This window comes from Trichomycterus rosablanca, chromosome 15, assembly GCF_030014385.1.
Source record: "Trichomycterus rosablanca isolate fTriRos1 chromosome 15, fTriRos1.hap1, whole genome shotgun sequence".
In the NCBI taxonomy this organism is placed as follows: Eukaryota; Metazoa; Chordata; class Actinopteri; order Siluriformes; family Trichomycteridae; genus Trichomycterus; species Trichomycterus rosablanca.
The window spans coordinates 17,990,221-18,049,685 of NC_086002.1; the positions used below are offsets into that span (position 1 = coordinate 17,990,221).

Sequence of the window (59,465 nt, forward strand, 5' to 3'; positions counted from 1 at the left end):
CAATTTCAATTAGAAAACAATTAGAAATCAGCCATTCCACTGTATATTTTGTATAATATTTTGTTTTTGAAAAAATAACATATACGTGCCCTGATATAATGAAATACTGAGTAACTGGGAAAAATAATAAAATAAAAAGAGCTGTTTATTCAATATACTGCAACATTTCTTAATGTACAAGCAAACATAATCAAAGAAAATGCAATTTCACCAGTAACCAACTAATAAAAAACTAAAAGCTGAAGGTTTTCATCTATTAGGTTTTTGTTATTGTGTCTTTTGAAGACATGAAGCGTAAAAAAATTCAATATTATGCGGAACATGGAAAACAAAAAGCTTCATTTATTTTTACATTCAAACAGCTTTTCTTGTCATTAAATAAAAAAGCACCTATTAGACAAGCTTACTAATTCAGATGTATTCCTTATGGAAAACTAGATGGGAGAACACTCAGTATAACTTTAGATTGTCTACAACCCCAAATCAGAAAAAGTTGGGACAGCATAAAAAATGCAAATAATAATAAAAACACAGGGTTTCCTTACATTTACTTTGACTTTTATTTCATTGCAGACAGGATGAATCTGAGATATTTCATGTTTTATCTGCTCAACTCCATTTCATTTATTAATAAACATTCATTCCTGCATTTCAGCACTGTGGGATGGGTGCAATTTAGCGCTAGTAATGAGGTGAAAAAAACAAATAATGATGTGATTTGTAATCATGGTTTTGTACAAAGTCTTTGATGAGCAAAGATGATCAGAGGATCTCCAGTTTATCAACAAATGTGTGAGAAAATGATTGAAATGTTTAAAAACAATAAACCTCAAAGAAAGATTGGAAGGGATTTGCAAATTTCTTCCTCTACAGAGCAGAATATCATTAAACAATTCAAGGAATCAGGAGGAATTTCAGTGCATAAAGGCCAAGGGCACAAGCTTAAGCTGAACCAAGAACCACCACTCAACAACAGCTGATATAACCACATGGGTGAGGGATTACTTTGGCAAAACTTTGTCAAGTACTACAATACAGAGTTACATGCACAAATGCCACTTATAACTTAACTGTGCAACAAAGAAGCCTTATGTTAACCATGTTCAGAAGCAGCATCAACTTCTCTAGGCTCTGAGGCATCTAGGATGGACCATCACACAGTGTATTGTGGTCAGATTAATCAGCATTCCAGGTCTTTTTGGGAAAAATGGACACCATGTGCTCCAGACCCAAGATTAAAAGGACCATCAAGACTATTAACAGCAACATGTCCAAAAGCCAGGGTCTGTCAGGGTATGGGGTCATGTCAGTGCCCTTGGCAAAAGGTCATTTACACTCTGTGATGTCAGCATTGATGCAGAAAAGTACATTGAGATCTTAGAGCAACATGAGCTGCCTTTAATGCATTTTTTAACCAGACGATGCAAAACCACGTGCTGCACACATTACAAAGGCATGGCTGCAGAAGAAGAGGGTACGAGTACTGGACTGGCCTACCTACAGTCCTGACCTGTCCCCAATAGAGAATGTGAAAGAAAAAATGCGACAACGACGACCCCGTACTGTTGCACATCTTAAGACGTGTTTGCAGGAAGAATGAGACAAAATAAAAGCTGAAACACTAAATCACTTGGTCTCCTCGGTGCCAAAAATTTTTTAAGTGTGGTAAAAAGGAATGGCAACATTACAAAGTGGTAAATGCTTTACTGTCCCAACTTTTTTTGGAATGTGTTGCAGGCCTGAAATGCAGGAATGGATGTTTATTAATAAATGAAATGAAGCTGAGCAAATAAAACATGAAATATCTCAGATTTCAGTCTCAGTCTGACATCAAATAAAATTCTAATAAATATAAGAAACTCTGTGTTTTTTATTATTTGCGCTTTCTGTGAGATTAGTCATTGGTAAATGTAAACTTGAATCTCCCAAAGTTAAAATGGCAGCATAAGAGAAATGATCCTTAAAGCATGTGGTGTTTGTGTTTATGTAAGTGTGGGGGGAGGAGGGAGGATCAGGTTCCAAAGCTGCTGGATACCCAGAGCTCTGAACTCTGACCTGTATCTGCTGCAGCACAGTGTTCCTCTGTTAGATCACAGTTTCAGTTCATTTCAAATACTATAAACAGGTAATAGTAGATAACCTTGTCAATATCAATAATGAATAAATAATACATTTCAATAGTATGTTGGCCTTACATTTGCACATGCTCATTGCTCCCTCATTACAAAAACAATATTTCAATGCAATACAGTGCCACATAAAAAAACTCTCTCTCTCTCTCTCTCTCTCTCTCTCTCTCTCTCTCTCTCTCTCTCTCTCTCTCTCTCTCTCTCTCTCTCTCTCTCTCTCTCTCTCTCTCTCTCTCTTTGTGATGTCGCCCTCTGGTGGCACTTTTGGAGAATTGTTAATAAAAAGTAATATGATATTGTAAAATTCCCAGATTTTACCAATTCTTCCCTCAGGTCCGTCTCAGGTCCGCAATCTTGGTGTCATTCTAGACTCCACTCTTTCTTTTGAATCTCATATAAAAAATGTTGCTAAAACTGCTGATTTTCACCTTAAGAACATCTCTAGACTGCGCTCCTTTCTTTCATTCTCTGTAACTGAAACTCTCATTCATGCACTAATCACTTCCCGACTGGACTATTGTAATGCTGTTTTTCATGGGCTCTCTTCTTCCAGGCCTAAGAGACTACAGCATGTACAAAATTCAGGGTCCTAACACATACAGGATCATGTGATCACATAACTCCTACACTTAAACAGCTCCTCTGGCTACCCATCCAATACCACATTCAATATAAGGTTCTTTTGTTGGTTTTTAAGGCCTTGCATGGCCAAGCACTTACATATCTCACTGATTTACTTCATCCATACTCACATACTCGTTCACCTCGGTCATCAGATGAAAACGTACTTGTTGTCCCCCCTTCCAGGCTTCGTTCTATGGGTGACAGGGCTTTTAGTATATCTGGTCCCAAACTCTGGATCTCCATTCCTGAGCAGCTCCGAGCATGTACAACGCTTTCAACTTTTAAAAAGCTTCTAAAAACTCACCTTTTTCAGCTCGCTTTTAGATAGTTAGGTTTTAGACTTGTTCTAAATTGCTGTTTTTATGTTTTCTATCCTACTTGTATTTTGTTGTACTCTGTTGTTACTTTGTCTTATTCTACCTGTATTTTTGCTTATTCTATCTTTTGTATTGTATTTTGTATTTTTGTACAGCGACCTTGGGTACCTTGAAAGGCGTTCACAAATAAAATATTATTATCAATATGAGATCTTCTGTCCATGTTAATAAAATTATTGTGATGTCGCCCTCTTGTGGCACTTTTGGAGAATTTAAGAAAAGTAGTATGAGATCTTGTGACCATGTTAAAGCAGCTTTGTGATATCGCCCTCTTGTGACACTTTTGGAGAATTGTAAGATAAAATAATATGATATGGTAATATGAGATTTTGTGACCATGTTGGAAAAAAATATTTGAGATGTGTTACGGACAGAGGTAGGGTTGTAGGAAGTGTATTGTGTATGATGTTTCTTTTTTTTCTCCACCCTTCTTCTGTGTTGTCTCTGTTTTGAATGACAAGTCACTGGAGTTAAGAGGATCCACTTTAGTCTGTGATGTGGCTCCTGGTGATTGATGGAGTGGAAAAAGCCGCCACCATAAAGACTCTGTGTTTCGGCTGAGCGGGAGTCATCTCTTCCCTCCTGCGCCGCCAACCAGACAAACCACCAACATTTGTTTGTTGTGTTGTGTATTTTCTCTGGTAGTTGAAAGTTTAACTTATTTATGTAATTTTTTTATTATTATTTTAATTAAATTTAAAAGCAGAGTAGGGGGTGCTGTGTTCTTTTATGAAAGGAAAGGCTCAGATCACCAATTAACAGTTACTCATTTATTCAATACGATGAATATCCAACCACCATTGACACACAAGCATCAGTAAAAGTTGAGAAGAGCAGCCCCGAAACTTCCAGGTAGGGGTTTAAATATTCTTAACCACACTCACAGTCCATTTGTCCATTTCTTTGTTTCAGTCCATTACTTCTCGTCATCTCTTCCATGGGCCCGCTGCCAGTTCCAGAGTGCTTCTCCTGTACTTGTTTACACCATATACGGACTTCCTCTGGTCTGTTGTCAATTCATTATCTTACACAATGTTATCTGACTCCCTTTATCCTATCCTGTACATGCTGACCTAGTACACCAAGTGCCTCTCAGCTAAGAATGGTTTATCATAACAATTTTAATAAAGAAATCACCCAAGTGAAGAGTTGAATTGTGTTACAAGCCAGCCTAGGGTACTAGAGTATCTCGTGCACCAAAATACACACACACGTTTCACACTAAAGTGAGCTTCACAATTACAAATTTATTTACAATAGATTCAATAATACAGTCAAACCAAGCTCTCTCTCTCCAGGGGTAAGCAAGGTCAAAATATTAAACAAAACCCACACTAACTTTAAACCCAAACCTCTTACTAACCTAACCAAAAAATAAAGGAAACAAAAAACAAAATGGCACTTACCCCCTTCCAGCTCTTTTTGAATCCACATAAACACCCCACTCAATATTTACAATTATTTACACAGACAATCAATAACATTCATAATTTACAATATTTACAATACTCAGCACCTCACTAATTCACTAAGGATAACAGCCAACTACACAACACAATACATCAACCACCAATTCTCTCAGTCTTTGTCTTTCTTTCTTTCTCTTTCTCTTTCTCTCTCTCTCTCTCTCGCTCGCTCGCTCGCCACGGTTGATACCTTTCAAAACCCCAACAGTATTTATGATGGTGATGGTAGCCTTAAAGCCCTGTTTTTTTTTATTCATGACGTTTTCTCCTGGTAACAGTAGAGAGAGACAGGAAAAACATTGTATTTTGATTAGTTTTGGTAGTTTAGTTTTTTTTTCTTACACCAGTTGAAACTATTTTTGTTTGTTATTTTGTGGCTTTAACTTATCCCTGAAGATACTTGCTGCTTAAATAAAAATAAAGACATTTAGGCTTGTATTTTCACTTCATTTCTTCTGGAGAAGGGGGTCCCTATGCAGTGGCGTAACTAGGAGCTCATGGGCCCCAGTATAAAAAAAGTTTTTGGGCCCCCTCAACAAATTTCACACACACACACACATATATATGTATATATGCTGTATGATGTAAACTGATCAGAATGAATGAATTAATAATTAATATATGTAATATTTTACTTAACGATTTTACTAAACGAAAATATCGTAATATAATAATAACGACCTGACAAGAGCAGCCAATGGGGGGCAGTTCAAGTGGGGGGATTAGTTCATGTCGTGGAGGGCCCCCACCCGCCATGGGCCCCAGTACACCTGTCCCTCCGGTAGTTACGCCCCTGTCCCTATGTCCAGTCTTGGTTTGCTTTTATTTATTTGTTTATTTCTGAGATGGTCACTGCTCTCTTCGAGATGAAACGAGTCAATGCAGGACGGGCTTTCACGGCGATTGTTCTTTCCCTCTACCGGACCTAGTTGAAGACGATGGGGCGGGGTTAAGCAGCGACCGCCCACTGTGGCCGCAGCTGCTCAGAGTAGATCTTATGTAAAGCGAGTAACTAGAACCTCCACTGTTTTTCACAGTAAATCGGTGCACAATCGATTTGATGTATTCCACATGATTTTTTCTGTAACTTAAGTTTAATTTTAATAATTTTGTAGTTTTGAACATGTTAAAAAAAATAAATTAAACAGGGCTTCTATGCAACCCTTTACCCTATTACAATGTACTATAATCGCCATAATTGTCAATTTTTTAAATATTGTACAATTAGGTGGGACAAAGAGCCATTAGAGACATGCCAATGTAGCCAAAAAACCCATACTAGGTGATGAGGCAGTGTGGGAGAATAGAGCAGTGTATGATCAAAAATTAGTCCAAATTAGTAAAATTATTAAAGTAAAATTTGAATAAAACAAACAAAATGCTTTAGAAACCTTTCAGTGCTTGTGAAAGTACAATTAGATACAAGATAGGGGAAAAAATTTACTGTAGTTTTTATTGAAGGTAAATAAAACGTGCACTGTTAGACATTTCTGTAATTTCTACAGTTATTAACCACATACCACACAGTAAAATACTGCAAATAGTTTTTACAGTACATAACAGTATTTTCCACTGCATCATGACAATTTTGCCTGATGCCAAATACTGAATACAGAGATTTACTGTATTTTTTACATTGAGGTAAATTACTGTAATTACCTTTGGCGCCAAACGATTTTATTGACAAGATTCAACCTAATTTTCAGCTGTGAGAGTTTTGAACTGACATTGTTTGCCTAACGGTTCAGCTTCGGAACCACCACATTATCTCAAGTTTTGCGGGAAGGAGTTTAGGAGAGGTGCGCACACAGAAACAGTTCGGCTATGATGGATGGAGCCGCAGTAGAGCAGCAGGGGTGCTGACCCTTGAAGAGGATTTTTTACACCAAAACTGGGAACCAGCAAAAAATAAAGGTAAAGACGACAGTTAGGACAATAAATTAACATTAGTCACGGTTATCGGGTCTGTTGTGCACTATAGGAGCGTTAGCATTAGTTGTCGGCAACTTTTTTCCAAAGTAAAACAAGTAAACGTTCCATTTTACAAATGACTGTGAGTTTCATGTTTAAAAGCTAAGTTAGTCAGGTTAGGTGAAATTTACGACACGACAGCGCTAGCATAATAGCTAATCTCCTGCTACGCTGTAAACTGTGACATCATTTAACAGTCGCCACAGGATCCTTACAAAACATTGTATTTTTCAGAAAGATTAGATTTATTTTGAGGATACTGTATTAAATTGAATAGAACTGTTAAAGATGATCTTTCTGTGATTACAGGTGAACAATGCTGAATGGATTGTTAAGGGAAAAGAGCAAAGCAGGTTGCACGTTGAGAAGTGGTTTACCTCAGTACGTTTGCTACCCAGGGTCTACCTAGGAACACGGTTCATTTCATGTTAAGTCGGGTATGTGAGTCGACAGTGTTGAGTGGAGTTTTATACCAAAACTACTGTGTTTCTGTAACCCTGCATTTCTGAAGCTCTTGTATTATTTCTAATGTAACTTTATCTAGATTAATTGTTCATTGTTGTACTATGCATTCAATACTGAATTATTTAACAGTAAAAGTGTTTTTCTGTAATATGAATTAACATGAATTTTGTACATGTTAAGTTAATGCACATTGTGTTATTTTAAATGTGTTGTTTTAAATGTATTTTGAAAGTTGCATGGATTAAAGTAAGAATGTTTTTAAGGAAATTCTGTACTTGTACACGTTTTTGTTGAAAGTGCTTTAAGCATTTGCAGTGATTTAAATAAAGAATTTGATATGTTGCAATAATTGTCTGTGTGGATTAAATAGCCGTATTGTGTAAGCTATAAGTCAAATAAGTACAATTTACAGAGTTTTTTAAAATTTAAAATTAAATTTAACAAATAATTACAGTATTGTACAGTTAACCTAAGTTTTTACTGTGGTGTTACTGTAAAATGCAATTACAGTAACATTAAGTTACTGTAAAATAAAATACAGTTATGGTACTGTAAATTTGAATTAAAAACCCTTTGAAATGTCTAACAGTGTGAGAGTTAACTAGTGTTTAGAAATGTGTAATATATACATGGACAATGCTTGTGTTTGTTGCTAGCTTTTGCAGGTGTGTGTGTGTGTGTGTGTGTGTGTGTGAGAGAGAGAGAGATCCATGTGTTGTTTTAGAAATGTTTCAGTATATGTGAAATTAAAGCTGACACGGGGATGTTCTGTAGATCTTACAGCACAAATATGTAGGAATGACTAAAATGAATGTTAGTGTATTAAAATATTCTTCTTATTATCTTCATCATTATTCTAAATTATTATGTTTATTATAATTTTTTTCCATTTGTTCTTTCAGCTACATGACAGTTAAGCACCCTGGACTCGACCTAGTCCTGCTTGGTAGCTGTGTTTTACTTCGCACTAAACAGCCTATTTTTCTAGTAGAAAAGGAAGCTCACATCCGCTTATGAATACATGTGGAAAACACCAAGGTCTGGTTTATCCTTTTCAGCCTGTGTCTACAAGAAGATCGGGTTTCCTCAGCATATTTTTACGTGTAATAAGATGTGAAATGTGCGCTGCGTCGCTTTACGCATCAGGAGCGGTGTGCTGTTTTAGCAGAACACAAGGAAACAGAGCATCGTTAGGTTCCCTTTGCGGGCTTTTACATGAACGAGAGAGTTTATGTTCGGCCGACGTGCACTTTATTACCTCGCATTTTATATCAGGACTTGTATTTTAATCACTATTTGCCATGAGAAAACACAAGTGCGCATGTGTCACGGAAGCACACAGACGCTGAGCTGGCCGAGTTGAGTCTACACAGTTCTCATGTGTGCTATAAAGCCCCGCCCCCTCTCGTAAGAGGGAGGAGTCTCTGTACAACAGAGCACAGCGCTTCACTCGCTCTTTCTTAGCGCCGTTTTAGCTCCAACAACGATGGTAGAAGAAGCTCCAGCACCGGCCAGCTCGGCCCCCGCCAAGGCTCCTAAAAAGAAGACCGCGGCCAAACCCAAGAAAGCGGGTCCCAGCGTCGGCGAGCTGATCGTCAAAGCTGTTTCCGCTTCCAAGGAGAGGAGCGGCGTGTCCCTGGCCGCCCTGAAGAAAGCTCTGTCTGCAGGTGGATACGACGTGGAGAAGAACAACTCCCGCGTCAAACTCGCCGTCAAAATCCTGGTGACCAAGGGCACCCTGGTGCAGACCAAGGGCACCGGCGCCTCAGGCTCTTTCAAGCTCAACAAGAAGCAGACCGAGGCGAAGAAGCCCGCGGCCAAAAAAGCCGCCGCTCCTAAAGTGAAAAAGGCCGCAAAGAAACCCGCCGCTGCAAAGAAGCCCAAGAAGGTAACAGCCAAGAAGCCCGCCGCTAAGAAGTCCCCCAAGAAGGTCAAGAAACCCGCTGCGGCCGCTAAGAAAGCCACCAAGAGCCCCAAGAAGGCTAAGAAGCCGGCGACCCCCAAGATGGCAGCCAAGAGTCCTAAAAAAGCCAAGGCAGCCAAACCTAAGACCGCTAAGCCCAAAGCGACCAAGGCCAAAAAAGCTGCACCCAAGAAGAAGTAAACATGTTCCTGTTTTATTACCTTCGTTTTCTTAAAACGGCTCTTTTAAGAGCCACCTATATCCTCCCTTAAAGAGTCGCGTTTCCCAAACACATACATACATATAAGCATGCATGCGAACATACAACTATTCATACATACATATTTTGTGGAGAGTGATAAGCAAGGAGTTAAAAACACTAAGTATGTCTGGTCCTGTTTTATGTGTAATAATGATTTTGTCACACATTCTCATAAAACTGTCCGTATGAATGTGTATATGTATGTGCGCTCACGTACATGAGCATCTTACATAATGTAATTGTTAGTGTAAATGGTATTGTGACATAATATAATGTAATTGTTGCTAAAAAGAAGCTTTTCTGTATCATACATTACACGAGGGGGAGAACGGAGGAGAAGAGAGGAGGGGGGGGGGAGGCAGTATGTGAGGGGGCGTGTATGTGTTTCTCCGGGACATGACGGCGCGTTTAGGATTGGCTCAGCTGTGCCTTCGCTCTAAGCCAATAGGAGAGAGGCCAGTTTGCCTATATCATACCGCTTCGCGCTCTCCCCCGGTTTACTTCAGTTTTGTTCCACGAACACATCTGATCATCACAATGAGTGGACGAGGGTTCGTATTGTAATGTAATGATAATAACTTTGTTCTGAAAATCATGTCTTAATAAAGATCATATTTAAAAAGGAAGACCAGTGGTAAGACTAGAGCTAAGGCCAAGACTCGCTCATCCCGTGCCGGCCTTCAGTTCCCCGTGGGCCGTGTTCACAGACTGCTACGTAAGGGTAATTACGCCGAGCGTGTGGGAGCTGGTGCTCCTGTCTACTTGGCTGCCGTGTTGGAGTATCTGACCGCTGAGATCCTCGAGTTGGCTGGTAACGCCGCCAGAGATAACAAGAAGTCTCGTATCATCCCTCGTCATCTGCAGTTGGCCGTGCGTAACGACGAGGAGTTGAACAGACTGCTTGGAGGTGTAACCATCGCTCAGGGCGGTGTGCTGCCTAACATCCAGGCTGTTCTGTTACCCAAGAAGACCGAGAAAGCAGCCAAGTCCAAGTAAAGTCGCTCTCGTGTTCTAACCAAAAGGCTCTTTTAAGAGCCACCCATTTCCACAGAAAAAGTGCAATTTCCTCAGGTAATGTGTAAACAAAGCAAATGTAATATCGTTTTATTGAATCACACGGCATAAAACTCACATGTTTTTTGACCTGGTAAAATTAACAAATCAATATGTTCGATTAATTTTTTCCTCATCTATCTATCTTTACATATATCCCTATATATGTATACATAAGTGAAGTTACAGATCACTTGCAGTAGCAAAACCAACAATTTAGACGATTAAAAGTGGTGCAGCAAACGTTTTTGTGTAATATACATGGAACAAAAAAGAATAATGCTAATAATAACAATAATACTAAGCAAAATAAACAATTGTAGGCTGTGTTTTAAAAGCACAAAGAAACAATGGAAAGTATTATAAATCCCGCCAACAGCATGGAGGAAATATTATGTTTTCTGAAACGAGGCAGTGGCAGAACGCCGACCAGTAAGCGACATTTGACGTAAGCACGTTCGTCCAATGAGAAAAGTGCTTCATCAAGACGCCCAATGAGCGCAGAGCGGCTCTGGTGTTTAATAAGAGCGTGCTGGGCGGGTTAACATATTCTATTCTACAGTTCGTGAAGTGCTGAGTTCCAGACGCGATGGCAAGAACCAAGCAGACCGCTCGTAAATCCACCGGTGGTAAAGCGCCGAGGAAGCAGCTCGCCACTAAGGCTGCCCGCAAGAGCGCCCCGGCTACCGGCGGTGTGAAGAAACCTCACCGTTACAGGCCAGGTACCGTGGCTCTGCGTGAAATCCGCCGTTATCAGAAGTCCACTGAGCTGCTCATCCGCAAGCTGCCCTTCCAGCGCCTGGAACAAACATTATTTATTTATAATGTGTGTGTTTTCTTTTATGTATGTATATCTTTATGTATTTTCATGTAATATAAAAATTGTTAGGAGGATTTAGTGGCGTTGGTGTTGCACGTATTAACTGATTGTAGTGTAATCTACAGTATGGCTGTACATTGGTAGAATGTAAACACGCTGGATGAAGGCATCAGGAATGAGCAGAATATTGAATGTTAACCACAAGACAGTTTGTTCTAGAGGAAACAGCAGCATCATGCCCGAACCAGCGAAGTCCGCGCCCAAGAAGGGCTCCAAGAAAACCGTCCCCAAGACCGCCGGCAAAGGAGGCAAGAAGCGCAGAAAGTCCAGGAAGGAGAGCTACGCTATCTACGTGTACAAGGTCATGAAACAGGTCCACCCTGATACCGGGATCTCCTCCAAGGCTATGGGCATCATGAACTCCTTCGTCAACGACATAAAGCATAACGTTTCATAAACATGTTTCAAAGTCAGACACATCTTGATTAAAGTGAAAGTGGTCAAAGCTGTGTATCAATAAAATCCAAATAAGTGAAAGAAGACATTTTATGTTTCAGTGTTAGCTGTGTTAAAGACATTTCTGAGTTTTAAAAAGAATTATTTAAAAAAAATAGACTTGAATCTGTTGTGTAAGTGTAGGAGCCATGTGTTGTTTTAGAAATGTGTCAGTGTATGTGAACTCAAATTAGGTAATTAATTTATTGCTTTTCTTTTTTTATGGGGGGGGGTGGTGGTGGACTGTTTTTTTTTATTTCCCTCTCAGTTTATGATTTAGGTGTGTGCGAGTGTATCCAGCTTCACTGTTCGCGAAAAGAACTGTGAGTGCAATAGATATAAACTGCAATTTCTTAACAAGACATGGGCGTCTTTTTATTTACTGAGGTCAGAAGTAAAACCGATTAAGATTTACAATTTAAATCCCCATTACGGTACTAAACACCGTGAAATACAAGAACGTGAACAATGCACAACATTCAGATGTGAAGCTTTGCTAGCTCAAATACAAAAGCAACAAGGTCTTTTTATAGCGCTTTATGTACTTTTTGGACATCACAAAGCTGGTCTTGACTGCTTCAACGGACTGAAAAACAGCAAATGAATTAATTAAGTTCCAAAAGTTATAGAAATAAGATTTTGTGTACTGATAATGTGAAAACCTACACTTTTAATGCCCACCTGTTTTCGTGAAAGTAAATTAAATAGTGAAATGATGTTGATGTTTTTACTCTGCCTCCTTCTAATTGTCATTGCCTGATAGTAAAAATAGGATTATTATTATTATTATTACATGTTGGGGATATCTTAATTAGGGTTAGAACTAGCTTGGGGTTATCCTAATTTGCGTTAGATACATGTTGGAATTTTCCTAATTAGGTTTAAAAACCTGTTAGGGTTATCATAGTTTAGGTTAGAAATAACTTGGGGTTATCCTAATTAGGGTTAGAAACATTTTGGGGTTATCGAAGTTTGGGTTTGAAGGAGGTTGGGCTTAAATTGAGCTGAACAGATATCATCTGTGCTGCCTAGGAACACAAGGCGCACCTGGAGCTGATGAACCACACCTGGGTCCTCATGCCTTCAGATCAGGTAGCGAGAACAATGAGTGCCAGCCTGAGTGTGAGTGCCAGCCGGAGAACCTGCAAACGGCGACAGAAAACCCGTCAGAAATGGGAGTCGGTGCTGCGGGACTCAGAGGGTTAAAGGTTAAAGTTACACACACACACAGTGGCGGCTCAAACACATGAATTACCAAATTAGAAAAGGCATCATTGTGAATACGGTTGTTTTATTCCCATTATTACAATAACCAGTCTTATGGTTAACATTCAATATTCTGCTCATTCCTTATGCCTTCATCCAGCGTGTTTACATTCTACCAATGTACAGCCATACTGTAGATTACACTACAATCAGTTAATACGATCTCTGTGTAAAATACAGACTGTGTACACCGTGCAACACCAACGCCACTAAATTCTCCTAAAAATTTTTTATATTACATAAAAATATACATACATAAAAGAAAACACACACATACACACATAAACACACAGATTTAGTTCGTGTTTTCACATTTTGTTGGAAGATGGATGAAACGCTCCACTAACCGGCTATTGGTTCTCCATAACATTATAATTACAGTTACTACTACTACCATCACCAATAATACTATTATTACAACAACTATAATAGAAATAAAATCATTATTATGAGTAATTATGATTATTTACACTTAATATTTTACAGTGCGTGTTCCTAATTACCCTGTGTTGAGTACCTAGAATAGTATTTTATTATTGATATATTATTCTGAATAATAATTACTGATTATTAATCTTCTTTTTTTTTTTGCATTAGTAGCGTAATATTTTAACCACTGCTGCAATTTACCACTCACTCTTCTTTACCGTCATGTTTTTGTTCCGTTACTCTACTACTCATAACGACTATATTACTCTTACTAACTCAATGCTTTATAGAACCCCATAAACATACACCACTGTAAACATTATTAATCATGTGTTATAAGACACCATCTGCCAATCTTTAATCAGCTGTACTTATGTAACCTTGTTTATAATTGTTGTAAGAACATGTAAAGTACATCTCTACACACAAAAACAACCAGTTTTTCCTAATATTTATAACTGAAAAATATAACTAAATTATAACTCGGAACATGCACACACAATGGAATGATAAAAACATTATGTTATGAAAAGTGCCCATTTCAGTGGAAGCATGTAAGTGGCTCTTAAAAGAGCCTTTGAGGATAACTGGATGGAGTGGGATCGTTTAAGCACGCTCTCCGCGAATACGGCGGGCCAGCTGGATGTCCTTAGGCATGATGGTCACCCTCTTGGCATGGATGGCGCACAGGTTGGTGTCCTCGAACAGGCCGACCAGGTAAGCCTCACTGGCCTCCTGCAGAGCCATGACGGCAGAACTCTGGAAGCGCAGATCGGTCTTAAAGTCCTGAGCGATCTCTCTAACCAGGCGCTGGAAGGGCAGCTTGCGGATGAGCAGCTCAGTGGACTTCTGATAACGGCGGATTTCACGCAGAGCCACGGTACCTGGCCTGTAACGGTGAGGTCTCTTCACACCGCCAGTATATCGTAAATATTGATTTGTTAATTTTACCATGTGATAAATCATGTGTTTTACACCGTGTGAATCTACGAAACGATATTACATTTATTTACACATTATCTGGGGAAATTGCACTTTTTCTGTGGAAATGGGTGGCTCTTAAAAGAGCCTTTTGGTTATAACACGAGAGCGACTTTACTTGGCCTTGGCTGCTTTCTCGGTCTTCTTGGGCAACAGAACAGCCTGGATGTTAGGCAGCACACCGCCCTGAGCGATGGTTACACCTCCAAGCAGTCTGTTCAACTCCTCGTCGTTACGCACGGCCAACTGCAGATGACGAGGGATGATACGAGACTTCTTGTTATCTCTGGCGGCGTTACCAGCCAACTCGAGGATCTCAGCGGTCAGATACTCCAGCACGGCAGCCAAGTAGACAGGGGCACCAGCTCCCACACGCTCAGCGTAATTACCCTTACGTAGCAGTCTGTGAACACGGCCCACAGGGAACTGAAGGCCGGCACGGGATGAACGAGTCTTGGCCTTAGCCCTAGTCTTACCACCGGTCTTCCTTTTTAAATATGATCTTTATTAATACATGATTTTCAGAACAAAGTTATTATCATTACATTACAATCCGAACAAGATAAAGAACACAGCAATAACACATACAAAACATAAAATCTATTACATACAAATTTTTACAACTTAAGTATCGACCATGGAAATTTTTTCTTAGCTTTAAGATCTTCAGTTCGCAACCGTCTTAAGTGACAAACAATCTGTTTAAAAACAATGTCAGCACTTATATTAATTTGGTCTATAATTATTTTGCATCTTGTTTTCCAAATCTTTGTATTCACCACACAAATAATTAGCCAGTAAAATTCTTCAATATTTGTATGTACATTATCAAAAATACCATACATTATTGTTCTCATATTTATATCAAAATCCAAATTTAATGTTTTTACTTTATTCCAAATGTTGGTGGTTCTTGTACAGTTCAACAAAAGATGTTCAATTGTTTCTTCTTCCAGACAACCATGTATAGGACATTTAGTGGTGGTGACATAACAACTCCATTTCACAATTGTTCTAACAGGTAGTCTATAATTTATTATTAGCCACATTGTGTCTCTTATATTTTCAGAAATATTTTTAGAGAGTATGTTCTTTATTATTATCTTACTTTCATTTAAATCTGTCTGTCTATACTGTAAGGTTTCTCCATGATAAAATGTATTAATTAATTTATAAATTTCTTTATTTGATAAGTTAATCCAGTCAATATTTAAGTTTGTATGCTTAAATGTGAAATCACCATAAATAAGTTTATAATAAAATACATCTTTTCTTTTCTTTCCTTTTTGTTTCAACCATTCAGATTCCTTTAGTATCCACTTAGCCTTCCTTTCCATTGCTTGTGCTATGTTTTTACAAAATGCAATTTTTAATTTACTGCCTAAGTCAATTGCTCCTAACCCTCCTTGTAACTTTGGTTTAAACAGAAGTGTTCGTTTTGTTACCTCCCTATTTGTATTCCATATAAATTTAATACACAATTTGTTCAGGCGATTAATACATTTTTCATCTGGTGGAAAAACAGTAGCAAGAAATAATAATTTAGATAAAATAAAGGTTTTAATAATATGTATGCGAGTTTTATAGTTAGAGCCTTTGAATTTGTCCAGTTCATGTTTCACTGACTCTTCTTTCTTTTCCCAGTTTAGTTCACGTGCTCTATCTTTAGATACATATATACCCAGTACTTTTATTTCTTCTTTTATATTAACTTCTAGATAGGGTTGTGTATTTCCTCCTATCCAAATACCTTCTGTTTTCATTTGGTTAAGTTTTGCACCTGCTATTATTTCATATTCATTAAAATAGTCTTTTAATATATTGTATTCAAATTGGTTTTTAATAAAAACTGTTATATCATCAGCGTAAGCTGAGATTTTAATTATGTTGTTCTTAGAAAGTTTTATACCTTGTATTCTTGGGTCATTCTTGATTTTATTTAGAAGAGGGCTAATAGCTAGTACATAAAGGGCTGCACTTAAGGGGCAGCCTTGTTTAACTCCCCGTTCCACTAAGAAGGAATCTGTCAAAACACTGTTTACTTTTACTTGTGTCACAGATGTTTTATATAATAGCTTAACCATATGTATAAATTTAGGAGGAAACCCATAGTGTTCCAACACCAACCAAAGATACTCTCTAGATATTAAATCAAAAGCCTTCTTTTGGTCAAGAGCAATAATAAAATAATCGTTAATGTTTTTATTTGTCATTATCTCTCTTAAAGAATTCAAGTTGTCCCACATATATCTGCCTTTTATTGCACATGTCTGTTCCAATTCTATCAAATTGTCTAAATGTTCATTTATTCTATTCATTAAAATCTTAGCAAATATTTTATAATCTACGTTCATTATTGTAATTTGTCGCCAATTATCAAAATCATGTGAATCTCCTTTTTTAAAAATTAAGTTAATTACACTTTGATAAAAAGATTCATGCATTTTGCAGTTATTTATTCCATCATTAAAAGCGGATGCCAATAATTCCCCCACATCTTGTTTAAATAACTGATAGAATTCGGTGGGTATGCCATCTGTGCCGGGAGATTTACCTTTATTTAGTTGTTTAATGGCAATAAGAGTTTCATCACATGATATAGGTCTTCCTAGGTCTTCTGAACAATAAACAGTATCTTTTGTGCATGTACTCAAAAAGGACCGCACTTTTGTAATGTCTACTTCTATTTTTTTATACATCTTTTCACAGATATTTCTTATTAATATACATTTTTCACTTTCATCCTCAATTATTTTTCCCTTATCATTTCGTATCCCGGCAATATATTTATTTGATTTTCCTTCTCTTAATTGTTTAATTATATTTGTAATATTTGCTGGTTGATTTATGTCATGACCTGCTTGCATTTGAGGGCTTATAGTTAGTTCATCATTAATTTCAGTTAATTTTATTTTAATGTCATTTAATCTATTCTCTTCTTCAGAGGTCAACCCAGATTTTGTAAATAATTCAATATATTCATCCAACAGTTTATCATAAATGTCGTTATTTTGTTGATGCAATTCCCTACATTTTCGTTTAAAAAACATTCTAATTTGTTCTTTTAAAACTTGCCATAATTCAATATTTGATCTTGTTAATACTTTTAGTTGTTTTATCCTATTAATTTCATTTTTAGTGTCTGAGATAATTATTTCTTCTTTTAAACAACGAGTATTTAATTTCCAATAACCTTTTTGTTCATATCTATATAATAATAGTTTTACATTTAGAGCTAGGTGATCAGAATCAACTAACAGCTCAGTTTTATACGATTTGACATGTATATTTTGTGATACATATATTTTATCAATCCTTGTTTTAACTGATTTGTCCATTCTAGTAAAGCCAATATCGATCGGGTAAATCTGTCTAAACGCGTCTTTTAGCTCTGACATTTCACATATTTTGTTTAAAAATTTACCATCCCTAGATAAGGGTATATCCCTATACGGTATTCTATCTTTTAAGTCAGAAATTATATTAAAATCTCCACACATTATTACGGGGAAACCAACATATAGTATCTCGAGAAGTTTATGTAGTATTTTCATCTTACCTGAACGATCTGTGGGTGCATAAACATTTATGATTCTTATTTTTTTATTATTAAAAAAACAGTCGACCAAAAGTAGACGACCCGGCACAAGATGTCTAGTCTTAATTATTCTTACTGTTTTTTTTTAAAAAAAAGATTCCAATTCCGTCGGCTCTATCTTTACCTATTGATATAATACATTCACCTATTGTCCATAGTGAAGACATTTTTTTTACATCTTCATTGTCAATCTTAATTCTTGGGAACATATTATATCACAGCGTTTATTCATAAATTTAGCTATTTTTATATTCATATTTTTATCAGATTTCATCCCTCTTACATTTATTGATATTATATTCAATGTCATTTTAAAATAATTTAAGTGTTACGTTTAATACCTAATGAGATCATTCAGGTAAGATGTCAACTAACAATATTTAGTCTGCATCTTTTACTCGTTTACTCGTGTCCGCTATAGATGAAATTTTTTTACGTCTCTTTTTTGAGATGCCTTTTTTTTCAGCCACTATGTTAACTGTGTTAGGTGAGTTAGCTTTTTTTATTACTGTTTGAACAGAATTTTCATCATTCATTGTTGTGGTGTCAGTTTGTCTTTCACCTGAGTCAACTTTGGGTATCGGGGGAGGTTCTTCATCAGATGTAGCGTTTGAAGATGTTGAGTCCTCGGTGTCGCTGTCTGTATCGGAGGAGGTAGTGGTGGATCCATCAGAATCTGAGCTCTCTTCTTGTTGATCTTTCTTTTGCTCTTGAGTCGGAAGTACCTCTTCTATTTGCTGTTGAGTTGAAGGCGTCTGTGCAGGCAGCTGCGTGTTTGCAACATTTACGACGGATACTGTACAAGGACTTTGCAGAATTTTAGTTCTATTACTATACGATTGTGGGCAGGAAAAGTATGAATGTCCTTCTTGTCTGCATAAATTGCAGATCTCAGAATTGTCACATAGTTTGGCTTTGTGTCCCAGTTGACCGCATTTCCAGCATTTAATCGTGTCGCATTCTTTAGCTTGATGACTTGAAGATGTACAAATGTAGCACCGTTGTTGTTGTCCAGGAAAGGTGATGTTCCCGTTGTACGGCCCCATCGAGATAGAGTTTGGGATTTGCATTAGGTTTCCACCATCGTCCCTCTTGACTTTTATTTTGTACCTCCGTACACCATACCATATTCCAAACTGGTCTACTGGTTTTTGAACAGGTTGTAGTATATGTGCGAACCTCATAATGTACTGATCGACATCCTCATCCGCAACTCTTCCAGTCCAGAACTTTACAACGATGAACTTTACGTCATTTGGAATTGAAGAAACCAGTTCCCAGTGTTTCCAGAAACCACTTCCTGCACCATTACTAAATATATTGGTGAATTTTGCCAAAGTCTGTGAGCGGAAAAAACATATTTCAAAGTCCTTTCTGTTTGGGAGAGCAATAAAGGAGTAGATGTCTGTGGCGTTAATCCATTCGCTTTGGAGAAGGTGAAAACCCACTTCCGAGCGGTTTGGAGCTTCCTCGTCGCCCACATATCTAAGCCGAGCCCAGTGCCTCCCCACCGGAGGTGAGGAGGCAACACTGGGAAACATAGGGCAAGTTGTTTAATAACTCAGTTACCAGGTACCACCGGTCTTCCCTCGGCCACTCATTTTGATGATCAGATGTGTTCGTGGAACAAAACTGAAGTAAACTGGAAGAGAGCTCGAAACGGTATGATATAGGCAAACTGGCCTCTCTCCTATTGGCTTAGAGCGAAGGCACAGCTGAGCCAATCCTAAACGCGCCGTCTCAGGGAAACACATACACGCCCCTCACATGCTGCCCCCCCTCCTCCCCTCTCTTCTCCTCCGTTCTCCCGCCCGTGTAATGTATGATATAGAAAAGATTCTCTTAAGAAACAATTACATTGTCACAATAACATTTACATTATGTCACAATAACATTTACACTAACAATTACATTATGTAAGGAGCTCAAATACGTGAGTGCACATACGTACATACACACATTTATACGGACAGTTTTATGAGGATGTGTGACAAAATCATTATTACACATAAAACAGGACCAGTTATACTTAAGTGTTTTTAACTCCTTGCTTATTACACTCTCCACAAAATATGTATGTATGAATAGTTGTATGATCGCATGCATGCTTATATGTATGTATGTGTTTAGGAAACGCGACTCTTTATGGTAAGATATAGGTGGCTCTTAAAAGAGCCGTTTTAAGAAAACGAAGTTAATAAAACAGGAACATGTTTACTTCTTCTTGGGTGCAGCTTTTTTGGCCTTGGCTTTTTTAGGACTCTTGGCTGCCTTCTTGGGGCTCTTGGTGGCTTTCTTAGCGGCATCAGCGGGTTTCTTGGCCTTCTTGGGGGACTTCTTAGCGGCGGGCTTCTTGGCTGTTACCTTCTTGGGCTTCTTTGCAGCGGCGGGTTTCTTTGCGGCCTTTTTCACTTTAGGAGCGGCGGCTTTTTTGGCCGCGGGTTTCTTCTCCTCGGTCTGCTTCTTGTTGAGCTTGAAAGAGCCTGAGGCGCCGGTGCCCTTGGTCTGCACCAGGGTGTCCTTGGTCACCAGGCTTTTGACGGCGAGTTTGACGCGGGAGTTGTTCTTCTCCACGTCGTATCCACCTGCAGACAGAGCTTTCTTCAGGGCGGCCAGGGACACGCCGCTCCTCTCCTTGAAGCGGAAACAGCTTTGACGATCAGCTCGCCGACGCTGGGACCCGCTTTCTTGGGTTTGGTCGCGGTCTTCTTTTTAGGAGCCTTGGCGGGGGCCGAGCTGGCCGGTGCTGGAGCTTCTTCTACCATCGTTGTTGGAGCTAAAACGGCGCTAAGAAAGAGCGAGTGAAGCGCTGTGCTCTGTTGTACAGAGACTCCTCCCTCTTACGAGAGGGGGCGGGACTTTATAGCACACATGAGAACTGTGTAGACTCAACTCAGCCAGCACAGCGTCTGTGTGCTTCCGTGACACATGCGCACTTGTGTTTTCTCATGGCAAATAACGATTAAAATACGAGTCCTGATATAAAATGCGAGGTAATAAAGTGCACGTCGGCCGAACATAAGCTCTCTCGTTTATGTGAAAGCCCGCAAAGGGAACCTAACGATGCTCTGTTTCCTTGTGTTCTGCTAAAACAGCACACCGCTCCTGATGCGTAAAGCGACGCAGCGCACATTTCACATCTTATTACACGTAAAAATATGCCGAGGAAACCCGATCTTCTTGTAGACACAGGCTGAAAAGGATAAACAAAGCCTTGGTGTTTTCCACATGTATTTATAAGCGGATGTGAGCTTCCTTTTCTACTAGAAAAATAGGCTGTTTAGTGTGAAGTAAAACACAGCTACCAAGCAGGACTAGGTCGAGTCCAGGGTGCTTAACTGTCATGTAGCTGAAAGAACAAATGGAAAAAAATAATAATTTAGAATAATAATGATGATAATAAGAAGAACATTTAATGTTAGTCAGAACAAGTCAAAACAACCGTATTCACAATGATGTCTGTTCTAATTTAAAAATTCATGTGTTTCAGCCGCAACGATAGCGAACAAGTGTTAACAAGTGTCATAAGCGAGTTAGATAAAAACCATGACTGAAATAGATCAGTTTAGGGAATGTCGTGAGTTTCAGCTGTTCATCTTTTACAAAGCGTTTCCCTGGATAAAAAGAAAAAAAAACATCAACAAGTCACGTACCTCTACTTATATATATTATATATATTATATATTTTATATATTATAAGTTATTGCGTGTTTGTCAATTTAAAAATCAAAAATGGTCTTCAACAAATGATTTGAATGAATACAGAGCGTTAATGTCATTGTAACACTTACAGATTGACATAATTTTTAATGCTGCGTTTCAGTGAGCAATGACACAACGACTTTCATATTACATGATGCCCTTAAATGATCATAATTTTTCTTTACTGGAGAATGCGGGCATCGATCCCGCTACCTCTCGTATGCTAAGTGAGCGCTCTACCATTTGAGCTAATTCCCTTTAAAAAGAACCCTCTTTTACCCTTTTTAAATTGTAATGTACTAACAGAATTGATGCTGCATTATGTAAGGCCTAAAATAGTGCAGGATATACACTGAAAAAAAAAGTATGTTGGATTTACATGAAAAAAATATGTACATCGGTTGCACATAATAAAGTTATGTTTACTTAAAATTAAGTATTCATGTTCTACACACTAAAGTATTATTTGTTAAATCAACATGACTTTTTTATATAAATGTAAATCTTTTCATTAACGTAAAGTATAATCAATTATTATTTGTTAAACTAACATGACTTTTTTATACAAATTTAAAGCTTTTCATTAATGTAAATTATTTTGAAATATCATTTATTAAACCAACATGACTTTATTATGCTAAGTACACATAGTGTGTTAAACTAACCTATCCCCAGGTCAACCTGATACTATTTAGTTATAAACCTTTGGCATCAATTTTACATTTTCAAATTATTTTGTAACCTGATTCATGTTAAGTAGTGTATTTTGTACCTAACTAATTTTGCCTAATCTTTTACCTACAACATTATTTTTTCAGAAAGCCAACATGGCAATAAACACACACACACATTTCTTTAAAAAACACAAAATATCTGTATTTAGTAACAATACCAATCATTTTTATAAATTTACTCTGAACTGCACTATTGTGAGGATTTGGCCTTTTCTTCCTCAAACAACTTTACCAGGAAAATAAATAAGTCATTAAAAAAAAAACCTCTGTGTGCATATACACAAAACATATAACATTTGGGAAAAAAAAAAAAAAAAAAAAAAAAAAAAAAAAAAAAAAAAAAAACACCAATCAGCCATAAAATTAAAACCACCTCCTTGTTTCTACACACACTGTCCATTTTATCAGGACCCCCACAGGACCACCACATTATTATTATTTGGGTGGTGCATCATTCTCAGCACTGCAGTGACACTGACATGGTGGTGGTGTGTTAGTGTGTGTTGTGCTGGTACGAGTGGATCAGACACAGCAGCACTGCTGGAGTTTTTAAATACCGTGTCCACTCACTGTCCACTCTATCAGACACTCCTACCTAGTTGGTTCACCTTGTAGATGTAAAGTCAGAGACGATCGCTCATCTATTGCTGCTGTTTGATCTTCTAGACCTTCATCAGTGGTCACAGGACGCTGCCCACGCTGTGAACACGGTATTTAAAAACTCCAGCAGCACTGCTGTGTCTGATCCACTCATACCAGCACAACACACACTAACACACCAGCACCATGTCAGTGTCACTGCAGTGCTGAGAATGATCCACCACCTAAATAATACCTGCTCTGTCATGGTCCTCGGAGAGTCCTGACCATTGAAGAACAGAGTGAAAGCAGGTTAAAAAAGCATGCAGAGAAACAAATAGACTACAGTCAGTAATTGTAGAACTACAAAGTGCTTCTATATGGTAAGTGGAGCTGATTAAATGGACAGTGGTTTTAATGTTATGGTTGATCAGTTATATAATGTGTTTTATAAAGAAAATGCATAGTAAACATCCATTACTACTGGAACCCAAAGCAATATCATTCAGTAGTAGTATGCAGTGGTTAAATCAAATTTTCTTTTCAGTGGTGATTGGAACATGGGTTCACAATGTCTGCAACACAAATATAACTATTCACTATTTAGCATGAATATTACATATAAAAACTGCAAATTTCTCTAAAACAGAGCATTTCACACCAAACTACACTGAATGAATTTGTTGACATGCTAACCATTCATTATGCAAAAACATTAGAGAACAAAGAGTGATCCACATGACGCAAAGAATTCTTACGTACAAGGCTGTAAAAATCTATTTGCACCTTCCCAAATCTTCTACTGTTGCCAATGTCACATTCCAATGTTTTACAGCTTTCAAATAACATTAACACAAAATAAACAACACAAGCAAACACAAACGCAGCTTTTAAATGATCATTTAGTTTCATGAAGATGTATTCAATACAGATAACACCGATAACCGATAATCCAATTGACAAATGTGTTCGGTGTTACTAGGCATGACTGCAGCTTTTAAATAATAGTTTAGTTTATTGAACATGTGAAATAGTAATGTGTTTACTCATGTTGACTATCTTATATTAAAATTAGTTTACAACTCATAGACATTAAAATGTAACAAATGAACAACAATATAAGAAATTGGGAAGGAGCAAATACTTTTTTTTACAACACTGTAGTTTTCAACTCTGGACAGCTAATATCTTTGATAAAAGCAGTAGGTATTGGTCGAACCTCAAACAAAACAGTAAGACTTTCCTTATAATATTTGTGTTTACCTAACAATGTAGTGTTGTAAATCTGTTAATAACAAAGGCCCCATAAATGTGCAAGCGCTCAAACGATTATAATGACTTGCTTCCCACCATTACAGTCTTCAACAGTAAATAATGCATGAACAAATCACCCCAAATCCAACAGGAAAGGGGGTACTGTACCACTTATAAATAATATATGCATATATAACAAAGCATTTGAATGCAAGGTTCACATATGTTCACAAAAATCAATGAGAGGGGTCAGAACAGAGGCTGAGGCCAAGATACCCTCTATTCAGTGATTCATTCCAAAACATGTCAGTTTACTGATAAAGTCTGTTTTTAAGGACTTGGACTTTCTTAGAGAGTGTGTTGCCTTCCAGCTCCATGACAACCTTCTGAAGCACTTCGAAGGTGTACTTGAGTTCAGGAGGGTAGTTTAGGTTTAGAGAATACATTAGGCCAAACAACATTGCAGAAGCTAATGCAACGTTATCCAACTCCTGCAAGACCACTTGACCCTCAAGGACAATCCCAATGTCGTCTGGTTTATCACTGGCATCTCTTTTTTTTAAAACATATATTCCCAGTGTGGTCTCCTCAATGGATCCCTGGATGAGGGCTTCATCTGCTGCCTGAAGAACACACAGTCACAAAATAAGATTACACAAACACATTGCTTATGTGTAGAGGAAATATTGTACTGCAGAATGAAAGGACAGGTTCTGAAGTTAGCCTACACATTTTTGTGAATGATCGCACTGGGCCCCAAAATGGATTTCAACTGCAATATTCTCATCAGAATTATTATTCTATGTACTGTATTTTATTACCCATATTCATTTACATGCTAACAAGTCACTGGCAATAAATTGCCAAAGAGCAGGCATATGTTGCTTTTTCACCATAGTAAAAATCCATACTGTCACAGCCCCATCATTACAATATTGATATCTGACTTGGCTGATATAGAATTTCAATAAATAGACATTGTAAATAGTACTCACCACATACTCTCTCAAGAGGTTTTCTGGATCCTCGTTGAGGTACACACAAATTGCCTTGATAATACATTCTCGTCCTAAATCAACATCATCATTCTATTCAAAGGGAATAAGCAGAGCAAGTTGTTTGCTTAAAGTCTTTTTCCTTTTAATCAAATGCTACATCAACAAAGCAGTACTTTTTTCAAGGAAGTATACTTACTTGAGCCATGGGTGCTATGATGCTCTCTAGGTGTTTGCCTATTTGTCCTCCTCTCTTTTTAAACAGAACCATCAGTTTCTCAGAGTGCACATCTAACTGAGAGAGAAATCTGGACTGAAGGGGCATGGTGGTAATCCGCTTAAATTCAGCATTTATCTGAAAACAAGAATGATTAGACATAAACGTGCTGTGAAGCAGGAATTTGGAAAGAAATACAATGAAAATGTTTGTCACCCGTTTATTTACTATAAGCAAGAGGAAGCTTAAGTTTAATTTGTACAGCAGTTCCTAAGTTCACAAATAATTAGTATTATGACCTCTGGAGCTTGGCCTGGGGGTAGTGTACGACGGGGAGTTCCTGGTGGCTATAGGCAGCCCACATAACCTGGTCAAGCTCAGCCCAAAAAGGCAACATGGAAGGATCTTGTGGACCCACTACCCAAAAAATCCAAAGTAAGGGTGTGGTGCAGTGTTTGTTGGCCACATGTTTGTTGGGCACATAAGCGGACTACATAATGACGATAATTTGTCTAAAACTAAGGGGGGCCGTCAAGCAGCCAGCAGATAATTTTACAAAAATATGCCAAATGTTTAGCTTTGTGGCAAAGCTCAACAGTTAGGCTTCATACAAACAGCTTTTGTTTTAGCTTGTTCATAACATCTCTGTGTGTAGAATGTTATAAATTACATACCTCGCTTACGTCAAAGAGTGCTGGCCATCTTGCCTGAAAGTCTTGTATCATTGGTGTATCACGAACCACTTCATGTCTCCTGTATGCAAATGTCTTTTCCATTTTCATTCTCAGTACTTCCCTGTTGCTCTTCTTCTTAACATCTGAAAGAAGCTCAACTCTCACACTCTCAAGGCTCTTAACAGATTCTCCAGCAGGATAGGAGGGACAGTAGTTCACTTCAGACCTCCTAGGTTTTTTTATGCCAAAAGCAGCACTTGATTTGCCCTCTGGTTTGTGCTTAAGAGAGTTTATTGTCACCTCTGGACACCCAAGCTTTCTCAAGTGAGTGCGGTAGATTGCCAGTTTATTCTTCAAGCTAGCTTTCCATCCAGCAAATCCAGTGAGGGAGCCTTTCTCAGTCAGGCAAGGATGCTTTGAGATGAGGGCCTCTCCAACAGTGTTAAACTCTTTATCAGTGACATAAACTTTAAACGTAACTATTTCTTGCACCAGGCCGTCAAGAATGTTTGACTTCAGTTTTGGATCTGGAATAAGCAATGTACCATTTTCCTTGTAAGCTGCATTGCCCTGATGAAGTTTCAACTCTGCATCGTAACAAAACTTAGGAACATGAAAGATTCTAGGCCAAAATGACCGAGAGCTTGATGATGATGACTCTGACTCTGGTGAAGAGAGTATATCTGTGTCAACACTAGACAGAGATGAGGATTCATCAACCGAGCGATGGGCAGTAGCTGAGGTAAAAGAGATATTAGCACAGTGGGGAGCTGAAGCGTCGGTTATGGGAATTACTCTGATTGTCCCTCTATCCTGTACTTCATCAATTGAAGTAAGGTTCATAAACTCATTTGCAAATAGTGCATCCATAAATTGAAGCCTAAAATTAAAGTGAACTTCACACTGTCTTTGTACCTCATCAACAAGTTCTTTGATAGATTCAGGAAGTCCATTTTGGAAAGTTATCCTCTGACTGCTGTTGTCACCCAGGATAACTCTGAGAACTGCTGGGGAATACATCCTTCTATGCCTTAGTCTGTTAAGAGAAAGTAAGAATAGTGATTAGGTTAAAGCATAATTACTTATTATTTTAGGTTAATCAGATTTTTTATTTTATTTATTTATTTTTATTGTATTGAAACAACCATGTATTGAATAGGATGTCAGGTTTCTCATTTTTAAACTGATTCTAGCCCAGGCTTTTATTTTGTAGTCAAATCATAAAACATCATCAACTACTCCACTTATCCTTTTAGGGTCATGGTGGCAATAGGGCAAGCAAAAAACCCAGATGTTTCTGCCAGGGGCCCCTTCCCCCACACTGTGCCCAACAAACACTGCACCACACCCTTAATCTGGATCTTGCGGGTAGTGGGTCCACAACATCCTCCCACGTTGCCTTTTCGGGTTGAGCTCGGCCAGGGTTAAATGGGCTGCCTAGCCACCAGAAACTCGTTGTTGGACACTACCCCCATGCCAAGCTCCAGGGGTAGGTCCTGGTAACCCTTTCCTGGGCAGGGCACACAGTGTGCTCTCCTTTGGGTTCATAAGGGCGAAATATGGATCGTGTTTGTTTGGATCTTCACTCCAGACCTGTTCACCTTGGGAGACCCTACTGGGAGCTCTTGGCAACCTAGCCCTGGAGTTCATTAGATCACACAAGTCAACAAAATTGCATATATGTACAAAACAGAACACTTTTAATGACAACTTTGGGGAGAGTTAACCAACCTTTAATAATGATATGCCTTTTTAAGGTCACCATACGGCTTGATCCAACCATGTAACAGGCCAGTGGATATGTGTCAGTGAGTTCACTGAGTGCCACAAGTTTTATTTCTCTGGACGGGGACAAGCTTAGTTCAAAGGCTCTGTAGTGTTCACTGTACCACCCACACAGAACTTTTACAATAAAAAACAGACTCTCATGTATTACACACGTCTGAATAATTTCAGCAAACTCTGGTAATCCACCTGCTGATCCATGGACAACTATCATGCCATTACTGTAGGCTATGCCACTACTTGATGCATTCTTGGCAAGATGAACTTCAGACATGCTAGGGCATTTTAGCCTAATAGCCTCAGCCACTTCCTCCTTCAGTACATCAACTGGAACTGTGGATACATTAGATACATTTAGGCTAGATGTACCATAGGATGGCGAGTTTATGTGAAAAGCAATCATCATTTGATGTTTTGAAGCCAAAGTAAGAGGTATATTCTTAAAGCACCTGGTGTGTTGCACAATGTTCTTAAAGAAGCCATGCTTGGCTTCAAATCGCATTGTCCAAACTGCAACTACTGGTCCAAAACATCTTATCATCTGAGGATAGTGCTCAAGATAGTGGTGCTTCGGTAGAATTCGGACATCAGGGAACAGCTCTTGGTACCTCTGTCTGTGGTCAACAATTTTGCTGTCAAGGAATGAGATGGATTCATCAGTATGCACGGGAGCAACAACTAACTCAACAATATCTTTCAAATCCATCAACACAAGCCACGCTGGCTCATTTTCTGGCACAAGATGCCCAATCACAAATGGAAGCAGCCTCAGTAGGCTCCAATTTTCATGAGCGTTGCCGCCAATAGTTTTACGAACCAAGACACTCTGTGGTACAATGTGTGGCTTATTCGTTTTGTCTGACCATTTATAGGGAAAAGCCAATATAGCTTTATTCAAGTGATCCAATGTAAATAACTTTTTTGAAATCATTGATGCCAAGCAGTACGCCAGCTCAACAGGCACAATGCCCTCAAATAAGTCATGAGCAATGTCAGGAGGGAAACCGGAGACAACATGAAAATGAGACAGATTTTTGGTAAAAACACACTCCCTTTTAACTCCAAAGCAATGTGCATTGATCTCACAAGCTGTTTTTACATGTTCTGCATGGTCCTCTTTAGTTCTCAGCCTGAAAGCACCAGATGCAACACAATGATTCCTAATATCACAACTCCTTCCTGTGCAAAACCGACAAAAGAAATCACCAGAAAAACTTTCTATGAATCCAGCAATACTGTGAGCTCCCAAGTTATCAGCCACAATACACAACACTGTACCTTTAAGAGACCTGCCAAACAAAGGCACATACACACCATGGTCCTCAAGAGTTTTTAGATCTTGAAGAAGAGGTTCCAAAACTTTGTCATAACCGTAAGTTTTTACAAAACCACTCTTACAAAGTACTGCAAGATAAATAGACGACAACGACGAGTGGGAGCCTGGTGGCAAATTACCTAAAATCCAGTAAATACCACAAAGCTTGTGTTTTTTCCGGGAAGTGCCTAGGGGGTTGCAGGTCTCAAAATCATCAATATAGAGACGCAGTGATATTCGCAACTCATCTGCATTCAGGAAGCTGTTTTCCTTAAAATGTAAACCATCTTCAGGTGACCTGAATTCATAAGATGGGTCAAGTTCGATGTCCTGCTGTTCTCTATGATTTTGAATAATCCTATCAAGAATGTCTTTTCTATTTAAAATTTGCTGCAAAGATTTTAACAGTGGAACATACTGAAAAGTGTGTTTTTTTTTATGATCAAGTATGTAAGTAATTGGTTCCACAACATTGAATTTTTCCTTGTAGTACTGTTTGCGTCGATACGAAGTGCTTAGAGGGCCACCTTTTTCAATTGCTTTTGGAACAGGGTTAGATGAGCAAACCGCTGTGGTGATTTCTGTAACTACAAATTCATCAACATGTAGGTTGTGATGCTGAAAGATATCCCTTACAGCATCTTTTGATAGTGGAACTGATGCAGAGTTTATCAAGTAAAGTTCTTGTAAAAATTCATCAATAGCTGTACCTGGCACATGGACTAAATATTCCAACTTCAGTAAGGCTGCTGCAAGCTGCTGCTCAATTACACTTGGAAGTGCCTCATGTTCATTGCTTAAATCAAGAGATGTATCAGAAACTCCCTCTTTCACACGCTCGCAATCCTGACTATCAGTAAAAAAATTATCTAATGATGGAGCTGTTAGTGTAGTTGTTTTCACAATACCTGGTAAGAAGTCAGTTAACTTGTGAGGTGTGTGTCGGCGACTCTTATGAGCTTTAAAGGTTCCATAAATACTGGTTTGAAAACTACAGCCAGCAAACATGCAGCTGACGTTTTCATTTCTCTTTAGATGCGTGTTGATGTGTATAAAAAACTCCCTTTCATTAGCTAAATTCTTGCATGCACATAAGTGACAGCTAAATATAGACAACTCTTTATGTGTCTGATTATCATGTGTGGAATGCACCCTACTTTGATGTACGATTAAAGCATTCCATGTCTTAAATGTACATGGACATTTAGAATATGTACATGGATAGCGTATGGTGCGTCCAAAATGTGGGTGTTTAAGTTTGTAATGGTTAAGTAGTTGTAACCTACTTCCAACAGCTACTGAACACCCTTTACACTGCCACATTTACTAGAGAAAGAGAGACAAACTATGGTAAGGTCAGGTTATTTACAAAATAAGTCTTGCCTCACAAAATAATTAAATGCTGCATACCACTATTCTCTACCACTCAAAAGCATACATTTAGATGCCACCTTTAAAACCAAAACCACTGTAGTGTAATTCAACAGCCATCCAATAAATCCCACCATCATAATGGTTGTCATTTTTAGTCACCTGTGTTTAATGGAAGTGTTAATTAACATTCACAGCAACTTTAGGTGCTGTAGTTTGTGGTGCTGTTTAATTTGTGTTGTACTGAGGAGTGTTAATATTTAGAATAATTAGGTTTAACTATATTAGTGACACCCATCTAAATCAGTTTCAACAAAAAAATGAACATTAGAACCTTAAAGAAAGTAAGACTCACTTCAGGGCTGTTGGAAAAAAGTTCATAACAATGATGTGCATCTAAAAAAATAGAAATTATCTATATTCTTGCAATTCTTTTAGCACATTTTTTAAGATGAATAGCATCAGTCATGCTGTGGAACAAGTAAACCAACAAATGCATTTGAATAATAATGCTCACCACTAAAGAGCCTTTGACACAGCACTCAGAGCAAAGTTGGAGGATACCTATAAAGTACAAAATAAATTGTATTATTTCATTTAAAATAATTTTAAACTTTATTTTTTTTTAACTAACTACTTCATAGAAATCAAGTAAATCTAACATCTAATCCACATTTCAATTTAGAGAAACACATTTGTGGTCTGTTTATATAAATTTCAAACATATACTTTTAAGTGTTAAATCATTACATTTACATTAAAATAAGATTTTGTTCAAAATGAAAAAAAAATGTACTCACCACAATTGCACAACCTTTGGAACAGCACTCAAGAGGCCAAACAATGGCACTAGATGAAAAAAACGTCTAAACAGTTTAAAAAAAAAGTTATTTGTAAAGTAAAATAAACCATAGGAATTTACAGTGAGACTCCATAAAGGCTTTTAGAATGAGAAAACTGACCAACACCGTCTAAAGAATTATAATATTATTTAACTAATGAAGTTATCTCATATATATAAAGTCTATTTTCACAAGCGTTAGCTTGTTTTACAATAGTAACGTTTTAAAAAAAACTACCATTTATTACGGATTTTAAAAGAGAAGTTCTGTCACATACATTTTCAAAATCTAAGACACATTACCGCATTATTAATACTGATAAAAAAAAGTTAACGTTTAAGCATTAACATAAACTTCGTTTCGCTCGAAATTATCGGCATATCAAAAACTAAACTTGTTCAAATATTGCATGTAAACAAACTACCTCTAACACTGACTGAAACTTAATAAGTTTTAATTACCTTTTCCGTGTAGTTTGCGGTCCACATCCACAGTAAATCTTTCAAAAGCGAGGGAAAATATGGCGTGCTTCAACAGTGACGGTTTTCTGTCCTCGAGACTGACCCCCGAAGGCGAAATTTCCCGGGTAATAAAACATAACTACTTTAATTATTCTTAACATGATTGAAACTAGCAGAATTTACATACCTAAAAATTGAAATATATTTACAAGATTTAAACATGTTCTGAAGAGAAATATAAATAAATTATGTAATATATACAAACTGCATATTTGTAATTTGAACAGCCCTCGAGTTTCCATTTTTTCAGTGTACCAACTGTTTAGTGCAGTGCAATAACAAAGCGGCTCTGTGAAGCAAGAACTGAAATTATGATGCATGTAATTCAACATAAAATATATGTAGGTATTATTATCTAGAACTCAGTGCATTATTAGGCTACACATAAATGTAGATTTAAACTGTCCTCTATTTACTACAGTGTGTTTGAAACAGCTGGGAGTACAATTATTTCAAGTACAACTAGATCAAGTACATGCTACTTCAATTAGATATATCTCACTAAGTACAAATCTTTTAACTTTCTAAATAAACCACGTTGTACAGGACATTAGTGCTTACTGTAGTAAGGAACAACTCACCTGAACAGGGACTTGAACCCTGGACCCACAGATTAAAAGTCTGATGCTCTACCGACTGAGCTATTCGGGCCCTACACACTGCTTTATTCCTCACAAGGATGTGACATGAATTAAAAACTTTAACATACGTCGTCCTGTAAAACTGCAATTGATATAAAATGTTTTAATGTTTTTGCAAATATGTGAAATAAACAATTTTTATTTTATATGTTGCTTTTACTTATTAAGCCAAGTTTCATCCTGAAAAAGTACTTTTAACTGTATTTTTTTTAATAGTTTATAACCTAAAGAAGAGTCAATTTGACCCATAACCTATCAGGAAGGTTAAACCTTTAATCACTTCTCACGTTTGTTTTCGTGACTAAACGTAGTTTGGGAGACCAGAGAGGCTCTCCTGTGATTCCAGTTGGTGATAGATGGTGTAGTGTGTTACCCCCTATCACAGATCAGTCGTGTAGTGTGAAAGCCACACCAACTTGAAAGACTCCCGTTTACAAGAGATCCAGTCGTGTAGTGTGAACTGTACAGAGACCTGATGTCTTGAAAAGTCGTGTAGTGTGAATTTGGCATAAGATGAATCCCCACTAGACTGTGGATAGTGACACCAGAGTTCCAGCAGCTTTTATTTAAAACAGACCAGTTTTTTTGACATCTGACAATCCGGACAACTTTTATTTCAACATAAATTAGGAATTCGGGGTTTGTTTGGCAAAAATATCACAGTTTCGTGTTATCTTGTCCTTAAATACCCCTTTATGGGAAAAAAAACCATAGCACCTGGAGGAAAACCATGCAGACAAAGGGAGAACATGCAAACTCCTCTTGTGGAACTTTTGGAGAATTGTAAAAAAAAAAAAAAGTGATATGATATGATAATACGAGATCTTGTGACCATGTTGAAAAAATTGTGATGTTGCCTTCTTGTGGCATTTTTAAAGAACTGTTAAAAATTAGTTATGATATGGCAATATGAGATCTTGTGACCATGGTAAAAAAAAAATTCTTGTGATGTTGACCTCTTTTGGCACTTTTGGAGAATTGTAAAAATGTCATTTTAAATGTTAATACACTATATTGCCAAAAGTATTCACTCACCCATCCAAATAATTGAATTAAGGTGTTCCAATCACTTCCATGGCCACATGTGTATAAAATCAAGCACCTAGGCATGCAGACTGCTTCTACAAATTTTAGTGAAAGAATGGGTCTCAGGAGCTCAGTGAATTCCAGCATGGTACTGAAATATCGACTGTCAGTGCTATTATAACAAAGTGGAAGCGATTGGGAACAACAGCCATGAAGTGTTAGTGCCATGTAAAATAACAGAGCTGAGGCTCATAGTGCACAGAGGTCGCCAATTTTCTGCAGAGTCAATTGCTACAGACCTCCAAACTTCATGTGGCCTTCAGATTAGCTGAAGAACAGTGTGTAGAGCTTCATGGAATGCAGCCAAGCAGCTGCATCCAAGCCTTACATCACCAAGCATAATGCAATGCGTCGGATGCAGTGGTGTAGAGCACACCGCCACTGGACTCTAGAGCAGTGGAGACGTGTTCTATAGAGTGACGAATCACGCTTCTCTATCTGGCAACCCGATGGATGAGTCTGGGTTTGGCGGTTGCCAGGAGAACGGTACTTGTCTGACTGCATTGTGCCGAGTGTAAAGTGTGGTGGAGGGGGGATTATGGTGTGGGGGTGTTTTTCAGGAGTTGGACTTGGCCCCTTAGTTCCAGTGAAAAGAACTCTTAATGCTTCAGCATACCAAGAGATTGTGTACAATTTCATGCTCCCAACTTTGTGTTCCCAGTTTGGGGATGGTCCCTTCCTGTTCCAACATGACTGTGCACCAGAGATAATGCATAAAGACTTAGACGAGCGAGTTTGGTGTGGAAGAACTCGACTGACCTTCACAGAGTCCTGACCTCAACTTGATAGAACACCTTTGGGATGAATTAGAGCGGAGACTGCAAGCCAGACCTTCTTGTCCAACATCAGTGTCTGACCTCACAAATGCGCTTCTGAAAGAATGGTCAAAATTCCCATAAACACACTCCTAAACCTTGTGGAAAGCCTTCCTAGAAGAGTTGAAGCTGTTATAGCTGCTAAGGGTGGGCCGACATCATATTAAACCCTATGGATTAAAAATGATACGTCACTCCAGTTCATATAGGTGTGAAGGCAGGTGAGTGAATACTTAAGGCAATATATTTTGTATGTCTTGTGACCATAATAGAAAAAAATCTTTGTAATGTCGCCCTCTTAGAACACTTTTGGAGAATTGTAAAAAAAATAACATGAAATGGTAAAATAAAAACATATGACCATGTTGGTAAAAAATTCTTGTAATGTCGTGTTTGGTTGTTCTCTCTTTCTGTCATTTTGCAGTACAAGTGGCTGCTGATTGGTTGCAGCCTGTTCTCCACTGCAACCAATGCGAAATATGCCCCCAATCCCAATCCGCTCCCTACTCACTCCACCTCTCCACTCCGCCTTTGTTTGAGCGTTCACGTGGAGTGCTCACCACATTAAGGGCTGTTCCAAAGTAATTAGGACGGAGGGGAAGTGAACTGTAAAACCCTTCAACAAGAGCACAATCAACCACCACACTCCACAGAAGTGCAGCTAGGAAAGGTGGATGGAGGAAACATCTTACAAATGTAAAATATTATATTAAATTATCCTCATAAGGTGTTAGGGAAAATTTAGGCACAGTCTTCTTCAGTCTTTTTAAAGAAAGTAATTAAATCTGTGATCGGTGAACTTAAACTTTATAAATGGCAAAATTATTTTACCCCAACAATACTATCAGTAACAATATTATCATATTTAACACAATTTTTTGGAGAATTAACACATAACTATACATGTATACTAGTTATAAAGTAGCAGGTGCTTGCGTCTCCTGAGCTCGTATTTCCGCTTGGAGATGCTGAAATGATAACGGAGAGCAAGACATGACAGCAAGGCGAGAAAAGCGTCTATCTGTATTAATTGGAAGCTCCCTTCACAGCACACTGTAATTTTAGCCTTGTGCTTATTTGTGGCCACCAGTTTTCTTGTGAGCATGGTACAATACAAATATTTTAATGTCGCCCTCTTGTGGCACTTTTGGAGAACTGTGGGTGGGTGGGTAGATTAGTACAGTGGCCCAGTACAGAACTTAGTACAGGGTTGTTCACTGTGTTTAAATCAACATAGTTATGTAGTCATATTGTCGCCCTCTTGTGGCACTTTTAGAGAATTGTTTTAAAAACTAACTTGATGTGGTAAAATGAGTTCATGTGACCATGTTGGTAAAAAAAATCCTTGTAATGTTGCCCTCTTGTGGCATTTTTGGAGATTTGCAAAAAAGTGATATGATGTGGTAATGTGAGCACTGATGGTCTGTAACGCGTTACTTAGTAACGCGTTACTCTAATCTGCCCACATTTTTCAGTAACGAGTAATCTAATGCGTTACTATTTCCAATCCAGTAATCAGATTAAAGTTACTTATCCAAGTTACTGTGCGTTACTATTTTTGTCATTTTCCTTAGTGAAAAGATATTTTTGCTTTCTTCTTGGCAGGGGCGGAGCCAGGGGGTGGCCAGTGGTTGCCATGGCCACCATAAAGTAATCTTCGGCCACCCCTCTGGCCCCCCCACCGCCGCTTTGCCGGCAATTTTTTTGCGGAAGCATTTCTGCAGGCAGGAGCAGCGCCCCTCAGATGAGTAGTTCTTCACCAAAACAGTGCAGTAATACACTCAACATAAATGTCAACCACCAACACAATTACAGAAGTACAGTAGTACTATTTAGTAGTATTCGTGGCGCGCTACGAGTAAAAGCGCCAGCTTCTCTGCGCATTCCAGTGTTGCCAGATTGGGCGATTATCCGCCAAATTGGGCAGATTTTGTTGGAAAACAATTTAATAGCAGGTAAAAAACACTTCTATTTAAAAGAAAATCTTCCGTTTTAAGAAGCTCCAGCATTGTAGAAGGCTATTAAAAGTAAAGTCAATTTTCAATGCTGATTTAGCTTAATAGTGTTGGTCAGTCTGTATCATATTCTTGAAAGAAAATTAAAATTTGTTTTCCATGCATTCACACTAGCATGTTCTGGGATTCAATTGAGTCTCATCAGTACACACAAGTTGGCAGCCAAATGATAAAGTATTGCAAAGGAATATCTTTAAAATATTCCGCATTATATAACTAATAAAGTTACTTTTTAAAGGAGTAATCAGTAATCAGTAATCAGATTAATTTTTCAAGGTAACTATGCCATCACTGAATATGAGATCTTGTGATCATGGTAAAAAAAATATTTGTAATGTCGCCCTGTTGTGGCACTTTTGGAGAACTGTAAAAAAAAAATAGTGAATTGATATTGTTACGTGCCGGAGGGACATGTGTTTTTTTTCTGTTTTCATGTCTTTGTGTTTGGTTGTTCTCTTTTTCTGTCTATCTGCCCTTTTGCAGTACAAGTGGCTGCTGATTGGTTGCTGCGTTTTCTTTTGTGTCCAGTTTTCTTGTGACCCTAATAAAAAAATAAAACTTTTAATATCGCCCTCTTGTGGCACTTTTAGAGAACTGTTATAAAAACTATTATGATGTGGTAATATGAGGTCTGTTGACCATAATAAACAAAAATCTTTATAATGTCGACTTGTTGTGGATCTTTTAAAGAACTGTAAAAAAAATAGTGATATGATATTGTTACGAGTCTGTTCTCTATTGCAACCAATTAGAGACATGGTGGGGGCGGGACTTTCAATAAAAAATAGCAGGCGACCGCCACAAATAAAAAAGAAAGAATGTCAAGACAAAGCTAGATTGTATACTTTGAAAGCTCTGGTTAAGTATATACAGTTACAAGAATATGTTAAACGCACATGCAGGTAGACAGACCACTGTAATTTTGGCCTTGTGTTTATTTGTGGCCACCAGTTTTCCTGTGACAATCGTAAAAAAAAAATTTAATGTTGCCCTCTTGTGGCAATATGATGTGGTATCATGAGGTCTTTTGACCATGGTAAAAAAAAATCCTTGTAATGTCACTCTGTTTTGGCACTTTTGGAATACTGTAAAAACATTTTTTACATGATATGGTAAAATGAGTTCATGTGACCACTTTTTTAGAACTGTAAAAAAAAAATAGTGATTTGATATTGTTACTTGCTTGAGGGACACGTGTTTTTTTCATGTCTTTGTATTTGAGCATGCATCAACATCGTCTTTGTATTTGGTTGTTCTCTCTTTCTGTCTTTCTGCCCTTTTTAAGTACAACTGGCTGCTGATTGGTTGCAGCCTGTTCTCCAATAAAAACAAAAAAAAGAATGTGAAAACAAAGATAGAGTGTATACTTCTAAAGCAAAAAATTGAGATGTCGCCCTTTTGTGGCACTTTTGGAGAATTGTTATAAAAACTAATATGATATGGTAATATGAGGTTTTGTTAACATGGTAAAAAAAAAGATCCTTCTACTGTCGCCCTCTTGTGGCAGTTTTGGAAAACTGTAAAAAAAAATTAACATGACATGGTAAAATGAGCTCATGTGACCATGTGACTATGTGGCACTTTTGGAGAATTGCAATGAAGTAATATGTTGTGTTAATATGAGATCTTGTGACCATGGTAAAACAAAAATCTTTGTAATGTCTTCCTGTTGTGGCAAAAAAAACGAGCCTGTTCTCCACTGCAACCAATTAGAGACATGGTGGAGTTACTGGGGGCGGGACTTTCAATATAAAAGCAGCAGGTGCCCGCCACAAATAAAAAAATTGAAAAGAATGTCAGAATGAAGATAGAGTGTATACTTTGAAAGCTCTGGTTAGATAAATACAGCTACAACATATGTTATGAGCACATGCAAGTAGACAGACCACTGTAATTTTGGCCTTGTGATTATTTTGGCCACCAGTTTTATTGTGACCGTGGTAAAAAAAAATTGTAATGTCGCCCTCTTGTGGCACTTTTGGAGAATTGTTATAAAAACTAATACGATATGGTAATATGAGGTTTTGTGAACATGGTAAAAAACAGGTCCTTGTACTGTCGCCCTCTTGTGGCACTTTTGGAGATTTGCAAAAAAGTAATATGATGTTGCAATATGAGGTCTTTTGACAATGGTAAAAAAAAAAATTATGTAATGTCGCCCTGTCGTGGCACTTTTGGAGATTTGTAAAAAAAAGAAATAGTGATATGTTATTGTTACATGCCTGAGGGACACGTGTTTTTTTTCTGTTTTCATGTATTTGTGTTTGGTTGTTCTCTCTTTCTGTCTTTCTGTATTTTTGCCGTACAAGTGGCTGCTGATTAATTGCAGCGTTTTCTCCACTGCAGCCAATGAGAGATATGATGGAGTGACTGGGGATGACCAGTACAAGTGGCTGCTGATTGGTTGCAGCCTGTTCTCCTTTGCAATCAATAAAGGATATGGTGGAGTGACTGCGGGCGGGGCTTCCAGTAAAAAAAAACTGCAAGAGACCGACACGAATAAATAAAGAAAATAAAAGAATGTTAAGTGAAAGATAGAGTGTAAACTTTTAAAGCACTGGTTGAGTAAATACAGCTACAAGGTTATGTTATGAGCACATGCAGAAAGACAGACCAATGTAATTTTAGCCTTGTGATTATTTGTGGCCAGTTTTCTTGTGATCATGGTAAAAAAAGTAAAAAATGTCGCCCTCTTGTGACACTTTTAGAGAATTGTTATAAAAACGAATATAATATGGTAATATGAGGTCTGTTGATTATAGTAAAAAAAAAAAAAAAAATTATAATGTCGCCTTCTTGTGGCAGTTTTTTGAAAATTGTAAAACAAATTAACATGATATGGTAAAATGAGATCATGTAATCATGGTAAAAAAAAATATTGTAAAGTCGCACTCTTTTGGCACTTTTGGAAAATTGCAATAAAATAATATGTTGTGTTAATATGAGATCTTGTGACCATAATAAACAAAAATCTTTGTAATGTCGCCCTGTTGTGGCATTTTTGAACAATTGTAAAAAAAAGGTGATATGATATTGTTACGAGTCTGTTCTCCACTGCAACCAATTAGAGACATGGTGGAGTGACTGGGGGCGGGACTTTCAATATTAAAAAAAAGAAAAGAATGTCAAGGGCAGTTGTAGCCTAACGGTTAAGCTACTGGACTAGTAAGCAGAAAGTTGCTGTTTCAAACCTCATCACTCCCAGGCTGCCACCGTTGGGCTCTTGAGCAAGGCCCTTAACCCTCAATTGCTTAGACTGCAAAATGAAGGTCGCTTTGGATAAAAGCATCTGCTAAATACTGAAAATGAAAATGTAAAGACAAAGCTAGAGTGTTTACTTTTATTATTTGATTAATTGATTATTTGTGGACAGTTTTCTTGTGACCATAATAAAAAAAAAATGTAATGTCGCCCTCTTGTGGCACTTGCAAAAAAAGTGATATGATGTGGTAATATGAGGTCTTTTGACCATGGTAAAAAAAAAATCCTTGTAATGTTGCTGTCTTGTGGCAGTTTTGGAAAACTGTAAAAAAAAAATTTACATGATATGGTAAAATGAGTTCATTTGACCAAATGGGTAAAAATAAAATCTTTTAATGTCGCCCTCTTGTGGCACTTTTAAAGATTTGCAAAAAAGTAATATAATGTCGTAATATGAGATCTTGTGACCCATGGTAAAAAAAATCTTTGTAATGTTGCCCTGTTGTGGCACCTTTGGAGAATAAAAAAAAAATAGTGATATGATATTGTTACGTGCCTGAGGGACACGTGTTTTTTTCTGTTTTCATGCATTTGTGTTTGGTTGTTCTCTCTTTCTGTCTTTCTGAATTTTTTCAGTACAATTGGCTGCTGATTGGTTGCAGCAATTTCTACACTGCATCCAAGGAGAGATATGATGGAGTGACTAGAGGCGGGACTTTCAGTACCAAAACAGCAGACGACTGCCACAAATAAAAAAAAAGAAAGAAAAGAATGTCAAGACAAAGATAGAGTGTATACTTCTAAAGCACTGGTTAAGTAAATACAGCTACAAGGTTATGTTATGAGCACATGCAGGTAAACAGACCACTGTAATTTTAGCCTTGTGATTATTTGTGGTCAGTCAAAAAAAAATTGAGATGTCGCCCTCTTGTATCACTTTTGGAGATTTGTTATAAAAACTAATATGATTTATTATTAGATAACATTATGGTAAACTGAGATCATGTGACCATGCTGGTAAAAAAAAATCTTGTAATGTCGCCCTCTTGTGGCACTTTTGGAGAATTGTAAAATAAAAAAAATACTGATATGATATTGTTACGTGCCTGAGGGACACGTTTTTTTTTTCTTCTGTTTTTATGTATTTGTGTTTGGTTGTTCACTTTTTCTGTCTTTTTGCAGTACAAGTGTCTGCTGATTAGTTGCAGCCTGTTCTCCACTGCAACCAATGAGCGATAGGGTGGAGTGACTGAGGGCGGGGCTTCCAGTTAAAGCAGGAGACCGCCAGAAATTAAAAACAAAGAAAAGAATGTCAGGATAAAGATAGAGTGTATACTTATATTGTATATGTAAATTAAAGCTCTGGTTAAGTAAAAACAGCTACACGGCTATGTTATGAGCATATGCAGGTAAACAGACCACTGTAATTTTGGCTTTGTGTTTATTTGTGGCCTCCAGATTTCTTGTGACCGTGGTAAAACAAAATTGAGATGTCGCCCTCTTGTGGCAGTTTCTGAGAATTGTTGTAAAAACTAATATGATATGGTAATATGAGATCTTGTGACCGTTTTAAAAAAAACTTTGAATGTCGCCCCCTTGTGGCACTTTTGGAGAACTGTAAAAAAATAACATGATATGGTAAAATGAAAAAAAAAAAATTTATAAAAATAAAACCCAATGTAATATCAATAATAATAATCAATAATAATTTGTGATCAGCCTCACTGGTTGTCCCTCAGATTGTGACAAGCTGCTACAAATTGTGCAGCATGTGTGATCAGTCCGCTCTTCTCTCCCAGTATGTAGGGCAGTTTGTGTGTGTTACTGCAGTGTAGGAACTCAGGGGAGATGCTGCTGATCTTCCTATAGTATAGACTCCTGATAGAGCTGTACTTCAGGTACTCTGTTAGGAAGTGCAGCTCTGTCTCCACCACTGCCAGCTCACAGTGAGAGCAAAGCCTGGCCTCTCTTTCTTCGCATTCATTTCCTATAGAATTTCATGGGAACCTTTGATTCTTATCAGCTGTGACTGTCAGGAATATATATTTTGTAGACAACACAGACTATATAACAAGTGTCACCCCTTAAGAAGATTATGGAGACACAGCAAGATACATGTAAATATTATCTTCATTTTTTTTTACCTTAGAAATGTGTGGGTGCGTGTCATACATGACTACTGTGTGAAAGATGATCTGTAATTATCATGTATCAACAAATTAACACTAGCTAGCTAATTAAGCTAGCTAACATTACTGTATGTACTGTGTGTGTGTGCATGTGTGTAGGTGTCATTTATGTATATTGTGTAAAGGAGTATGTGTTTCTTATCATCTATCATCAAATTTGCAGTTTGTGAAACTAGCTAGCTAACATTACTGTATGTACTGTGTGTGTGTGCATATGTGTAGGTGTCATTTATGTATATTGTGTAAAGGAGTATGTGTTTCTTATCATCTATCATCAAATTTGCAGTTTGTGAAACTAGCTAGCTAACGATGGATGGATGAATGATGGATGGATATAGATAGATAGATAGATAGATAGATAGATAGATAGATAGATAGATAGATAGATAGATAGATAGATAGATAGATAGACAGATAGATCTTATCAACCCACACATGAGACGTTGACTGGAAGGTTGCCCCCAAGGTGATAAAAGCCACAGGAAAGAATCAGACAGAGTCAACCGAAGAGAAAGAGGTGTCAGATCTGCCCAAGTAACAAAGATCGTAAAGTCAACAGTCTGTGTGCAAAATGCGCCTGTACGTACCTGTGTGCAATGATTACAGCCAGACACAGGTAGTTTGTCACAACTGCATACCGTGAAATACACTCTCTCTCTCTCTCTCTCTCTCTCTCTCTCTCTCTCTCTCTCTTTGAGCGGAAGTGAGTGTGAGCGGAGGGCTGTGTGTGTGTGAGAGCGTCGCTGCTGCGTTTGTTTGAGTGAGTCTTTCTTACTTTTTTTCGCTCTCTATGCTGCTTTTCTGGTTGCTGGTTTATATAGTAGTGTTAGTGTTATTGTAGGAGTGTAGTTGTAGTTAGGGGGGAGCGGGAGGTTTTTTGTTTATATCCGCCGGTTGCCGGTTTTTTGGCCGGTCGCCATGGCGGCGGGGGGGAAAACTAAGTATGAGCAGCTCACTCGAAAACATGCGATTAAACTCGCACCTGAGATAAGGTGCTCTGTAGAGGACTGTGTATTGGCCGTGGGTGATGTGGTGGAGTGCAGCAGTGTTTTAGCTGCGGCCAGAATGAATAAAGGAGTTGTTATTTTTCTGGACAGTGTTGAAAAAGTTAACACGGTAATTACGACTGGTGTTGTGATTCAAGGAACATTTACGCCTGTAATGCCCCTAGATTACCCCGCTAAAAAGATCACTTTGTCCAATGTCCCACCCTTTATGACTGATGAGGTGTTAATTGCAGAACTTTCCCGTTTTGGCCAAGTCATGTCACCAGTGAAAATGATTTATTTTGGTGGTAAAAGTCCTCGTGCACGTCATGTTGTCTGTTATAGACGACAAGTTTATATGGTTTTGAAAAACGGCACAGAGGACCTGAACGTGAACTTTAAATTCAAAATCAATGGCTTTGACTATGTTATTTATGCTACCACTGACCACATGAAATGTTTTGGGTGTGGGCAGGAGGGGCATTTAAGGCGCTCCTGTCCTTTGGAGACAGGTGAGGGCACGTCACGAGCCACAGGCTCTTCATCTCCTGGAGATGGGGGGCACTCAGCTGATACAGGTGCAGGAGTAGAGGCTGTTCCTGAGCCTAATGCAGCTGGGGGTCCTGGTGGAGAGGTTGAGCCTGGTGGTGCAGGAGAGGCTGGGTTAGATTCTGGGGCTAAAGTCACAGAGGGGACTAGTGCTTCTGATAGGCAGGTACAGGTTGAAGAGGGGGGTGCAGTATCTAACACAGCTAGTCAGGAGAATTCTAGACCCAATCTCCCTGAAACTGTAGCTGCTGCTAGTCAGGAGGACAAGGTTAGTAATGCTGGGTTAGTGGAGGGAGGAAATATGGAGATTGATGCCATAACTGATGAAGCACTCTTTAGGGTGCCAGGAAAAAGGAAACTGAAGCGGGCTAGAACCGGGAGAAGTGATGGGAGAGCACAGGGACTTTCCAGGGGTGAAAAGCGCAAAGATACACTGGATAATGATTCAGGTACTTTAGAGGACTCTGACAGTGACATGTCAGAGCTAGGAAGTCAGTCAGGTTCACGAGAGGCTTACACCTTTGCAAAGATAAAAACGTTCCTTAACAAAACTAAGAATGTAAAAGGTGTGATAATTGAGGATTATTTTCCTGACCTCAAATTGTTTATTCAGTCAGTTCGGCCATTGATGAAGAGTAAAGGTGAAGAACGGTTCAGTAAGCAGGAGATTTACAGGTTGAATAAACTGTTGCTTAAACTGAAATTGGAGCTTAACAATGTTGATGGTTTTGAGACAACCTAGCTTCTTTCTGTTTCTCACCTTGTTGTGGCTCATACTGCTACCTTTCTTATTTTCTTTTATGAGTAAAATAAAGGTGGGGTCTTTAAATCTAAATGGGGCTCGCAACATACAGAAAAGAGCAATGGTATATGAATTAGCAAAGCAGAAGGGTATTGATATTTTATTTGTTCAAGAAACACATAGTGATCTTGTCAATGAGGTTGACTGGAGAAAAGAATGGGATGGGGAGATTGTTTTTAGCCATCTGACTTCAACTTCAGGGGGGGTGGCTATTCTGTTTGCAAAAAAATTTCTTCCAATGTCTTTTGAAGTAGAACATGTGGTGCAAGGAAGGTGCTTGATGGTTCTTGCCAAATTTGATAAATTTAAACTGGTTTTGTGCAATGTGTATGCTCCTACTCTTGGTCTTGATAGGGTTCTCTTTATGAACACTGTTAATGATGCTTTGCATAATATTTGTTCTGAAGATTTTTTGTTTATGGGGGGGGATTTCAATTGCACTGAGGATGATGTTTTAGATAGAAATCATACTGAACCTCATGCTGCATCACAGCGAATTCTTAGAGAGTCTCTGAAAGCATATAGCTTGTGTGATGTGTGGAGAGTCTTGAATAAGACTCTGAGGCAGTATACTTGGGCAAAGGTGAGGGATGGTTTTGTGTCTCTAGCCAGATTGGACCGCTTCTATTCTTTTAAACACCACCTTAATGTTTTTAAAAGTTGTGATATCACACCGGTTGGTTTTTCAGATCATAGCTTGGTTTTATGTTCTGTCTTTATTGCTAATATTAAATGTAAGAGTGCTTACTGGCACTTTAATGTATCTTTGCTGTCTGACTCTAATTTTAGGAAAGTCTTTGAGACGTATTGGAATAATTTTAAAATGCAAAAGCAGTATTTTCAGAGTTTACGTGAATGGTGGGATTGTGGGAAGGTAAACATAAGACAGCTCTGTCAGCAGTACACTTTTAACGTCTCAAGGTACATCACTCAGTCAATAAAGTCACTTGAGGCTGAAATTATTGAAATACAGCGACAACTGGAGTTTACTGGAGATCAGGGTCGGGCTGCAGTCCTGGAGTCCAGGACATCAGCCCTTAAGGACCTGTTGGGCGTCAGGGCACAGGGGGCCTTGGTCCGATCGCGTTTTCAAAATCTAACGCAGATGGATGCTCCATCTCAGTTCTTTTTCAGCCTTGAAAAAAAGAATGGACAGAGCCGCTTTATTCATGCCCTGCGCTCGGAGGATGGACAAGATCTAACAGAGCCAGTTGAGATCAGGAAACGGGCTGTGCGGTTCTATTCAGAACTGTACAAAAGTGAGTACAAGCCGGATGCAGAGCTGGCTAATGGTTTCTTTGATGGAATGCCCAAGATCTCTAGAAACTCTAGAGTGGCTCTTGAAAGGCCGGTAGAAGAACATGAGCTATATGCAGCTCTACAGGGCATGAAGGGTGGAACCACCCCAGGCATAGATGGCATACCTGTAGAATTTTACAAGGTCTTCTGGACTGAGCTTGGTGCCGATCTGTTAGCTGTCCTTAATGAGAGCCTGGATGAGGGCTGCTTACCTTTGAGCTGCAGACGGGCAATTATCACCTTGTTACCTAAAAAGGGCAACTTACAGGAGATTAAGAACTGGAGACCAGTGAGTCTCTTGTGCACTGATCTTAAGGTTTTCTCAAAGTGCCTGGCTAATAGGTTAAAGAATGTGATGGGGCAGGTCATACATTATGACCAGACCTACTGTGTGCCTGGTAGATCCATTAGGGACAATGTTTTCTTGGTGCGTGATGTTTTGGACATTTCCAGGATTCGTGGGCTTGATTTTGGTCTCATTTCCCTAGACCAAGAAAAAGCTTTCGATAGAGTTGAACACCAGTATTTGTGGCAGACATTAGAAGTCCTGGGCTTTGGCCCTGATTTTCTTAAAATGTTAAAAGTGTTGTATCAGGATGTTGAAAGTGTTTTAAAGATTAATGGGGGTTTGAGTGCACCATTTAAAGCTTGTCGTGGCATACGCCAGGGGTGTGCGCTCTCTGGGATGCTATATGCCTTGGCCATTGAGCCACTGCTTAATAAACTCCGCTCTAATATCGTTGGCTTAGATTTGGGACGGGGTGGACTATCTAGGCTTCAACTTTCGGCTTATGCAGATGACATTATAATAATTATAAGTGAACAATCAGATGTTGACAAACTGGTTGATATTGTGCAGGACTTTGGGTGTTTATCTGCAGCCAAAGTAAACTGGGAAAAGAGCGAAGCTTTAGCAGTGGGGCAGTGGCCTGGGGGCTTACTGCAGCTACCAAGCAACATGGCCTGGAAAAGAGGGGGGCTGAAATATTTGGGTATATTTTTAGGAGATGACTTGTTTCAGCAGAAAAACTGGGAGGGTACATTGGAGAGAATGACAGGCCGCCTGAAGAAATGGAAGTGGATCCATGGACAATTATCTTTTAGAGGAAGAGTGCTTGTAATCAACAATTTAGTTGCCTCAATGCTTTGGCACAGACTGTCTTGTGTAGAACCTCCTATTGGATTATTAGCACGTTTGCAAACATGTCTGGTGGATTTGTTTTGGGACCGTCTCCACTGGGTCCCACAGAGTGTGCTTTACCTGCCCAGGGAGGAGGGGGGGCAAGGACTCATCCACCTTTCCAGCAGAATGGCTACTTTTCGTCTGGAGTTCCTGCAGAAATATCTGACTGGTAATACGGACCTAGTTTGGAGGGAAGTGGCTAACAGTATTCTACACACTGTTGATGGACTGGGGCTGGATACAGCATTGTTTTTTATGGATTATAAACTATTACACCTGAATGGATTATCTCTTTTTTATCGTGGAATTTTTAAGTTTTGGTCTCTTTTTAAACACTGTCGACTGGAACAGAACTCTCTCTACTGGCTGCTGGAGGAGCCTCTGATCAAAGGGGCTCGTTTAGATGTGTCGGCTGAAGGGACCCTTGGTCTTTCACACAGACTCTGTGCCTCAAAAACAGTTAAACTACAGAACTTGGTGGATGTGGCAGGACCGGACCTCAGTAATAATCATGCTGTTGCCTCACTGTTAGGGCAGAGGTCTTCACGGCATGCCAAGATCTTCCTGGACTTATTGAGTGGCAGGCTGTCTTTAGAGGACAAGTCCCTCCTGCAGGATTATGGGAGAGGGAACTTAACACCAGATAAAAAGGACCCTTTTCCAAAGACTGGTATAACACCTAACCTTGAAGGTGTGTCGGGTCCTTTATTGTCTGTTTCAGATTGCCAGGACTTGGACCTCCTCACTGTGTCAGGCCAGGTTTTATACAAATGTTGTGTGAAAGTTTTTAATAAGTCAGTACTCAATGGAAGGCCTGACACAGCGTGGAGGGACAAGCTTGGAGTGGGTTTGGACAAACAGCCAGTGTGGAGGGTATTGTACAAGCCCCCTCTCACAAAGAGATCGGGCGATCTGCAGTGGAGAATTCTGCATGGTGTTATAGCTGTTAACGCTTTTGTTTCAGTTATTAATCCAGAGGTCAGTGCTTTGTGTGTTTTCTGTGGTCTCAGAGAGACAGTTTTTCATTGTTTTTTAGAATGTCGGAGGCTAAAACCCCTTTTTGACACACTTGGTTTGATCTATCAGAGGGTTGGGGTTGATTTTAACCCTATTGTTTTTATATTTGGGGCTGGATATAGTAAAAAAAAAAGAGTTAAGTGGCAGTTGCTTAACTTTTTATCTGGCCAGGCAAAACTGGCTGTATATAACTCTAGAAAAAACAAAATGGAGGATAGATCAGGCCAAGAGGTGTTGCCATTGTTTCTAGCTCATGTAGAGTCCAGGATCCGTTTTGAGTTTGGCTTTCATAAGCTCATGAATACCATTGAGATTTTTGAAATAGAATGGTGTTACAAGGATATTTTGTGTAGTGTGGAGGAAGGAAAGCTAGCCTTGGCCAGCCCCTGGAACTGAGTGTGTAAAAGGTTTTTTTTTACTGTCTTTGTCTTTAAGTGTCTTAAGTTATTGTATTGTGTGTTTAAATTGTGCTTTTTTGTGCAATAATTGAATAAAGTTGTTTTTTAAAAATAAAAAAAAATCTCTTACGCACACACACACACACAATAGATGTTGACATTGTTCTATTGCTGTTGTGTAATTTTCTTTTCCAATTTTCAAAATGTTTTACAAATTTTAGTTTTAAAAAGTGAAAAATACAAATATTTCAAACATGAAATCATTCTTTTGTGGACCAGAATATAATACTAAATATAATATAAATGATCATTTTTAACCAAAATGACAAATGTGGCATAAAAACACATTGATTGTACCACGGGTCATTTTTGACCCACTTATGGAAGAGTGTAGGGTCCAGTCACTCATGCATCTAAGGGTTAAGCTGCTGAAATTTAGCTGGGTTCAATTCCCAGGCCACCCGGTACCTTCTTCCTGTGAGATGATGAGGTGTATTTAATTGCTGAGGGGTTTCTTTCTTTCTTTCTTTCTTTCTTTCTTTCTTTCTTTCTTTCTTTCTTTCTTTCTTTCTTTCTTTCTTTCTTTCTTTCTTTCTCTCTCTCTCTCTCTCTCTCTCTCTCTCTCTCTCTCTCTCTCTCTCTCTCTCTCTCTCTCTCTCTCTCTTTCTTTCTTTCTTTCTTTCTTTCTTTTGTTGTTCGATCTGTTGAAGAAAACACATTTATTTAGTGACTGAAACAGAATAAACGTAGCGACTCGTTAAATCTTCATCTTGAGAAATGATGAGGAAAAAACTGTTACTTTTTGAAGTTCTTTTTCTCCTCCCAGTTTGCACGATCCCAGTTCACCCTATGCGTCCGATCTTTGCTCCTAGAGCTCCTTTTAGAGCTCCTCTAGTTCTCCGACTCTTCTCATAAGCTCCTCGTTCTCCTGCCTCATGGTGCTTCTCTCCTCCTCCCAGCACACTTTCATACTTTTCTCCTCCAGTCTGTGTTGCTCTTCCTCCATCAGTCGGAGGCTCCGCACGTCCTGCAGGTTGCGTCTGGCTCTCTCCGTCTCCTCGGTCGTGGACGTCACGTTCTCCTTGTACTGCTGGAGCTGGGTCTCACAGAGGTGCTCCTTCCACACAGAGGTCAGCAGGTGCCTCTTCCTCACTGACTCGGAGAGCATCCTCATCCTTATCTGATGGTCCACTTCCTCCAGCAGACCCTTTCTGTCCCGACCCTGCCTGGCCCGCAGTCTCTCCGTCGCCAGCCGCTCGGCCCTCAGCTCGGCCTCCAGCTCCCTCAGCCTGTGTCTCCGCCGGGCCGGGCAGCAGGAGCGCAGGAACGACAGCAGTCGGTCTCGAACGGCCGACCACGGCATGGTTGTACCGCCAGGTTTTTTTTTTTTACTTAAACAAAGGAACGTAGCACGAACACCAAACACAGACGAGTCTCTCGAGTCGTCGAAACTGAAGTGATCTGAAAGTCACCAAGTGTGTGGTTATATAGGGGCTGTACGTGTGATGTCATCCTGTCTGTGACATCATCGTGTTCTACAGCTCTGCACCTTTCAGTCCTGTTTAGACTCCTCCCCCTGTTTTATACATAAACACACACACACACACACACACACACACTCTCACACACACACACACACACACACACACACTCTCTCTCTCACACACACACACACTTTCAGTCCTGTTTAGACCCCTCCCCCTGTTTTATACATAAACACACACACACACACACTCAACTCAAACTCAAACGAAGCTTTATTGGCATGACAAATAAGGACATTCGTATTGCCAAAGCAAGTTACAGGGAAATGTAAACAATAAAAATAAGAAAGAACAAAAATATACAGAACAGTTACATGTGCAAAAAATATAGAATAGAATAAAATATTAATAAAAACAGTGCAAAATAATAACAATAAAAAGTATAATATTTACAATAATGAGGTAGTAAAACAATCAGTTTGTGCGTGTGTGTGTATGTGTGCTTGTGTGTGCGTGTGTGTGTGTGTGTGTGTGTGTGTGTATATGGGACATGGTCACCCACTGTCCCTCACCTGGTGGCAGGTGTGTGTATAGAGTGCTGCTAGTGTGCAGCTCTCTCTGTGCTCCCCCAGTAGGTGGGGCAGTTTGTCGAGGTCTGGGAGGGAGGTGAAGTTGGGGATGATGTTATTAAATTTAGGGAAGAATTGGGAGCGGACGTGGTGGTACTTGGTACACCGGGTGAGGAAGTGCAGCTCCGTCTCTACTGTACTGAGAGTGCAGTGCTGACACAACCTCTCCTCCCGGGGCAGCCAGGACCGGGTGTGTCGCCCCGTCTCCACGGCCAGGTCGTGTGCGCTCAGTCTGTACCTCGTCAGGGTGTTTCTTAATTTATGGTCGGATACTGTGCTCAGATAGTCTGCTGCACTGTAGTGTCTGTTTAGGGTCAAATAGCACTGCATTTTACTTTGAGTTTTAGTTTCAGTTTCCCAATAATTCAGATATTTAGTTCTGAGTTTTTGTGTAATTTGGTTTTTTTTAATTGGGTTTGCAGATTTCTTCTGTTCCTGAGTCTTTATTGTGTTAGTGTGTGTTAGTGGTGTGGCGGCGTGTGTTAGTAATGTGTTTGTGTGTGTTATTAGGGTGTCTGTGTGTGTTAGTGGTGTATCTGTGTGTGTTAGTGGTGTATGGGTGCAGTGACTCAGGACCAGTTGGATTAGGGGACTGGTATGTTTGCTCAGCTCTTGGTGTTTCAGGGCTTTATAATGATAAGTTTGGGGGTCGCTCTCATTTAGATGTTTCCAGAAGTTGATTGCTCTTCTCTGTATGTTTATAATTAGTGGAAATCGGCCTAATTCTGCCCTGCACGCATTGTTCGTGGTGTGTCTGTGCACCTTTAGGATGCTTTTACAGAACTCTGTGTGCAGGGTCTCTAATGGATGTTTGTCCCAATTATGGAATTGATGGTGTGTAAGCGAACCCCAAACTTCACTGCCATATAGAGCAATCGGTTCAATTATTGATTCAAAAATTTTAAGCCAGATTCGAACTGGAATTTCCACGAATGTTTGACGTTTTATGGCGTAGAAGGCCCTGCGAGCTTTTTCTCTCAGTTCATTTACTGCCGGGTTAAAGTTTCCTGTGGAACTGATGTTCAGTCCGAGGTAAGTATAATCTTTAGTGTGCTCAATTTCATGGTGTCCTAATTTATATGTGTGTTTGGTTCCCTGAGATCTGGCTCTTTTCTGGAAGGTCATAATTTTGGTCTTTTTGAGGTTGACTGTCAGGGCCCAGGTCTGACAGTACTGCTGCAGCAGGTCCAGTTTGTGCTGGAGACCCTGGGCGCTGGGGGACAGCAGGACCAGATCATCTGCATATAGCAGGAGTTTAATCTCGGAGTCGTGTAGAGTGAGACCGGGCGTGGCTGAGTGCTCTAACATGGAGGCCAATTCATTAATATAGATGTTAAATAGAGTTGGACTTAAACAGCAGCCCTGTCTCACTCCACGCTCCTGAGAGACGGGATGTGTTCTCTTACTGCCGATTCTTATTCCACACTGGTTTTCTGTGTACATGGATTTAATAAGATCGTATGTTTTACCCCCTACACCGCTCTCTAACATTTTATAAAACAATCCTTCGTGCCAAATGGAATCAAAAGCTTTTTTAAAATCAATAAAACATGCAAATATTTTAGAGTTATTTTGAACTACATATTTTTCGATCAGGGTGTGTAGGGTGTAAATATGATCGGTAGTGCGGTAATTTGGTAGGAAACCAATCTGACTTTTACTCAGGACGTTGTGTTCGGTAAGGAAGTGTAATAATCGTGAGTTCATTATACTACAGAATAACTTCCCCAGGTTACTGCTCACACAGATGCCCCGGTAATTATTAGGGTCGAATTTATCTCCACTTTTGTAGATGGGTGTTATGAGACCTTGATTCCAGATTTCAGGGAAGGAACCGACACTCAGAACCAGGTTAAAGACTTTTAACATCGCCAGGTGAAATTTGGAGCTGCCGTGTTTGATCATTTCATTCAGGATCCCGTCAGGTCCTGATGATTTCTTTGTTTTTAGTTTTTTAATGTTGTCTTTAAGTTCCTGCTCAGTAATGAGAGAGTCTAGAGGATTCTGGTGGTTTTTAACAGCCCGTTCCAGTTCCTCTAACTTACTAATAATTTGAATTTGTTCAGGATTTGAATCTAATTCTATATTTTTAAAGAGTGATTGGAAATGGGTTGTCCAGATATCCCCATCCTGAATGGCCAATTCTTCCTGTTCTCTATGTTTTAATTTGTTCCAATTGTCCCAGAATTGATGTGTGTTGATTGATTGTTTAATAATTGTTAGTTGTTTTTGGGTGTACTGAGCTTTTTTGGTTCTGAGTGTACGTTTATATTGTTTGAGGGTTTCACAGTAAAGAAGTCGTGTGTTACTGTTGTTTGGGTCTCTGTGTTTTTGGTTTGATATTTTACGGAGTTCTGTTCTTAACATTTGACAGTCTTTGTCGAACCAGCTGTCATCTTTTGTAGATTTAGGTTTTGATTTAGATTTAATTTTTAATTGAGCTTTATTTGCTGTATTTTTAAAGATCTGATTGATATTTTTAACTGCCTGATTTACTCCTTCTTTACTGTGAATGTACGCAGTGTCCAGAAAGTTGTCTAAGCTAATTTGGATTTCTGTGCTGCTAATTGCTTTCTGGAACTCCTCTGCGCTGTTCTCGGCCCATCTGTAGGATTTGGGGATGCTGTACAGCTTACTGGGCCGTGTGTGTGTGGTGGGGTTAGTTTCTGTCTTTTTGATGAACACAGTAATTTGGCTGTGATCAGACAGAGGGGTTAGAGGTTTAACAGTAAATGCACTGAGAGAGAAAGGGTCTAAATCTGTTATTGCATAATCTACTGTACTATTACCAAGAGGTGAGCAGAACGTGTACCTTCCTAATGAGTCCCCTCGAGTTCTACCGTTGACGATGTACAGACTTAAAGTTCGACAGAGCTGCAGGAGGTCTTTACCATTTTTGTTAGTAACATGATCATAATTGTTTCTGTGGTTTAGGGTGGAATTGGTATTAAGAATTTGGTTGTTATTGATGAATCTGTTTCCCTGTTCATTTATAATATCAGGTTGGGTTCCTGTTCTGGCGTTCAGGTCTCCACAGACGAGCACGTTTCCCTGGGCTTGGAAATGGCAGGTCTCTCTCTCCAGCTCTGAGAACATGTCTTCAGAGTAGTATGGAGACTCTGACGGAGGGATATAAATGGCACAGAGAAACAGATCCTTCTGTGATGATAGTATAGTTTTGTTTATTTTCAGCCAAATGTGGAATTTTCCAATTTTCATGGTGTTTATTAGCGTGTGTAGGTGTGATTTGTACCAGATTATCAGACCTCCTGAATCTCTGCCTTGGCGCACTGTGCTAAGTTTTTGGGAGGGTAGTATAATTTCTCTGTAATCACGGGGACAGTGAGTGACCATGTCGGCCTTGCACCATGTTTCCTGTAGGATGATGATGTCAAGGTTTTTAATGTGTGTGTGGAAGTCAGTGTGTAAGCTTTTTAATCCGAAGGCAGAGGAGCTCAGGCCTTGGATATTCCAATTGCTAACGGTAAGTGACATTGTGAAGATTTAAGTGTGTAGTGTTTAAGATGAGATAAACTTTGTAAGAATGTTTTTTTTTTTTTTTTTTTTTTTTTTTGTGTTTATACATATGTATATACTTATGTTTATCTTTAAATATAAATATTTATATAACTGTATATATGCATATACATTTTGTTACATGTGGTTATTATTATTGTCCATTGTTTTACTTTAGATTAGTCTATTGCAGATGTACTGTAATAATTGTCTGATCTCACCCATGTCGTTTTGTTGCGCTGGTCCTCTGAGGGCCTCAGCGTAGCTGCGCTGCGTTTCTGAGGTGTGGGTGAGGCGTTGCAGGGTTGCTGCTGGGGTTCTCTGTGGTTGGTGGTTCGTTGGTGTTGGCAGAACTGGAGGGCGTCTAGGTGCTGATCCGGTCGGTCCTGGTCTGGTTGGGTGGTTTGAAGGGGTTGGAAGGATTGGAGGGCGTCGAGGTCCTGATCTGGAGTGCTGTGCAGGTCCAGTTGAAAACGGGTGTGTCGGTGGTCTCCTGTGATTCTGATGTGGTCGCTGTCCTGGTGTGTGTGTGGTTCCGTTTATTCCCTGTGCTGCAGTTTTCAGAGTTCTTGCTAATTCTTTGATGCTGTACTTGTTCAGGTGCACGTGGTCGTACAGGTGATGGAGCGAGATGTTGGTGTGGTGGGCGATGTGAATGTTAGAGATGTGTGCACATCCTTTGGTGATGTCCGTATTTACTCTCTGTATTGTGTCTGGGTGAAAGTCTCGTCGTGGTAGGAGAGTAGATATTATTATTTTAGTATTTGGGAAAGTCTCAGCGGTCCTCTTTGCAGCTCTGCACACCATCGCTCCGACTCTCTCTTGTTCTGTCCTCAGGTCGTTTGTGCCCGTATGGATGATTATACATTTGGGCTCTCCCAGGGTATTATCTTGGAGAGATGTGTAAACATCACGTGTCCTTGGGCACCAGATTTTTGTGGTTTTTTGTCCTGGGAAAAGTTTCTCCATGTTTAAAAATTTGCCATTGGAGTCTATGAGAACGGCGATCTCAGTGTCTGTGTGGGACACAGCTGGTTGGCCATTTTGTTGTGGATGATCGTCCAGCTGTGTGGTGCAGGGTGTTTCTTGTGAGGTGCTGTCCTTTGGTTTTGAGATTCCAGAAGGAGGCTGAAGTGGCGTTCTGGGTGTGGGTTGTGCAGAGGGCCCAGGAGTGGGTTGTTCTGAGGAGGTGGGTGATGTTGGTCCAGGGGTGAGCTGGTTGGTGCAGGCTGTTGTTTCCAAAGGTGCTGGAGATGTTTGGATCTTTGTTGTTGATTTTTCCATGATCTTATCACGTTTGTGCATCTCCTGTATGAGTTTTGTTAGTTCTGTTTTGAGGAGTGAGTGTTCTTTCTCCATGCTCTCCCTGTAGTGTATCAGTTCAGCCTGTAGTGTTTGTCTCTCCTTTATTAACTGTTGGGTGTCCTTTCTCAGTTCTTGTACTGTCCTTTCCAGTTGTCCCATTTGTTCTTTAGATGGTTCTGGTGCATTATTGTTGAAAGTGTGGGTGAGGAACTGTTGTTTCAACTCTGCTACCTCCACTTCTAATAGAGCCACCGAGTCTTTGATCTGGATGACAGTGGTTTGGAGGTGTGGGCTTGTTGGTGGGGTCGTGCAGGACTTCACACCTAGCTCTGTTCCTCTGTCTGAGGTGTGATTCCCACTGTTAGATGTGGAGGGGGGCTTCACACCTTGTTTTGTACTGGTCCGGTTGTGAGGTGTTTTGGCACTCTCTCTCTCACACACACACACACACTTTCAGTCCTGTTTAGACCCCTCCCCCCTGTTTTATACATAAACACACACACACACACACACACACACACACACACACACACTCACACACACACTCACACACACTCTCACACACACACACACATGTAGCTCCTTAATTTTAACTTTTTAAGACATTGCAATAATCCAACCTTGAACCTTTGTGCAATTAAGAGGTGTGTGTGTGTGTGTGTGAGAGTGTGTGTGTGTGCACCACCTGGTTCGATCAGCTTACCTACACTAAAACACTACCTATAGAATCTACTCAAAACATGTGAGGTAACAATTTACAGTCATTTTGTTTGGGTAGATTTTACTCAAATTGAACATCTCTGAAATACTAGTAGAAAGTAAATAAAATCTACTTAATACATTTTATTTTATTACACAAATAATTACTTACAAAAAGTGTGTAGTATTTATTGTTCAACTGCTAGTAGATAATATTAATTCATTTAATAATTATATCTATTAATTAATTTATATAACTAATTAGCCATTACTTATTAAGGAAATTTCAGCTTTACTTAAAAATATTGTCCTACACAGGTTCAGTATTTATATTGTAGAATTAATCATGTCTTAAATAAAATAAAGAAATTAAGCACAAAAGATCATCTGTACTTTGTATAGTTTACTGAACAATTCAAATTCATTTCAGTCCGTGACTGTGTTTGATATTAAACTTGTGAACTGATGAATCTTGTGTAACTACTGATTCTTTTATGAATGTAAACAAAGTGTAAAACATGATGTTAACATTTTAATAAATTAATAAATATAAGATCAACATGTAACAAGTTACCTTAGAAATACTTTTACTCCATTAACTTCCTCTTGAGACTGTAAACCCTCTTGTACAGCTTTTCCTCCATCGAGTTCCAGAAAAAGTTTCTGGAATACTTCAAATATATATTTCAGATTCACAGGATACTCAAGGTTGAGGCCATGAATCAATCTCATTACTAGCATGCATGCCCGGGCTCGGTGTCCACATCTGTTTACAGACATCCCAAGTTGCAAAAACTCATTTCAGGGAGGTACCCCCGGACCTCGACCCCGACCCCCCAAGCTCAAAAAAATAAAAAGGAGCTGCTAACTGAGCTACTAAGCTAACTGTTTGTGTCACAAACACATTAATGTGTACTTCATAGTGCACTAAATTGTATATCAGATAACGAATTTATGTTTCCTACATAGTGCACTACATAGTATTTTAAATATGAATTTATGTTCCCTATGTAGTGCACTAGATAGTGAATTAGACAATTGGTTTATGTTCCCTACACAGTGCACTAGATTGTATATCAGATAACGGATTTATGTTCCCAACATAGTGCACTAGACAGTATATTAGACACTTGATTTATGTTCCCTACACAGTGCACTAGATTGTATATTAGACACTTGATTTATGTTTCCTACACAGTTCACTAGATTGTATATCAGATAACGGATTTAATACCCGATCGGGGAATAAAGTCTGTGTCGCCTGCGTGCGCGTTTGTGTCGCTCTTGGCCGCTCGTTCTAGATTCCGGGAGATTTTATCTGACTTGCGGGCATCAGGGAGCCGCTATGTATATGTGAGAGACTCCCGGAACCTCCGGGACACTTGGGATGTCTGCGTTCAGTACTTGGTTGTCCTCTATCAGAATAAACACGTCTACCAACTTATTCTCAGCAATGGCATTATGGATCACAAGCACCTTCATGGTTTGGTCCACGTGGAGTTCAGTCTCGTGCCCATGTTAATAAAATCCTTGTGATGTCGCCCTCTTGTGGCACTTTTGGAGAATTGTAAAATATCAATATGAAATGGTCATATAAAATCTTGGTAAAAAAAAAAGAATCTTTGTGCACATATGGGTTTATTTTATTGTTAAATGTTTATGCTCCATGGTGATTAACACTCTCTCTGTCCAAATGCATGAGCCGCTTTTAGAGATTGTCATGCCTGATGATCCGCAAAGCAGGACAACGCTGAGCGGGAACTGATAAATTGTTTAAGTCATATAAGCGACGTGAGGATTTGTCGAAAAAGATTTTCAGTCAAAAACAAATACTCATCCTGGTAGCAATCTCCATTGACATGGTGACAATCAAGTAACTTGTTTTGTTGTATATTGTGCGAGTGCCGATTATCATCGGTGGTGAGAATTTTCAGTTTTTTTTTGTAACTTTGTGTTAATTTAGCTGAAGTACATACGGATTGTTTTGTGTTTCCTCATGCCGTCACTAGAACTTGTAAAGAAAGTCTAACCCTTGTATTTGTGTGTGTATGTGTCTGTGCCTCCTGCTCAGTGTTTCAGCTAAATTAAATGTACCGTCACTACGTACAGTCAGGTGGCTGTATTTCAGGGCCTGGGCAGGTAAGTAAGGGCAAGCCCATACATATTGCTACAGGTAAGAAGCCATCTGTCTAAATACATTAGGTAAGAGGTGTGTGCCACCCCATGTATTTTTGTTAAGACAGGTAATCCTAGTGTAGGTTTTGTTTTGTCTTTTGTTTGTTAGGGGATTTGTTATGTTTTATTATTTTCTTTGCTTTAGCACCACCTAAGCCCAGAGCCTCATGTTTTTTTTTGTTTATTATGTTAATTTATATTGTATATATTTTATTTATAGATTGTACCATAAATATCTGTTTTGTGAATTGTTTTTCTCATTTTTTCCAGTAAAAAGTCAGTACAATCCAGAGTTTGTGTCTGGGTCTGTTCGCTCTCTGCTACTCTGGTACTTCACAAAAGGTTATTTTTTTAGATACTTACCCCATCAATACCCCTATACCATCAAAAGGAATCGTAACATTATAGTAAAACGAGATCTTGTAACCTATGTTTAAATTTTTTTTGTGTTGCCGCCCTCTGGTGGCACTTTTGGAGAATTGTAAAAAATATGATATGTTGAAATTCCCAGATTTTACCAATTCTTCCCTGTCTCAGGTCCGCAATCTTGGTGTCATTCTAGACTCCACTCTTTCTTTTGAATCTCATAAAAAATGTTGCTAAAACTGCTGATTTTCACCTTAAGAACATCTCTAGACTGTGCTCCTTTCTTTCATTCTCTGTAACTGAAACTCTCATTCATGCACTAATCACTTCCCGACTAGACTATTGTAATGCTGTTCTTTATGGGCACCCTGCCTCCAGGCTGAAGAGGCTACAGCATGTACAAAATTCAGCATCGAGGGTCCTAACACATACAAGATCACGTGATCACATAACTCCTACACTTGCATGGCCAAGCACTTACATATCTCACTGATTTACTTCATCCACACTTACCTACTCGTTCACTTTGGTCATCAGATGAAAACGTACTTGTTGCCCCCCCTTTCAGGCTTCGTTCTATGTGACAGGGCTTTTAGTATATCTGGTCCCAAACTCTGGAACTCCATTCCTGAGAAACTCCGAGCATGTACTTTGTTTTGGCTGAGCGGGAGTCATCTCTTCCCCTCCTGCGCCACCAACCAGACAAACCGCCAAAGTTTTTTTATGTCGTGTTGTGTATCTTCTCTGGTAGTTAAAAGTTTAACTTAGTTATGTAATTTTTTATTATTATTTTAATCGAACCTAAAAGCAGAGTAGGGGGTAAAGCCCTGTTTTTTTGTTTTTTTTGTTATTCATGACGTTTTCTCCTGGTAACAGTAGAGAGAGAGGCAGGAAAAACATTGTATTTTGATTAGTTTAGTACCTTGTACGGTGGCCGAGAAGTGCAAAACAAATTTACATTTTAGAAAACAAAATTACAAAAAAACAAAAACAAATTTACAAGAGCTGAAACACTTTTACCAATGCCGAGACAAATTTACAAATGGCCGATCTGACGGAAATGGTAGGTACAATACACAGGAAGTGCTTGTTGCTTATCTGCTGCCAGTCAGTTTCTTGGGGGTAAAGTGGACGGTGTTTGTGATGGTAACGCTAAACAATGTTTTGTCTATTTTGTAGAAATCATTTTATCCAGCTGACCTGCTTTTGTTTTTGGATTGTTTGTGCAGACATTTAGACGTGGCCTGTGCATCTCTATCTACCGTCCGCTTCTCTAAACATC

At 38.9% G+C, this 59,465-nt stretch overlaps 6 protein-coding genes across 6 annotated transcripts; 3 read left to right on the top strand and 3 right to left on the bottom strand.

Moving 5' to 3' along the window:
- The first annotated feature begins 1,207 nt into the window (after positions 1–1,207).
- Positions 1,208–9,136, top strand: LOC134328332 (histone H1-like). Its single transcript, XM_063009437.1, has 2 exons — positions 1,208–1,293; positions 8,545–9,136. The coding sequence occupies exons 1-2, from the start codon at positions 1,208–1,210 to the stop codon at positions 9,134–9,136; spliced, it is 678 nt and encodes a 225-aa protein (XP_062865507.1).
- A 457-nt stretch (positions 9,137–9,593) lies between these two features.
- On the top strand, positions 9,594–10,193 carry LOC134328333 (histone H2A-like). Its single transcript, XM_063009438.1, has 2 exons — positions 9,594–9,652; positions 9,806–10,193. Exons 1-2 carry the CDS (start codon positions 9,594–9,596, stop codon positions 10,191–10,193), a joined length of 447 nt encoding a protein of 148 aa, XP_062865508.1.
- Positions 10,194–10,839: 646 nt separating this feature from the next.
- LOC134328247 (histone H3, embryonic-like) lies at positions 10,840–11,605 on the top strand. The gene is made up of 2 exons (XM_063009333.1): positions 10,840–11,094; positions 11,290–11,605. The coding sequence occupies exons 1-2, from the start codon at positions 10,840–10,842 to the stop codon at positions 11,452–11,454; spliced, it is 420 nt and encodes a 139-aa protein (XP_062865403.1). The 3' UTR covers positions 11,455–11,605.
- A 2,261-nt stretch (positions 11,606–13,866) lies between these two features.
- LOC134328251 (histone H3-like) lies at positions 13,867–20,524 on the bottom strand (the record flags this gene model as incomplete). Its single annotated transcript, XM_063009336.1, has 2 exons — positions 13,867–14,182; positions 20,121–20,524. Coding segments are annotated over 2 exons (720 nt in total), but the record flags the coding sequence as incomplete, so codon positions are not given.
- A 3,793-nt stretch (positions 20,525–24,317) lies between these two features.
- Positions 24,318–27,014, bottom strand: LOC134328334 (uncharacterized). Its single transcript, XM_063009439.1, has 4 exons — positions 25,995–27,014; positions 25,303–25,458; positions 25,104–25,196; positions 24,318–24,731 (listed from the first exon to the last, which is right to left on the bottom strand). The coding sequence occupies exons 1-4, from the start codon at positions 27,012–27,014 to the stop codon at positions 24,420–24,422; spliced, it is 1,581 nt and encodes a 526-aa protein (XP_062865509.1). The 3' UTR covers positions 24,318–24,419.
- A 21,526-nt stretch (positions 27,015–48,540) lies between these two features.
- Positions 48,541–49,545, bottom strand: LOC134328245 (putative golgin subfamily A member 6-like protein 3). The gene is made up of 2 exons (XM_063009330.1): positions 48,809–49,545; positions 48,541–48,710 (listed from the first exon to the last, which is right to left on the bottom strand). Exon 1 carries the CDS (start codon positions 49,370–49,372, stop codon positions 48,890–48,892), a length of 483 nt encoding a protein of 160 aa, XP_062865400.1. The 5' UTR covers positions 49,373–49,545; the 3' UTR covers positions 48,541–48,710; positions 48,809–48,889.
- Positions 49,546–59,465: the final 9,920 nt, after the last annotated feature.

What these genes read in the sequence shown, in the direction of transcription:
- LOC134328334 (XM_063009439.1), bottom strand. Translation starts at nt 27,014, where the DNA reads ATGTATTCCCCAGCAGTTCTCAGAGTTATCCTGGGTGACAACAGCAGT. An exon ending in CACTCTTTGACGTAAGCGAG is followed by an intron (nt 25,459 to 25,994) that starts GTATGTAATTTA and finishes TCTTGTTTTCAG; the next exon opens with ATAAATGCTGAATTTAAGCG. An exon ending in TCATAGCACCCATGGCTCAA is followed by an intron (nt 25,197 to 25,302) that starts GTAAGTATACTT and finishes CCCTTTGAATAG; the next exon opens with AATGATGATGTTGATTTAGG.
- LOC134328333 (XM_063009438.1), top strand. Translation starts at nt 9,594, where the DNA reads ATGACGGCGCGTTTAGGATTGGCTCAGCTGTGCCTTCGCTCTAAGCCA. An exon ending in TCTAAGCCAATAGGAGAGAG is followed by an intron (nt 9,653 to 9,805) that starts GCCAGTTTGCCT and finishes GTCTTAATAAAG; the next exon opens with ATCATATTTAAAAAGGAAGA.
- LOC134328332 (XM_063009437.1), top strand. Translation starts at nt 1,208, where the DNA reads ATGGACACCATGTGCTCCAGACCCAAGATTAAAAGGACCATCAAGACT. An exon ending in AAAAGCCAGGGTCTGTCAGG is followed by an intron (nt 1,294 to 8,544) that starts GTATGGGGTCAT and finishes TCCAGCACCGGC; the next exon opens with CAGCTCGGCCCCCGCCAAGG.
- LOC134328245 (XM_063009330.1), bottom strand. Translation starts at nt 49,372, where the DNA reads ATGCCGTGGTCGGCCGTTCGAGACCGACTGCTGTCGTTCCTGCGCTCC.
- LOC134328247 (XM_063009333.1), top strand. Translation starts at nt 10,840, where the DNA reads ATGGCAAGAACCAAGCAGACCGCTCGTAAATCCACCGGTGGTAAAGCG. An exon ending in ATGTGTGTGTTTTCTTTTAT is followed by an intron (nt 11,095 to 11,289) that starts GTATGTATATCT and finishes AGTTTGTTCTAG; the next exon opens with AGGAAACAGCAGCATCATGC.